This window comes from Megalobrama amblycephala, linkage group LG9 (genome assembly GCF_018812025.1).
Source record: "Megalobrama amblycephala isolate DHTTF-2021 linkage group LG9, ASM1881202v1, whole genome shotgun sequence".
In the NCBI taxonomy this organism is placed as follows: domain Eukaryota; kingdom Metazoa; phylum Chordata; class Actinopteri; order Cypriniformes; family Xenocyprididae; genus Megalobrama; species Megalobrama amblycephala.
In genome coordinates, this window is record NC_063052.1 from 41,813,152 (window position 1) to 41,885,240 (window position 72,089).

Here is a 72,089-nt window from a genome sequence, read left to right on the forward strand (position 1 = left end):
GTGCCTGTCAAATTTCTAGGTGTCAGACACTCAATGATGCATTCTGTACCTGAACAGATGGATTATATAAGTATTCACAGAGACAAGAGCCGTCGTTATTTTCATTATTAAACACTTGCAGTCTGTATAATTCATAAACACAACTTCATTCTTTATAAATCTCTCCAACAGTGTGTAATGTTAGCTTTAGCCACAGAGCACCATCAAACTCATTCAGAATCAAATATAAACATCCAAATAAATACTATACTTACATAATCGGTTATGCTGCATGACGAACAAGTCAAGTCAAGTCAAGTCACCTTTATTTATATAGCGCTTTTTACAATGCAGATTGTGTCAAAGCAGCTTTACAGTGATAACTGGTATATAATTTTTTCTTAAAGAATAGTGTCAATACAGGCAGATCAAAGCACTGTTGAATAAATGTCAAGAATACTGTTGAATATCAAATGTCAAGTCAAATGTCAAGTGTCCCCAACTAAGCAAGCCAAAGGCGACAGCGGCAAGGAACCCAAACTCCATCAGGTGACATCAGGTGGCAAACAAGTGGCAAATAGGTGTTAAAATGGAGAAAAAAAAAACCTTGGGAGAAACCAGGCTTAGTCGGGGGGCCAGTTCTCCTCTGGCAAACAGTGCTTTGTTACAATCTGGTTGCTATCATAAGTCCGACAGGATCGCAACATTCAAAGTATTTATTTCAGTTCCATCCAGTTGAGGATCGTATTCATCACGCCGGTATGGACGGTTTGTTGAGGAACTGTGCTACTGGCTGTCGTGTCGATGAGGCCTTCACAATGGATGATCTAGTTGACTCAATCTCTGCTGATACTTCAGGGCTGCGTTGTGGTCGTGTCCAGTTGAGGATCGTATTCATCACGCCGGTATGGACGGTCTTTTGAGGAACTGTGGCACTGGCTGTTGTATTGATGATGTAAAGCACATTGTAAAGATCAATTTTGAGGGTTATATTAGCTGTGTGAACTTTGTTTATGCAATGTATTATTGAGTTGCGATCTCGGAGGTGGGGAGCGTGAGCATTTAAAGGGGAAGCACGCTGAATCGGCGCATTTCTAATTATGCCCCAAAATAGGCAGTTAAAAAATTGTATAATACAAAATCTATGGGGTATTTTGAGCTGAAACTTCACAGACACATTTAGGGGACACCTTAGACTTATATTACATCTTGTGAAAAAGGGTTCTAGGGCACCTTAATACATTAACTACTGTTAACAAATGAACCTTATTGTAAAGTGTTACCACAAATTTAACACAAATAAGATGCTTGAACACACATGTAAGATCCAGACAGGTTTTATATTTTTGTAAGTTGGATTCATAAAGACTTAATTTGTTTCTGAAAGAATGATTCAGTGAAAGATACATTTTAACAGTAATTTGTTGCCACCTAGTGGCGTAACAATGCAATCGATACAGTCGTTATTGAAAAACTTTGAAAAAGTGATTTATCCTATTTTGATCGGTAAAGTAGACATCAGCGTTTATCTGAATGATAAACTTTTGTATACTTTTGTAACAGAAATTTGTAACAGAAATAATGATACTGTGTGTTTGACAAGATTGTTTTTATCTAAACATGACAACTGCTCTCTCTAGATTAGCGGCAGCGCATTTTAATGTCGCAATTTTATTTTTGTATACAAGGGCGAATCGTTGTCATTTCGGAATTAGATCATGTGGGTGATAAAAAATGGAGAACGCAATCTTTTAAAGATTAATCATGCAGCTTGACTTTGTGCACCTCTCTCTCTCTCTCTCTCTCTCTCTGCATTGATATCTGGCATATATGAGTAGCGCAAGGGCTTTTCAGTGCATTCATTATTATAATATTCATGATGTAAAACGTCTATATTAAAGGATACGCTCCTCGCACTTTGCCCAACCTTCACACCATAACAGTTTTTGGAACCAGGCTGAAAAAAAAAACTACTTTTTGCCCGGAAAACGTATTGTTTCATACAGTCATGTGACCATGATAATATTGAGACAATTTTGCTGTCGCGATACCACGATATTGATTGTATCATTACATCCCTAATATATATTCATAAATGCTATTTACTCAAAGGATTCCGTGTAATATAATATCTCCAGTCATTCTGAATCATTTCCATCTTCCTGATATCTGATTAATCAGAGTTTGATGGATATTTCTGGACGCTCTTCTTCTGTTGAAGACTTCTGGATCTGATGTCATAAACCAGAACAACCACAGTAGCCACGCCCACCACAGCAGAGAGAGCCAATCGGATCACAGCTTCAGTAAAGCCACAACAGTGGATATGGTCTTGTGAGAGAAGAAATTAGCAACGTTAAAATAGAAATATTTAGTGTGTGGAAAGAAAATAAAAATAAAAATAATATATATATAATATATATTGTTGCTGATATACCTGCACATGTGTGACAGAGTTCAGTGATGTTGAGATGTCTGGTCTGGTTTCTGATGGGATTGTTGATCACACAGTTGTAGGTGTTTTTATCCTGATATTCCACCTCCAGAGGAAGAGAGAGACTGATGCTGAGATTAGATGCACTGATGTTGGACAATGAACTGTTTCCTTTGAACCAGGAGAGAGTCACATGACTCACATTCACAGCTGAACACAACAATGAACAATTTGTTGATAATGATGAAGATGAAGATGAACAGTCTCTGCTGATGACAGGAACAGGCAGACGAGCTGGAAATATTGGAGAATAAATTTAATTCAGTATGTAAAATAGCTCTTATATTTGTCAGGTAATTGATATTTCTTGATTTAAAGAATTCAGACTTATAAAATGAAGACTTCAGATGCAAAAGCCTCTAAGTGCCATCTGAAATTTTCTCCTAAAAGTAGCATTTTTATCAGCATTTTTCCTGTGTTTAGGTTCAGTAATTTCAATTTAATTTGCCATTAAAGTGAAATGACATTAAATGTTTTTAGAATAAACATAAAACATACAATTAGCAGAAAACAAAGTATTTTACTTCATTTTTGGACAGCATTTCAACTAAAGGTTTTCCCACAATTAGTACAAAAATAAAGCATTTTAGGGTTTTTGACAGAGATTGCAATACTACTCTGGAAACAACAGCAATTTATATAGTCTGAAACCAAAAATCATGACTGTAGTACTTCTGAATAAAAAATATGACAATTTGACAAAAATAAAATTCCCATCATCCATGAATCCACATTCATGATCAGTCTGTGTGCTGTTCCAGTTCCTCAAAGTCACCATGACCATCCTAAAGAAAAGCATTGCAAATGTGTTTTTACTTGCATTACTTTGTAGTTTCAGATTGTTTTAAAATGGGAAAAATATAATGAATTTATATAACACAAAATTAGTTGAAATAACAACAGAACACTTTTATATTTAACAAATACATGTTACAGTTTGTTTCATTTCTGTTTTATTTGGGTGAAATTTATTTACTGCCATTATTAAGTTGATTATTGAGGTTTGAAGTAGGGGCATTCATTTACACAAATTCCCATGATCGATCATCATTTAAATGAATGATCAATTATCTCAAAGTGATGCATGTCATTTTAAAAACAGGGAAATTAGCGGGAATAAGTTAATGCAGCCTCTTATTTACATGATCTAAAGCTGCTTAGTTTATATTTTTGATGCATGCAGTTCTACATAATACTGTCACAGTCACTGTCTGTCTCACCTTCCCCAGACTTCCCTTCTGACCCACACCTGCACCCAGCTCATCATTATGGACCTCATCAGCACTCCCTTTAACCCTCTGGGGTCTGAGGATTTTTTGGGGCACTGGAGTTTGACATGCCCTGACATTTGTGCTTTTTTCAGTTGTTCATAAACATATAAATGACAAAAGTGTCATTACACTGTATTCAGCACAAACTAGGCTACAATAATATGTGAGGAACATGTATGTACATGTTTGCATTTTTGAAGGAATAACGTTTATGCGTGGTTATTGAAAAAACAAGAAACTTAAGTCACTGAAATAAGGCCAAAAAAAGTATATTAAATCTGTGTTCACAAGACTTCTGGGTATTGGAGGTTGTAGAATTGAGTTTTTGCTTCAGAATTATGTAAAAAATTATCATGCCTACTCATTCATATAAAACAATATATGGATTTAGATTTTGTAAGACACTTTTTGTCAAGGAACACAGTATGCGTGGAGGCATGAATCTTCATGAATAATGCTGTGATTCACACCTGAGAAGACAAAAGATCCACATAATGACTTGCATAATGAGCCACATAATGAGGTCTTTCAGTCAGGTAGGCTGTGAAAAAACCCTCTGTGATCACGCTGATAACAGGATTAATGTACACTCTTGACAAAAAAAAAAAAAAAAAAAACATGATTCTAATTATTTGGTAGAAATCTGTGGAGTATAAAACAATTGTGTGAGTGTAAGGGAAGTCAAAGTTGTCTTAATATATTTAAAGGTTCATTATTTTTTAAATAAATAATTATGAGAAGTAGGGCTGCACGATTAATCATAATCGAATCGAAGTCGCGATTTGGCTTAGTGCGATTATGACATTGCAAAGGCTGCGATTTTTAATGATATAAATATGTACACAGCGTGTTAGTGAAGAGCTGCTCTGTGATCAATGTAAATGACGCTCCATCTGAGAGCACTGCATTAGAAAACGCAACGTCAAATATACAAACTTTACCAACATGAGAAGCATTTATGAACTTTTTTTCTAACAAAAGACAACATTTAATGTGCTTTTACTCCCAACTCACTTCATAACGTCAGTTGAGTGTTTGAAATAGCATTTTGATTAGCATTGGATTATAAATATACATTGATATACATAAAAGTTGATTTTCATGATGGATACACACAAGCTTTTATATCTAAACTGACTGAGAAAAATATGTCTTTTTGCACTTCCTGCTTCGCTACTGTTCGGACGCTCTTGCTTACAGCTCTGCGCTTTGCTCTATTGCTTTTATATTTTATCTCCTAATTTTAAATACAGCAAACAGCACAGTGCTCAAACGGCAAATCTTGGCACCAACAAACTTTTTAACTGGAAGAATTGCTACAAAAAAGGGGAATTTTTATCCAACCAGCCTCCCACTGACGGGAACCATCAGCTTACATTCCGGAGAAGGGAAAACACAGCCGCCTACATCCAAAAAGATTAGAAATAATATGCCTCCTCTGGTTGAAGAATCTACCTGCTGCACAAACTGCCACAGACTTCTACAAAGGATTGCAGTTCTTGAAACAAAGTTACTTGCGGGACTACCAAACCAGACGGAACAAACAACAGAGCTTCGTCATGGACGTCCTCAGCACACAGTCGGTGAGTCCCATGAATCTAACGCTCCTAATCAGGCCATACTGAGTGCCGTAATTGATCAACATACTAATCGATGGCACAAACAGGGAGCGAGACCCAAAGGCACTCGAGACATCAGATTGTCACAAGTATCACATTTTGCAGTAGCATCCTCTACCCCAAACACTAGCTCCCTACCACCGCCAATAGATCTGGAGAACAGATTTGAAGTGTTAATGAATGTGGGTGAGGAATCCCCAAACATGATCGGACACAGATCAAATCAGCCAGCAGCTAACACCGATGCTAACTGCCGCTCAAGGTTGAGCAGACAGCGGCACTCAGCTCAGAGAGCAGCCGAGCCCAGGACTCTGATAGTGGGTGACTCTATTATCAGAAACATTAGCAGCAGGGATACAACTACATGCTGCCTTCCACAAGCAACAGTTTCTGATGTAAACAGGGAACTTAAGAGCATTCTGATGAAATATAAAACTGCAAACCGACTAATCATCCATGTGGGGAAGAATGATATTCGGAAGGAGCAGTCAGAACTCCTTAAAAGGGATTTCAATGAACTTTTTGAAATGCTCAGAAGACTAAAAGTTCAGTCGTTCATCAGTGGACCACTCCCAGCAAGAGGAACAAATAGATTTACACGGTTGCTTGGTCTTAACACATGGCTGCAAAATACCTGCAACTTAAATGGACTGAATTTTATTGACAACTTCAATCTTTTCTGGAGTCAGAGACAGTTGTTCACACATGATGGCCTGCACCCAAACAAACTGGGCTCAAGAGTGCTAAAGGACAATATCTACTTCTCCCTTCATCATCCTTCAGCAGTGTGTGCAAATCCACTCAATCTGAATGGCACAAACACACCTGGACAGAGTGCAACTAACCACAGGACTTCATTTCAGCAGCTGAATGGACATGCGGCTGACACATCCCACAAGGACAATGATAACACCACGCAGCCACAACAACCACTGCTCACGGACAGAATCCCAACTGAGCCCTGCCCACAGAGCTCACCGATAGAGAGTGACGTATTAGAACTTCTCCAAGATTCAGCACCCAAGGACGACTTTCTGGAAAACAGCCAGGGAAGCCAGGACAACATATTACAGCCTCCTGTAACACCAGAGCAACAGCCTCTCTCACCGGACACGTTATCCCTCTCTCCAGCATCCCCTCTTCTGTGCTTCTCAGAGAAAATGGAGGAACTGGTGTATGCTGGAACCAAACTCTGCCATTCTTTTGCTGCGAGCCCCCAGATATCAACGAAAAAGCGACAAGCCCCACAACCACCAAAGCCTGTGGGCCCAGCTCGACATCCCCCTCCTCCTGTGAGAGCTCTTCGGCCCCTGCCACAACGCCAGGGCCCTCAACCTCCTCCGTCTGTTCTAGGTGAACCAAAAACAACTGATAACAGCTCTCAGTGATGTGTGTCGGGTCCCCGCTATGATAACAGTGACTTTGTCAAATGTTTACAGAACAAGCGGAAACCCAGTGTGCCTGTTGCTTTCTCTATTTCTGTTTTGTTACGTAATAGAAAGCCTAAGGCCTTCTCAAAACGTTTGGTAAACCCATTTAATCTGCTGCCTATTACACGTCAAACTAAGATTACTGTAGAAACAGAACATAAGACTGTTAAGTTAGCACTTTTAAACATCCGTTCACTTAAAAATAAATCATTTCTAGTCAATGACTTAATAACCACAAACAATCTAGATTTTATGCTTCTAAATGAAACATGGCTTGAAGACAGTTGCAGTTCAACAATCCTGAATGAAACAGCCCCTCCTAACTTTACTTTTATGAGTGTCTACAGAGCTTTTAGGAGAGGTGGAGGTGTAGCCGCTATATTTAAAGATGTCTATCAGTGCAAGCAAGTGTCATTTGGTGATTACTTGTCTTTTGAATACTTGGGTATTGTGTTAAAAGGTGCTCCTCGCATTCTACTTATAGTCATTTACAGGCCTCCAAAATATTCTCCAGCCTTTGTGGAGGACTTTACAGAACTGTTATCAGCAATTTCCTCAGAGTTTGACTGTTTTGCTATTAATGGGGACTTTAACATCCACATAGAAAATGCAGAATCCAATATGACAAAAGAAATTCTAACAGTTTTGCATACTTTTGATCTGACTCAGCATGTACATGGACCCACACACAATCGTGGACATACACTAGATTTAATTATTAGTAAGGGTCTAAACATTTCATCCATTGTCATTAAGGATGTAGCACTATCTGATCATTTCTGTATTTTCTTTGATCTATTGATCTCTCCGACTGTTGAAGCTAGATCTATCTCGGTCAAAAAGCGATGCTTAAATGAGAATACTAGTGCTCTGTTTATGAAGGCTATATCTTTAACACCAAGCATATCTGCAGACTCTGTTGATTTTCTCCTTGATTCTTTTAACTCAAAAGTACAGAATGTTATTGATAACATTGCTCCTGTGAAAGTCAGGAAGAAGAGTGGCAGGCAAAAAGCACCGTGGAGAAACTCAACAACAGTGCAAAATATGAAAAGAGAATGCAGAAAAGCTGAGCGGATGTGGCGAAAGACAAAACTTGAAATCCACTATAACATCTATAAAGATAACCTTCATGCTTTCAATGTGGAACTAGGGAAAGCTAGACAGACCTTCTTCTCAAATATTATAAACAGAAACTTAAACAACACCCGCACTCTTTTTGCTACTGTAGAGAGACTAACAAACCCCCCAAGTCAGATTCCCAGTGAAATGCTCTCAGACAGCAAATGTTGTGAGTTTGCTTCCTTCTTCTCTGAGAAAATTAATAATATCAGAAAGGCGATCAGCACATCCTTGAGCTGCACTGGGGAAAAACAGATCAGATCACAACCTCAGAAAGTAGCCATTATGTCTGTTTTTGAAGCAATTGATGGTAAAATTTTGGAAGAAATAGTACAGCACCTTAAAACATCAACCTGTGCCCTTGACACCCTTCCCACATCTTTTTTCAAAAGCGTGTTTAACTGTTTAGAAGCAGAGCTCCTAGAAGTGGTAAATGCCTCACTTCTCTCTGGGACTTTTCCAAAATCCCTGAAAACTGCAGTTGTTAAGCCCCTCCTGAAAAAGAGCAATCTGGAAAACACCATATTGAGCAACTACAGGCCAATCTCAAATCTTCCTTTCATAGGCAAGATCATTGAAAAAGTTGTTTTCAATCAGCTGAACAAATTCTTAAGTTTGAATGGGTACTTTGACAACTTTCAATCTGGTTTCCGACCGCATCACAGCACAGAGACAGCACTCATAAAGATAATAAATGATATTCGCCTAAACACAGATGCAGGTAAATTATCAGTGCTGGTTCTACTCGACCTCAGTGCTGCGTTTGACACTGTCGATCACAACATTCTTCTTGACAGGCTGGAAAACTGGGTTGGGCTTTCTGGGATGGTTCTTAAATGGTTCAGGTCATACTTAGAAGGGAGAGGTTATTATGTGAGTATCGGTGACCATAAGTCTGAGTGGACATCCATGACATGCGGAGTCCCTCAAGGTTCAATACTTGCACCCCTCCTGTTCAACCTATATATGCTACCACTGAGCCAAATAATGAGAAAGAACCAAATTGCATATCACAGCTATGCAGATGACACCCAGATTTACCTTGCCCTATCACCTAACGACTACAGCCCCATTGACTCCCTGTACCAATGCATTGATGAAATTAAAAATTGGATGTGCCAAAACTTCCTTCAGTTAAACAAAGACAAAACTGAAGTCATTGCGTTTGGAAACAAAGATGAAGTTCTCAAAGTGAACGCATATCTTCATGCTAGGGGTCAAGCAACTAAAAATCATGTCAGGAATCTTGGTGTGATTTTGGAGTCAGATATGAGTTTCAGTAGCCATGTAAAGACAATAACTAAATCAGCATATTATCATCTCAAAAATATTGCAAGAATTAGATGCTTTGTCTCCAGTCAAGACTTAGAGAAACTTGTTCATGCTTTCATCACCAGCAGGGTGGATTACTGTAATGGGCTCCTCACTGGTCTTCCCAAAAAGACCATAAGACAGCTGCAGCTCGTACAAAACGCTGCTGCCAGGATTCTGAGCAGAACCAGAAAACATGAACACATCACACCAGTCCTCAGGTCCTTGCACTGGCTTCCAGTTGCATTTAGAATTGATTTTAAAGTACTGTTACTTGTTTATAAATCACTCAATGGCCTAGGACCCCAATACATTACGGATATGCTCACAGAATATAAACCTAACAGATCACTCAGATCATCAGGATCATGTCACTTAGAAATACCCAGGGTTCACTCAAAGCAGGGAGAGTCTGCTTTTAGCTGTTATGCTAGTCGCAGCTGGAACCAGCTTCCAGAAGAGATCAGGTGTGCTCCAACAGTAGCCACATTCAAATCAAGACTCAAAACACATCTTTTTACCTATGCATTTGCAGATTGAGCACTGTGCTATGTCCGAACTGATTGCACTTTATTTTATATGTATTATCTCTTTATTCTTTTAATAATTTTTCCTGTTTTTATTTCATTTTAATGTATTTTATCTTGTTATTTCTTTTATATATTTTTAATGCATTTTAAATACTGCTGTCTGTTTGAAAAAGTTGGGAGAATTAGGAAGAAAGCATTTGTGATTAGGTTAAAATTTGGTAAATTTGGACAAACCATGGGGAAATTTGAGCTGTGATGGATGGTTAAGATATCTCTGGATTACAGTCAGGACACTTTCCAAAGGGGAAATTTCCAAAGGGGAAATTTGAACTGTGTTGCATAGATAAGATATCTCCGGAAGGGGGATTAGGGCTGTGTGGCGCAGTTTGAGGTGTCTTGGCAAAAGAGGAGATTGAAACTTTGTTTATCAGTTTGAAGTGCCTTAACAGGTCGCTAGAGAGCGGTCCTGTCGTGTGAGGTTTAGATCCACTCTGACGGCAACAACAACACAAAACTCCCTAAGACTTCCTAGCTCTTCCATCCAGATAGCAAAATTATCTGTTTTACTGTTATTCCTTATGTTTTATCTTTATTATTCTTCTTTATGTAAAGCACTTTGAATTACCATTGTGTATGAAATGTGCTATACAAATAAAATTGCCTTGCCTTGCCTTGCCTTGCCTTTAAAGCAGACAAATCTACAGTGGCCGAGAGAGCTCAACGCGCTGCAAATGAAGAAAACACATGCAAATAGAAAAAACACCAGCAAATAAAGAAAACATCTTCATCAGTTTGACAACACATGCGCTGCAAAAGTCACAACACTTACAAATAGACAAGTGCGCTGCAAATAGGCCTGCTCATAATGCACATATGATCAGAATGTTTACAAACAAAAGTATAAACAAAAAAACTCACCTTTCAGGTGCACACCTAAGAGTAAACATTGAACAATCCCAGCCAGCGGTCCCAGACAGGTACGTCAATGTGTTCCCTATAACATTTTCGTTGTGGTCTGTGCCAGTCTCGGCGCCAGGACAAACAATTTGGGGGATAGTATTTTGCATTAAAAAAAAATATTAATAAATTATTAATAATAAATAATATATATTTTTAAATAATTTACTTGATTTCATGTCTCAAATCCCAGTCAATTATTCACTGCAGAAAGTGAAAGTAAAAACTCAGCGATGAGAGCTCTACTTGAATGTTCTGATAACACTATTTAACCTTAATTTATTTCTTAATATTTCTCTTGTGGCCCGAAGAGATGTAGGTGTTGCAAGTTGTTTTTTAAAAATGAGGAATTAGCTAATCTTATTACAGCGTGTCGGTTATGCGTGATGCGCTATAAATTATTGTGGGGCAAATTAAATTATTAATTTAATTCTAAAAGTAGCCTAATCATCATCATCAATCAGATCATCGCAAAAGGGCTTGAGATTGCTGGTCCTGGTATGTGCTATTTGCAGCGCGTTTGTCTATTTGTAAGTGTTGTGAACTTTTGCAGCGCATGTGTTGTCAAACTGATGAAGATGTTTTCTTTATTTGCTGGTGTTTTTTCTATTTGCATGTGTTTTCTTGATTTGCAGCACGTTGAGCTCTCTCGGCCACCGTACAAATCAGCCAAAATGCAGACAATATGCCAGGTTCAACTTTTTTTTCTTTTTTTTTTCCCTTTTTTTTTTTGGCAATGCCAATTTGTCAAAAACTAGTCAAGTGTGAAATTAACAAAAAGTGTTACCTCCAGAAATTGATCTTACAATATTAATCTTAATATCGCATCAAAGCTGTTCTCACTGGAAAGATTTACAGTAGAGAGAAAAACAACAGTATTAAACTACTCAAAATATGATTAGGCTAGCTTTTTCCATTTTTATTATACAATCCGTTCGATGGAAGCGTGCACATCTATAAAATACTTGTGTGCTAACTGGTTTCTTGATTCATGTGCAATAAACTTACATGTACAAACTATCTAAGAGATCTAAATATAAAACCAGTAGCAAAGTATTTATAAATAACATGTTTTTGATTAAGAAATTGTAGCAGTTCAAAATATAAGTTTAATAAATCCCCATGTGACCACAAATGTTTGTGTTGCACACACTTGAATATGTTAAGTACACATTGAAATGTTATGAATGTATTTATTTTTGAGTTTAATCTATTTATCTTTATAAGTAGACGGATGTTGAGACAACACATCATTGATCCAAGTTTTTTCTTTTTTTTTTTTTGTGTGTGTGTGTGTGTATAGGCTAACAAAAATAATGCATTTTGTTTATGCAAGGAGGACTGCTATAAAATAAGTAATTCTCTCCTCACCATAGACAGTGAGATTGATCGTGTTGATCGTTGTGTCTCTGGAGACTGTATAAAGTCCAGAGTCTGTGGTTCTGCTGTTGATGATGGTCAGAGATCCAGTCTGATGATCCAGTTTCAGTCTGTCTCTGAATCTCCTAGCAGCAGTACTATTATAAAACACACTCTTGTTGTTCTTTACTTTAGCTATGAGAATGTCACCAAACCTCCACTCGATCTCTTCATCTCTGTGTATTTGAGTGAAACTAGAGTTCAGAGAGACTGATTCTCCCTCAGTCACTGACTCTGACTTCACTGCATCAGCAACAAACACACCTGAACACAAACACAAACACCACATTTGGAGTTTTTCATTTTTCACAGAAGTATTTCTGAAGGTTTAGTCTGATAAAACTTGACAATATTAGAGGAAAAATGAATGATGGAGACAATAAAGGTCAGATTGTATGTGGAGAAATGATAATATAAAGATAACTTGAAGTACTCACCAGTCAGACTCCAGGAGAACAACCAGAAGAAAATAAACGTATCAAACATCTTTTTTAACAGTTTCAGAAATGTTATGATAATCAAGTCCTGCACTCTTGTAAATGTCGATTGTTCTGTCAGTGTGTAATGAAGATTTTCAGAGAAATCCAGCAGTTAAACTCGTCCAGTAGCTCCTCCCACACCGACAGACCTTTACAGTAATTCTTTTAAGTTTCACAACTTTTTCTTTCTGAAAACAGAATTAGTCTGTCATTTCATTCCTTTTGGATCTTGACGGACACATCCCAGCATCTGAAATAAACAGAGGTTTGGGGCAGAAATGCCTCTAAATGTGATGTGATGTTGTTCCTGGAGAGCCTCTGCATGTCTGAACGTCTCGAGTCTGACACACTCAGTTCAGTTCATCAATCTTTTTAAGAGTCACTCATTTTAATAAAGCATAATATTTCAGTCATATTATTAGAAATAGTTCCCATTCTCTCCTTTCTGTAGCTCATTTTGAGAAGGCATGGCAGTATCTGAAGGGAGGAGTTTAGTTTCACTGAACCACTTTACAACAGACCCGCAGATTCATTCGCTTTAAGAAACATTCAACGTCTTCACGAGTGTCAGGATACGACTATTATCACAGCTCTGTTTCAAACTATTTCAGAAAATGATTGTTTTCATCTGTTTGTGCTTGTGTCAGGCTGGTGAGTATTTTTATAGCCTCACTTCAGTTTATTTCATCATTTAAACACATTATTCCATCATTCATTAATATTTTCCAGTTGTATAACATTAATATCGTCAGATATTGTTGTTGATGCTGCTGCTCCTTTCATTGACTGTATATTGAAATGAGTGAAGAATTAATTTGAGTTATTATGTGTGTTTGTGTTCAGGTGTGTTTGTTGCTGATGCAGTGAAGTCAGAGTCAGTGACTGAGGGAGAATCAGTCTCTCTGAACTCTAGTTTCACTCAAATACACACACATGAAGAGATCGAGTGGAGGTTTGGTGACTTGCTCATAGCTAAAGTAATTAACAAAGGGAGTGTGTTTTATGATACTACTGCTGCTAGGAGATTCAGAGACAGACTGAAACTGGATCATCAGACTGGATCTCTGACCATCATCAACAGCAGAACCACAGACTCTGGACTTTATACAGTCTCCAGAGACACAACGATCAACACGATCAATCTCACTGTCTATGGTGAGGAGAGAATTACTGTCCTGTTACATCTGTGGACTAAATTCACCAGATAATGTTACTGAGAATATGATAAAATGATGGAGAATTCTGTGATGAAGCTGATCATTTGTGCATTTTATCCATTCTTATATTTTAACAGAGGTGTAAAGTACCTGAGTAAATGTAATTAGTTACTGTACTTAAGTATCTTTTTTGGCTAATTTGTAGTTGTACTGAGTATCAAAGATACTACTACAACTACTCTCTACTTGACTACACCAAACAAGTAAATGTACTTTTTACTCCAGTACATTTGTGATGAGTAATGCAATTACATATTTCATGGCAGCTAACTTTTTCTGCAGCAGTTTGTTTCTGATTTAAAGAAGCAATATCGCCATCTAAGGGCATTGAAGGTACTAGATCTTGTGCATTTTGCCTTTACTCACCCAAATGGTAACACTTTATTATAACTACATGCTATGAAGCATTAGTTAAGCATTAGTAAACAGTCTATTCATCATTTATAAAGCATTAATAGACATTAATAAATAGTTTATGAATACAGCTATAAATGCTTTGTTCTTGATTTATAAGTATATCTTTAATGTCTTTAATAATTGTATTTTCATACTTTATAAATGATCAATTTACCATTTCTAAATTAAGTATTACATTATTTACAAACCAGTTATTTAGGAGTTGTCAGTGGTTCATAAGATCATTAAGGAAGTGTAAGTAAATGATTAATAAACTATTTAAACATACATTTATACACATTATTATTTAGACATATTGTAATATTTACATAGTGTGTTAATAAATGCTTTATTAACATACTCCTACTCCAATTCATGATTAATTCAGTTACAACCAGAGATGACCAGAGTTTCAATATTTTTCCTATTTAAAACTTGACTCTTTTGCACATCGTGTACTAAGGCTACGTTCACACTGCAGGCTGAAACGACCCAATTCCGATTTTTTTGCCCCTATGCGACCTGTATCTGATCTTTTCATGACAGTCTGAACGACACAGATCCGATCTTTTCAAATGTGACCCAGGCCACTTGGGTATGTGGTCCTGAATCCGATACGTATCCGATCTTTTGAAATGCGACCTCCGTCTGAACGGCCAGGCCACATGTATCCGACCCGTACGTCATTGATACGCTACAAACGTCATAATTGTGCGTTGAAGTAGGCGGGAACGAGAAGATAAACAACAACCATGGCGGACGATGCTGCTGAGACCAGTCAATGGAAGGGAAGCGAGGTCACAGATTTAATTAATATTTGGGGTGACAGCTCTATTCAGGCCAAACTCGAGGGCTCTTATCGGAACCGGGCGGTTTACGAAAACATTTCCAGCGAAATGGCCGAGTGTGGTTACAGACGATCCTGGCTCCAATGCCAGCGAAAAATAAAAAGCCTCCGAGCCAAATACAAGGAGGTTAAAGACTGGAACTGGAACTTTAACGTTAGCTACTTCCACAAACAACGAGTGACGTCGTTGACTGTTGCGTACTCTTCTGCGCATGCAGGTCACTTCTGGGTCATTTCACGTTCACACAGGAGATCACAAATGGTCGAATTTAATTGAAAATGTGAACGGCCTTGCAAAAAAATCGAATTTTTTCAAAAAATCGGAATTGAGCATTAAGCCCTGCAGTGTGAACGTAGCCTAAGACTGACGGAAAATGAAAAGTTGCGATTTTTTAAGCCGATATGGCTAAGAACTATACTCTCATTCTGCAACTTTTCATTTTCTGTTGAAAAGTACAGTCTTAGTACACAATGTAACTACAGAAGAGTCAAGTTTTAAATAGGAAAAATATTGAAACTCTTTGGTCATTTTTGAGCGAGATGCTAATGGTCTAATCAGATTCAATGAACTATGCTAAGCTATGCTAAAAGTGGTACCGCCAGACCCGGAGATCGACTGAATGGATTCGAAAATGGTAAAACTCAACTGTTTAACTCTAGGAGAGTTGGAAAATGAGCCTATTTTCAAAAAAAGTGGAGTATTCCTTTAAGACTTTTACTCAAGTCATATTGGAATTGGTTACTAGTAACTTGTAATGGAGTCATTGTCGATGTGAGGTATTTCAGGTACTCTTTACACCTCTGAAATTTAATTGTATATTTGTTTATCTGCTTGTTTAATTCAGTTTTTAATATCAATAAACTGAAAAGATCACAGTAATTTCTACTGAATCATTCTGTCATGTTTTCAGCTCGTCTGCCTGTTCCTGTCATCAGCAGAAACTCTTCACTAAACTCTTCATCATCTTCATCATGTTCATTGGTGTGTTCAGCTGTGAATGTGAGTCATGTGACTCTCTCCTGGTTCAAAGGAAACAGTGTATTGTCCAGCATCAGAGTGTCTGATCTCAGCAGCCGGTCTGATCTTCTTCTCCATCTGGAGTGTGTGGATGATTCCTACAGCTGTGTGCTGAACAATCCCATCAGAAACCAGACTCAACACCTCAACAACACTCAGCTCTGTCACACATGTGCTGCAGGTACTTCACTGATGATATCAATTAAATTCAAATCAATTAATTGTCATTGAGCCCAAGTACGAAGACAAAGCCAATGAAATACAGTTAATATCCAGTAAGGATGCAGAATAAAATAGCAATTGTTCCACGTAAAAAAAAATAAAATAAATAAAAATACAGTTAGATGAATACACTATATAAATAAGTCATATTGTCATGATCATGAGTTGGAGTGCCCCGTTTAGCCACCAGAGGGCACTCCAACATGGACTTTTGTCACTTGTCTGAACTGCAATTCCCATAATTCACTCCTGGACTCATTAACCTCGTTCATTGCACTCAGCTGTTTTGTGTTTGTTCATTAGTGTCTGGCTATTTAGTCTCAGTTGTTTCTGTCCTCAGTTGTGGTTTGTTGTAATTGTTACGTGCACTTTCGTTACCTATGGATTTTGACCCTTGCCTGTTCCCTGGATTTTGACTTTTGGATTACCCTACAATAAATGCTGCAACTGGATCCTTAACATCTTGTTCTTGTGTGCACCGTGACACATATGAACACTGGAAGGTGTTCAACTGATGATAAAAGCAGAAAATAAGTGCTACTAAAATACAATGTGAAATGGTAATAGTGTCTCAGGGCTGAGAGTTCAGCAAAGTCACAGCCTCATGAAAGAAACTCTTCCTGAGTCTGCTGGTACGGGACCGTATATCTGGTGTTTCTGCACACACTGATCTGGACTAATGACCGTCTCTTTCAGTCTCTCGGACAGTGCTGATCTCTGCTGCTGCTGCTGCTGCTGGATCTCTGTTGATTGTTGCTGCTGTCGGGATCTTCTGCATCTGCAGGAAACACACAAACACACACAGAGAAGGCAAGTGTTTCCTGTATGTATATAATTCTCAAAAACATGATTTCACTGAGTGTTTGTGTCATTATTGTTGAAACAGAGACTCGAGCAGAAGAAATCATTTATGCTGATCCCACATTCAACAGAAGAAACAGAAATAAATCGGTAAGATCTTTGATTTCAGTGTATGGTGTGTGTCTGTGTTGTTTCAATCTGATGTGTTTTTTGTGATTTACACACACAGCAGCAGCACAACATATATTGATAAAGCAGTAGATGTGTTTGTGGATTTACACTGTAGACCTTCATTTAGAGACACACAAACATTAGTCCGCTGACACACAACTTTAAAGGTGCCCTAGAACTAGTTTTAACAAGATGTATTATAAGTCTAAGGTGTCTCCTGAATGTGTCTGTGAAGTTTCAGCACAAAATACCCCATAGATTTTTTTTTATTCATTTTTTTAACTGCCTATTTTGAGGCATCATTAAATATGCGCCAATTCAGGCTGCGGCCCCTTTAAATCTTGTACTCCCTGCCCCAAGAGCTTGTGCTTGCTTTAAACAGCATAAACAAAGTTCACACAGCTAATATAACCCTCAAAATGGATCTTTACAAAGTGTTCATCATGCAGCATGTCTAATCGCGTAAGTACAGTATTTATTTGGATGTTTATATTTGATTCTGAATGAGTTTGATAGTGCTCCGTGGCTAAAGCTAACATTACACACTGTTGGAGAGATTTATAAAGAATGAAGTTGTGTTTATGAATTATACAGACTGCAAGTGTTTAATAATGAAAATAGCGACGGCTCTTGTCTCCGTGAATACAGTAAGAAACGATGGTAACTTTAACCATTGATTCTACTACTCTCATTTGTAAGTCGCTTTGGATAAAAGCGTCTGCTAAATGACTAAATGTAAATGTAACCACATTTAACAGTACATTAGCAACATGCTAACGAAACATTTAAATAGACAATTTACAAATATCACTAAAAATATCATGATATCATGGATCATGTCAGTTATTATTGCTCCATCTGCCATTTTCCGCTGTTGTTCTTGCTTGCTTACCTAGTCTGATGATTCAGCTGTGCACAGATTCAGACGATTTGCCCTTATCTAATGCCTTGAACATGGGCTGGCATATGCAAATATTGGGGGCGTACACCCCGACTGTTACGTAACAGTCGGTGTTATGTTGAGATTTGCCTGTGGAAAATTCAATTTTTCATTCGATGGCACCTTTAAAATACAGCAGTGAATCCTCTAAATCAGGCTTTCCACACTTTTAGAAGTGGATCCTGAAATATGAGGAAATAAGGACCACCATCCTGAAATTTAAAATGCATCTGCCCATTTAATATACTGGAAAATGTAATATTATAAATTTTAAAATATCTCTGAAGTTACATTATTTTCTACTCACTATAATGAAATACTGATAAATATATAATTTATTTATTTCAAAATAAATGTTACTTATATTTGTCATGATCCTTGTCTGTGTTCCTGTATCTCCTCTGTTTGTGGACCTCATGTTCCTCTGCTGCTCCCCTTGTTTGTTACCATGGACACTCATTGGACCCCTTTGTTAACTAGTTATCTTGTTCAGCTTGTTTGTGCCTGTCAGTGATGCGCGGGTTGATCCAAAATGAGCGGGTGCCTGCGGTCACCCGCGGTTACCAGTCATCCAAAAATATTTTTAATGATATTCGGGTCGCGGTCGGTCGGGTCGTTTGAAATAAAGATGCCAATTAAACTTTTGTAATTTTCAGTTTTACTTACTAAAGGTTTCAGTTTTACTTTCATGGGTATTTGTGAACATTTATTTATGGATATTGTAGCCTCAGTCTTTGGCTTAGCCTACCTGTTTTTGTTCGTCTAAAATGCGTTAATAAATACTTTATTAACATATTCTATCCCTGCATTTTGTGCTTGTGAGAGCTTCAATTGGGCATTCACGTGGCGAAATAGCCTAAGCCTACTAATACAAGTGGGAAATCCTTATTTACCTTTTGAATGTTGAGCGTTATTAACTTAACTAAATGCTGACGCGGGACAAAATGCCCGATTTCCCAACACGTTGAACTGAGCAATGCCATTGTACCATTTTAATAGGCTACTTTTAAACGCATATAGCTCAGTAATGTCAGTTTTATGTATTTTCTGAGAGGGGGCGGGATTTTTGTTGGGAAAGTCGGGGGAGAGACGCACACTTCGATTACACTGGATAAACACATGCAGCATCTTAATTGTTAAGACAATGAAACAAAATAAATGAATAAATCTAGCCTTTATTACATAACACTAGGCTATATCATACAACATTCAGAAAAACAGTTTGCGCTCCTAAGGGCTTTCACACTTTTCCAAAAGTGTCCCCCCGCACCCCTAGTTCTTACGTCTATGGCCCAATAACACTACAATGAGCATTTACTACTTTAAAAAAAATGCGGGTCAGGAAGCGGGTCGGGTACAATATTTTCCTTTTTTTTTTTTTTTTTTTTTTTTTTTTTTTTTTTTTTTTTTTTTTTTTTTTTGCGGTCCGAGTTGCGGGCGGGTTAGTTGAAAACGTCGGTCGGGTGCGGGTTGTTTATACATTGACCCGCGCATCACTGGTGCCTGTGTATAAGTAGTCCCTGTTTTTCACTCATGCCCTGCTGAGTATTGTTTAGCCTTTGTTTTTGCCCTTGTCTCCGTGTTCCTTGTCTTTGCCTAGCCTTGCCTGTGTTTTGGAGATAGGACTAACTGCAGAACCATACGTCATGACAGTCTGAGGACGACAGCGCCAGACTAACAGCCTGAGGGCGGAAGTGGGCGGAGCCAATTTATCTCCGTAGGCATTGCTCCATTTGGAGCTTTCTAAAGTTTAAAACCATGTTAATGTCAAATATTGTATTAAAATGATCTAACTGAAATGATATAGATAGATAGATAGATAGATAGATAGATAGATATAGATAGATTCGCATTGTGTTAATAGCTTAATCATATACACACAAACACATTACGAGATATATAGCCTATGTGTGTATTAAAACCCCCTTGTAACCTTTAAAATGATAAACATTTATTCATTTGTCATAAAATGAATATTTTACTTGAGCATTTCAGAATGAATCATTGTTTTTCATAATATATAATACGCATTACACGGTTGTACACTAGATTGCATGAATTAAGCAAATTCAGATCCATCAAACCCAAAAACAAAACACAAAAGTTATTTATTTAATTGTAATAAAATGTAAGTAGCAAAAGCATTATATAGCTACTAGCTGTGCTTTGCTCTAAAAAAAAAATACAAAATCCAACCAAATTGAGTGTAGACTGAACAGCAGGTACATGATGACAAATTAAATCTTTCAAAAAAAAAAAAAAAATCAAATCTCCATATGCGATTAATTACAAGACTGTTTTTGTCCAGACACTCATTAAGAAAAATGTCCATATCATCCTTAATTTGTTAGCAAAACACTAAAGGCTCTTTGGCCAGTTGTCTGTCATCATCCATTTCAGCCTGTGAAGGTTGAAGAAGGGCTTTTTCCTGGTCTTCCTCTTTCAATATCAGAAAGCATGGCTCTTCAGAATCAGAATCAGAATGAGCTTTATTGCCAGGTATGTTGTTTACACATACCAGGAATTTGTTTTAGTGACAGAAGCTCCACAGTGCAAGAGTAACAGCGACAAGACAAGACCCATAATTAAAAGAATAAAATAATAATATACAAATTTACAAGATAGACAAAGTGCAAAAAAAGCAAAAGACAATATATTATAGACAATTGTATGTACAATTATGTGTGCAAATTGAGATATAAATAAGTGTTTTAAGTAAATAAAGTGTAATAGTGTTGTGTGTTCCGTGTTTGTCAAGTGTTCATGAGATGGATTGCTTGAGGGAAGAAACTGTTCCTGTGTCTGGTCGTTCTGGTGTTCAGGGCTCTGTAGCGTCGACCGGATGGCAACAGTTCAAAGAGGGAGTGTGCTGGATGTGAGGGGTCCAGAGTGATCTTCTTTGCCCTTTTTCTCACTCTGGATAAGTACAGTTCTTGGAGAGTGGGGAGGGTTGTGCCAATGATTCGCTCAGCAGACCGGACTACCCTCTGTAGTCTTCTGAGGTCAGATTTGGTAGCTGAGCTGAACCAGACAGTAATTGAAGTGCAGAGGATGGATTCAATGATGTTAGAGTAAAACTGTTTCAGCAGCTCCTGTGGTAGGTTGAACTTCCTCAGCTGGCGAAGGAAGTACAGTCTCTGCTGGGCCTTTTTCACAATGGACTCGATGTGGTTTTCCCACTTCAGGTCCTGGGAGATGGTGGTGCCCAGGAACCTGAATGACTCCACTGCTGCCACAGTGCTGTTCATGATGGTGAGTGGGGGAGAGCAGGGGGGTTTCTCCTGAAGTCCACAATCATCTCCAGGATGTTAAGACTTCACCAGACAGCCAGCTGTTCAACCTCCAGTCTGTAAGCAGACTCGTCACCGTCCTGGATGAGGCCGATCAGTGTGGTGTCATCCGCAAACTTCAGCAGCTTGACAGAGGGGTCTTTAGAGGTGCAGTCGTTTGTGTACAGGGAGAAGAGCAGTGGGGAGAGGACACAGCCCTGAGGGGCGCCGGTGCTGATGGTGAGGTGCTGGATGAGAATTTTCCCAGCCTCACTAGCTGCTGCCTGTCTGTCAGGAAGCTGGTGATCCACTGACAGACAGAGGTGGGCACGGAGAGCTGAGTTAGTTTAGGCTGGAGGAGTGATGGGACGATGGTGTTAAAAGCAGAGCTGAAGTCCACAAACAGGATCCTCACATAAGTCCCTGGTCTGTCCAGATGCTGGAGAACATAATGCAGTCCCATAATGACTGCATCATCCACAGACCTGTTTGCTCGGTAAGCAAACTGCAGGGGGTCCAGTAAGGGTCCAGTGATGTCCTTCAGAAAAGCCAGAACCAGTCTTTCAAATGACTTCATGGCCACAGACGTTAGAGCCACAGGTCTGTAGTCATTTAGTCCAGTAATTTTGGGTTTCTTTGGGACAGGGATGATGGTGGAGCGTTTGAAGCATGAGGGACTTCGCACAGCTCCAGTGATCTGTTGAAGATCTGTGTGAAGATGGGGGCCAGCTGGTCAGCGCAGGTTTTCAGACAGGCTGGTGAAACGCTGTCTGGGCCTTCTGAAGATCTGGCGCACGTCAGCAGCTTCAAAAACACTCCAATCAGTCCATTCGAAACAGGCTTGTAAAGCCCGCTCTGTTTCGGTGGTCCATCTCTTCACAGTCTTTGCTACAGGTTTAGCTGATTTCAGTTTCTGCCTGTAAGTCGGTATGAGATGAACTAAACAGTGATCAGAGAGCCCCAAAGCTGCCCGTGGGACAGAGTGATATGCATCCCTTATTGCTGTGTAACAGTGATCCAGTGTATTACTGTCTCTGGTGGGACAAGTAACATGCTGTCTGTATTTGGGCAGTTCACATGAGAGAATCGCTTTATTAAAGTCCCGAGAATGATTAAAACAGAGTCCGGGTGTTGTTGCTCGCTCTCTGTGATCATATCAGCAAGTATCTGTAAAGCCGAGCTCACGTGCGCTTGCGGAGGAATGTAGACACTCACCAGAATGAACGAGCAAAACTCCTGCGGCGAATAGAGCAGTTTGCAGTTAATGAAGAGTGTTTCAAGATCTGGACAGCACATCTTCTTTAACACCGTTACATCTGAACACCACCTTTCGTTGATGTAAAAGCACGTCCCGCCGCCGCGCGATTTCCCCGTTGATTCTGCGTCGCGATCTGATCTAAACAGCTGAAAGCCCGGCAGACTTAACACGCTGTCCGGAATGGTGTCGTTCAGCCAGGTTTCCGTGAAACACAGAGCAGCCGAGTTCGAGAAATCCTTATTTGTCCGGGAGAGCAGAATTCGTCCGTTTTGTTGGGTAGAGAGCGGAGATTTGCCAGATGGATGCTAGGCAACGGCGTTCTTAATCCGCGCTGTCTGAGCTTCACGAGGGCGCCGGCGCGCTTTCCCTGTCTGCGCGTCCCGAAGCTTCCACACAGTGCTGCCGCTCCGCCGACTACAACATTCAACAAAACGTCTGAGTAATCGAAATCCGGTAAAAGATTTTGTGGTGTGTACTGCCGAATGTTCAGCAGTTCATCCCTGGTAAAACTGATGGTGTTTGAAAAACAGAAAACAGGAAAAACTAACAAAAACAGAACAAACACTGAAGAGCTAAGCACTGTGGCTGCCATGCGCGGCGCCATCTTGATCTGTTCTGATCTGATCTTCCACTAAACCCATGAAGACCTTTAGTTGTTGTGCAGCCGTTCAGGTGCAGCACAGGTCTTCTGTGATCCGTGGCTCCTTCAAGAGAGAAGGGTACAAACAAATGGGATGAGATGTTAAAAGTGTATTTAACAACACTTTGTGTTGTAGTCAGGATGCAGCACAGCATGTATAATAAAGTTTTGACATTCTGTTTTTCTCATGTTTATATATTGAAGACATAAATCATACCCTGTCACCAATGAAATTAATCAGTTATGTTCAGTATCTTTTTTTTTTTTTTTTTTTTTTTTTTTTTTATAAAGGCAAGCAATTCACATGTCTTTTCACGCTGCACTTAACCCCGGGTTATCGTCGTCCTAACTCGGGGTTAAGTGCAGGGTTAACCCCGGGGTTTTAACCACTTTTAACCATGGGTAAAGTAACGCTCCACATATTGCTTATATATTTACATGGTTTTGACAGTCACAGAAACACTGTGCATTGTATATAAATAGAAAATTCAGCATTGGAAAGAAAAAAACAAATGCTGACAGAAAATGCAACAATTGCAGTGCAGAAAACACTGTTTAATTATTTTATAGTCTCAGATGTCCATTCAGGATAAACTTGATAGTGAAGTTGACTATATGTAATGAGGATGTGCAATGCCTGAGCATTTATGTAAACATATTGTGTGCTTTGTTCATCCAATCAGTGACACTGACACTGCAAATATGCAAATAAGGATGTTAACCAGGGTTTAGTAATGTACAGTGTGAAACGCTGCGTATGAATACTCAGAATTAATTGTTAACCTCAGGTAAATGATGATCAGTGTGAAACGTGAATCAAGATAACCCAGGATTCTGTTTACCTGGGGTTAACAATCACCCAGGGTTAACTATTTAAAGTATGTAAAGCCCTCATATATGTTTTTCATTCTAATGAAAAGAGAAGTTTATGCATTTTTAAAAACTTTTAACTTTTCCTTTTTTTTTTCTTACCATTACATGAAGATCCCACACAGCCGGTCAACTGTTTCTAAAATAATAGAATATTATCAAGTTATTCCTGAACAGATTTGACAGTTATAACAACACACCATCTGTATAAATAGCTTATGTGTTTATGTAAGTCTTATGAAACTAACCTTGTTTTTGATCAGCTTCCATTGTCCTGGGGTGATTCTGCTTGTCAATTTACTGCATTGCAAAATCAAAACAGAAAAACTTAACCATAAAAATTGCATAAAAGAAACAAGTTTCGTTCTTCTAAGGTCAAAATTACTACTTACTGCATTGCAAAAACAACATTTTAAATTCAGAATACAAAAGAAATGTTCATACCTCCATGAACAACAGCCTTTTTGAAGTGAATTTGAAGGTGTGCATTCAACCTGTGCATCTCCCAATACTAATATGCCTCTAAAATCCACAAAAACACTGATCAGTATTGTAAAATGTAACCAATTAAATAAAATACAGTACCAACAAGTAAAATCACAAACCATGAATATATAAACACCCAGGTGAAAAAATACTATAGTAAATACTATAGTGTTTTTGAAACAAACATCCTTTATGAGAATAATCAGATATTTATACTTAATAAAATTAATACGTTTTATCTGTACAAAATGACGCGAATGCACAAGTGAAGTTTGAACAAGTTATGTAATCAATGTTTAACTCAGTCGACGCGCTCTTACCACAACAACACGCTGAAACAACAACACAGAGAATTCACAACATTTTATTACAATAGTGTTCTCGTTATAATGTTACGTAAATGACAGTCCCAGCAGTTATTAATGTTGTGCATTGCTGTTTGGCTGCCAGTGGTGTGGTCCCTTCTGAATGAAGCCAATAATTCTGCCGATCTAACTACTTTGGGATCAAATCAATTTGTAGTTCTGATGACTGTTGAAACAGCTAACAGCACCACATATCCAAGATATATTATAAACTTGTTGTGAACCTTCTGAGAGCGTTTCGTTGGCCTTCCTCAGGTAGTTGTAGCTACTGTCACCATAGACTTTAACAGGGCGCGCAGCTGTGACCGGTCCCAAATATGGCGGCGATAGAATAGAGGGTATGCATCGACGTCACTTTCCTGCCGAAAGCGCGCTCCCTCAGCTGGACTGAGTGGCAAAAGAACCTGCTGCGTGACTGGATTTAACAGGGGAAACTGCGAAAACGCGAGTAAAACTGACGAATTACACTATAAGGTTGGAATTGAATGTGTTCCTTACAACTTGTTAAATAAACCTAATCCATGGATATTGCATGCAGCCAGGAATCGTGTTTCCTGACATTTATATGTGCCTGATTTCGACAGCGGGGAGACACATAAAGCAAATCTGCCTGTGAATATTTTTATATAACTACAATATAGGTAGGTTTAAATCCGCGTAATCACTTATATCAATTTTATATCAAATTGTCCATATTGTCCAGCCTTAAAACATATATAGTTTTATAGTATAGTTTTTGTCAGTGTTGTTTATTTAAAAACACCCAATTATGCAGAATATAAGATGGAAAATATTTAATTCATGAGTTGTCAACATAATATATAACAATACAATATATACAGTATGATTTTACCTCAAAAATCCAACAATTTGACACAAAATTTTAACTGCAAATCCATGTTTCTCTGCTGGAGTCCAGCTGTTTCTGTGAACTTCAGTGATCCATTTGCTTTTTTATTCTGTAGCTTTCGGCAGTCTTTAAAATATACCTCAGGTTATGTGTCAAAGCTATTTGTACAGTCAATCACAAAGCTCTTTCCCGTTTTGGAAGTGTTTTGAGTGTTTTTCGCGACATTCACGCTGAAAACCAATGCTGCCATTTAGTCTTTTGCCACTCAGTGGGCGTGGCCACAGTCGTAACGGTTGACGGTGACGTCACGTCACGTGCATACCCTCTATAGACCTTATGTAGCCCCGCCCCTTTTCAGCATTGCGCTCATTGTCTTTTGACTTCTGGTTTGTATTTCCACAGCGAGATTACATTTATGAACTGCTCGTTTTAAAATCTTCCCAATCTACTGACATTTGTTAAGACATCTGCTTTAAACATAACAATGCTCATGATAACTTTCATTATCTCTACAAGTAAATCCACTTTAACAAACTAATTATTCTTTGACAGCGATGCCATAGAAATGTACAGAGCTACCGCAAAACGGAAGTTAAAAGACAATTTTATAAAGATGGCGGCGCGCTTGTTTCTCTGGTAAATAAGGTCTATAGGCTAGTATTTTTTCACCTGGGCGCAAGCAACATGAGACGATTTGTAAAATATCAAAAGACGCGATAAAGTGACTTTGAAGCCCATTTACAAAATATTTGAGTCATGTTAAGTGTTAACGATCAAATAAATACACAACACATAAACGTGATCGATTAAAAGCACAACACAAATAAACTTTTTACCGTGTTCTCTTCTTCGGCCATGATTGTTTGCTTGTTTGTCGTTAACTCCGCCCACATCCAACGTGAGACTGTTACTCCGCCCACTTCCGCCCTCAGGCTGCTAGTCTGGCGTTGTCGTCCTCAGACTGTCATGACGTATGGTTCTGCGGTTCTGCAGTTGGTTATTATTGGTGTTTTGACCCTGGACTGTTTCCTTGTTTGATGATCGTTTGCTGCCTGCCTTGACCATTGCCTGTGTTTTTGGATTACTCTTTTGCCTTGCCCTCCTGTTACTGTTTGCTGGTGATCGACCTACTGCCTGTACGACTACGCTTTTCTAATTAATAAAGCCTGCACGTGGATCTCCAACTCCGTTGTTCCGTCCCATCCGTTACAATATTAATCATTAATTTATTAGACTAATAACTACTAATTTTATTGTAATAACATTTTTATTCATTTATTTTAATCTAATTTATTGACTTATTACAGTTTTCTCTAGATTTTATTCTTATTTGTTGTTTTAATACTTTTACAGTTTTTCTCCATTTTTACATTTTAATCATGTTATTTTAACATTTAATAACTTTATTTATTTATATAAATCTAATTTATATTATTCTCTGTTTTTTACATTCTCATGTTAATTTAATGTTTAGCAATGTTTTATTTTATTTTTACATTGTTTTTTTTTCTAGAGTTTTCTTATTTAATATATTATTATAATATTATTATTATATATTTATTTTACAGTTTTTCTCAGACTTTTTATGTATGTTTATGAAGTTAGTATGATTTATTCATTTATATCTAATTGATTTATTTTAACTTTATTCAGTTTTTAAAATTTCTTCATATGTTAATTTAACATTTAATCATGTTTTATTTATTTATTTATTTTTTATTTACCTACTATTTCTAATATATTTATTTTTAATGTATTTGTTTTTTGTTTTTATCATGTTAATTTAAAATTTAATCATGTTTTATTTAAGTATAATTTATTTATTTACTAAATTATTTATTTGTTTATTTATTTATTTTACATTTTTATGGTTTTTTCTAGGCTTTTCCCTGTTTATTTAATATAATTTATTTCCTTAATAATAATAAAAATAATATACATTTTTACAGTTTTTCTTATACTTTTTCATAGACCACCTGTTTATGGAGATTATGGATATAATAAAATAGGCATGTGCAAGTCCTGATATTTTGGTATGCTGCTTATTTCCAAGATGAAACATTTGTATTCAAGTTTAGGCCTACAGACCTTATTCATAGCAGCAGCTTATTTGATTTTGACGAGAATTCTTCTTTTGTGGATTTACTGGCAGCTTTCAAACCAACATTTACGGAAACTGAAAGTGAGGTGTATTACTTTAACAGTTCATTGTTCAGTTCAGTTTCATAATTGCTTAGAATTTTTTTATATGCAGTTGTCAATACCTGAATATATTGGGGGGAAAAAAACTTAATTAAACAAATAGAAAAATACTGAAATAACACATTAAATCCATCCTTAAGGTCCGTACACACCGGGACGAATATCGCACACGTTTATCGTCAGCGTTTTTACCCTTACCGTTACCCTTACGAATAAGAAGTATGCTTAATTAAATTGAACATTTCTTAAGAATACTTTTTTTTAAGTATACTTCATGTAATAAGTAGCCTGTACTATGTATAGCAGTACTATTTCAATACTGCTTGGGGGGTAAATTGGCCCACTTTTTAGTATATAAAATTATACTTTTAAGTGTAACAGTATTAAGATTTGAGGACCCAACTAGTTTAAATCTAAATTTTTAGTTTGAACTGCAACTATACTACATTTACATTTATTCATTTGGCAGATGTTTTTATCCAAAGCGACTTACAAGAGAGGAATACAACAAGCCAGACGTCATGAAGAGTCAATAGACAGAAGACATGCTCACAATACAAGATTCAGACATTGCTTAGAGTAGGATAAGCCAGAATAGGGAGGGATTCAAGGAAATGAAAGGATAGGGAGGTTAAGTAAAGGAGGTTAAGTGCTCTCAAAAGAGATGGGTTTTTAGCTGTCTTTTGAATATTGCCAGGGATTCTGCATTCTGGATGAAGGCTTCATTCCACCAGCAAGGAGCAGTGAATGAAAATGTTTTTGTGCCTCTCTGTAATGGTACTACAAGCCTTCGTGCATTTAGTGATCGCAGGCTTCTGGTAGGGATGTAGACTCGCAAGAGTGAGTGGAAGTAGGAGGGTGCTGAGCCTGTGGTAGATCTGTAAGCAAGTGTCAATGCCTTGAATTTGATGTGAGCAGCAAGTGTTAGCCAGTGCAGAGAGATGAAGAGAAGCATGACATGGCTCATTAAAGACGAGACGTGCTGCAGCGTTCTGTATCATTTGTAGAGGTTTGTTTACACATGATGGAAGTCCAGCCAAAAGAGCACATCAGTAATCAAGCCTAGAAATGACCAGGGCCTGGACCAGAAGTTGTGTTGCATGTTCTGTTAGAAAAAGGCCTGATGTTGTATAGTGCAAATCTGCGTAACCGAGCTGTCTTTGCAATGTGTTCTTTGAAGGTCAGCTGGTCATCAAAGAAAATAGAAGTGAACTGGTATTCTGATATTTTACTAGTTAAAGGTTAATAATCTGTGTGTTCAAAAACAATGACAAAATTCACATGTAGGAGATATAAGCATTCAAAACTTACAGTCTCTCACTTCCGTTAAAATGGATCACGGATTTTCATGACATCACATTGCACTTCAGTTTCTCATCAAATCTTCTGTCCAATCAATTGCTCTCTAGAATCTGAAGTCCTGCCCCCCTCCTACACTATCAACATACACGGAAGCCATATATGAAATATACCTTTAACTGCACTTGAACTCTTCCCCGCCAGCATTTTTTGAAAATAGTTGCCAGCCAGCACCAACATTTTTTTTAACATTTTCACAAAACTTTGATGGCCCCAAGAATAATTTGTTATATGAATATCTGAACATTCAATACAGTATATCAAAAAGATAGATAGAACACGGCCTCTGCTTTTAAACAATAACAACATTGACAAATCATTTTATTCTTCCTTCATGCATTCTTTTTTTAATTCTTTCTTCATGTAAGTTCCATAAATAAATAAACAAACAAACAACATTGAACAAAAAAAGACTATATCTGAATTGGATTTAATGTGGAACAGAGATTTATATTGTATTTATCAGCCCCGTCTCCCTAATAAAATCAAAGAAAGCTTTCTGATGCTTTCGATTTTCTCAGTAAAGAAATTCATAAAGTCATCACTACTAAACTGTAATGAAATGTTTTGTTCTGGTGATGTCTATTTATTTGTTAATCTAGCCACTGTACTAAACAAGAACCGTGGATTGTTTTGGTTATTTTCTATAAGTTTGCAGAGATGCTCGTCCCTGGCTGCTTTTAGAGTCTTTCTATAACGAGACAAACTTTCTTTCCACGCGATTCTGAAAACCTCTAAACGAGTTTGTCTCCATTTGCGTTCTAGATTGCGAGTTTTTTTGATAGCGTGAGTAGTACTGTTGTACCAAGGTACAGTATTTTTCTCTCTAACCTTTTTAAATCTCATCGGTGCAACAGTATCTAATGTACTAGTGAAAATGGTGCACATGCTCTAGTCATTTTCTCGAGATCATGTGCGTGTTTGGGTACGATGAGCAGCTGAGACAGATCAGGCAGGTTATTTGTGAATTTATCTATAGTTGTCGGGAGAATTGTTCTGCCTAGTCGATATTGCGGAGCAATTTGACAAATATCATCAGTATGCAGTACGCATGTTACAAGGTAGTGATCAGAGACGTCATCACTTTGCGGTAGAATGTCTATATCGGTTGGATTGATTCCATGTGATATAATTAAATCTAGTGTATGATTAAAACGGTGAGTGGGTCCAGTGACGTTTTGTTTGACCCCAAATGAGTTTAGTAAATCTGTAAACGCAGCCCCTAACGTATCATTTGTATTGTCAACATGAATGTTAAAATCTCCAACAATCAGCGCTTTATCGACGTTGACCAATAGATCTGAGAGAACGTCTGCAAACTCTTTTAGGAAATCAGCATAAGGCCCTGGAGGTCTATAAACGGTAGCTAAAGCAAGAGATAGTAGCGACTTTTTATTTATATCACGAGAGGACCCCCGATCATGTTCCGTCAGGTCTGTGCTTTCCTTCCTGCAAGAAGGCTTGGAGGAAGGAAAAAAAAAAAGCCCTGGCTTTGCTCTGTCCTGTCCACACTCTGTGCTTGTACGTGGATAAAATGCGAAGCTTTAGGACCTCAGATCAGCTCTTTGTCTGTAACGGAGGCCAGCAGAAGGGAAAGGCTGTCTCCAAGCAGAGGATGGCCCACTGGATAGTGGACACCATCAGTCCCATGGCGTACCTTGCACGCTCGGGTTAAGAGCTCACTCCACTAGAGTTGCTGCCTCTTTCTGGGCGCTGGCGCACAGCGCCTCGTTGACAGATATCTGTAGAGCTGCTGGCTGGGTGACACTCAACACATTCACTAGATTCTATAGCCTTCATGTGGAACCGCTATCTTCCCATGTACTTGCTTCCAATGGCAGGTAAACGCGAAGAACCCATTCCAGTGTCGGCTTGCAATACCATTCCTGCCCCCTGGACTGGATATGAGCATCCATTTACTCCAGTAGAGTTCCCCGCTTGGCGAACCCTGTCGAGTTCTTCCACCTCCCCTTGCAGCTCGGACATTGCAGAGTGTCTGATGCCAGGCCAAACATCCGTCACTGGCATTGATGTTTGGCTGGGTGCTATATGTCGTGACTTCTCCATGTGAGTGGTCCCATATGTGTACTGTCCACGGTCAAATTCCCCACGGTGAGCCTGTGTCTTTCCCTTAGCAGAGCCAGCTCTGCTGTCACCTGTCAGATGAGTCTCCCCCTATCTCTAGGCTGGAGCCATCCCAGGGACTCCATATGCGTACTGCCCACGGCCAGTCCATATATTTCCACGTAAATTCCTCCCCTACAGGGTAGGTTGTGGCCTCCGCAGCGTCCCCTACGGGTTCGCTCCCCCAGTTTTGTCTAAGTCTTACTATAGTGGGTCTTGAAAAACAGCAGTAGACTCTCTCAGTGTAAGCTTGCCCCCTTCTCCACCCCCAGGTGCGGCGGGTGGCTGGAGCTTACGCTGGGCGCTGGAAGGGTTCAGTAACTGTGGTGTTTTATTTGGGATCACAATTCGTCGGTCACTACTGACATATGTTGAACGTGACTGACTGAAAGGTAACATCTCGTTTACGTATGTAACACTCGTTCCCTGAAGGAGGTAACGGAGACATACGTCCCATCGCCACAGTTCCTGTGTCTTCGCTGTAGTGCAGACTCAGGTTGTCTCCTCAGCAAAAAACAGAGTGTGATTGCATCTGCTTCCCTATTTATACCAGCTGTATATCACAAGCAGAAGAAAAAGTACAAGTTAGAAGTCGTGAAGATTGTCTAAATTTTAACAAAGGTACAGTAAGACATCTTCAAGGTCAGGTATTTTATACTGCACCACATATGCTCCAAAAACCTTCAATATTAGCAAGATGGTGAAAAAATATTGGCATATTTTACAAGACAATCCTTCTTTAAAAGGTACATTTCAAAATCCTCCACTTATTGCTCACAAAAAAGCCAGAAATATTAAGGATAAATTAGTTAGGGCTTGTTCCTCAAATAAACATACAACTAAGACCCTTACAGGAAAAAATCCTTTGGGAAATTTTAAATGTGGTAATTGTATTATATAATGTGTATATATATAATTGCCAATATACCAGGAATATTAAATATTTTGAACACCCTGTCTATAAAAAGGATATACATATTACAATTTTATCACATGTAACACTAAAAATGTTATATATGTATTAAGTGTCCTTGCCAAAAATATATATGTTGGAGAAACATCACGTCGTTTAAGGGATCGTATTAAGGCAGGAACATACAAAGCCGAAGGTCGGCTGTCGGGCAGTTTTTGTTCGTTGGCCGACTAAGTTTTCTCAGTGTGTTCCACACCGTCGGCTGAAGTTGGTCCTCATTGCCTTTTTTTCAGCCGATTTGAGATGTTGAATTGGTGTCTGAGCTCGTCGGTCCATTGGGCAATCTGATCATTCTGATTGGCTGTTCAGATACCGCCACCTGCTGGTTTGGAAAGGCATTTCATCTCATGCAGGCACAGAACTGACGTGCTACTTGGCCGTCGGCTGTCTAGCGTCGGTTTGGTGTGTCAGGGCAACTTTGGACACAGAGCCAACCTCACAGTCTGCTGTCGTCGGCACTAGTTCGTCGTTGTAGGCTTGGTGTGTTCCGGCCTTTACTGAACACAGGAGCTCCATAAAAAGAGGTGATATAACAAAACCAGTAGCAAAACATTTTAAAGAATGTAATCACCCTATGTCTTCCTTTTTATACTTTGGCATTGAGCATATAACAATTCCATTAAGAGGAGGTAACATCAACTTAATTAGAAAAAGAAAGGAGGGTTTTTTTGGATTTTCTATTTAAAAAGTTTGTTCCCTACTGGGATTAATGAGGAATTGGTCTTAAGGCTTCTGGTATAAAAGTGTATATTTTATATATGTTTTTTTTTTTTTTAATAATTAAAACTTATATATTTTTTTTTATAATCATTTTAGTTTGAGGGTTTTTTTTCCCTCTTCCTCTCTTTTTGATGATCATTGGATGATGGACAATTATTTATTATTATTTATTATTTATTGGTGGATGTTATTTTATGCAGTTTTTTCATTGGTTCATTGTAAGTTTGAATTTTGTTTCTGTTTGTACTTAAAGGAACCTACACACACCTGAAACCTTTTAGCCCTGACGAAGGCCTGTGTGCCGAAACACGTTGGCAAAATAAAGTTTTGATACATAGCTCTAGTTTTTTGTGTTGCTGGTTTTGTTCCTAATCTATTTATACCACCTGGCGGGGGCGGTGCACATTCTGCAAATATCGCACACCAGTTCCACTGGCTTGTTTTAGTTCACTCAAAGCTGATAGGGCTCTCTGGCGATATCCTAAATCGTCGGTCACTACTGACATACGTCTCCGTTCCTTCCTTCAGGGAACAAGGGTTACATACCTAACTGAGACGTTTCTGATCCATTGATCCATTGTTCCATTATTCCTCTCTTTTCCAATAAATTCATCAACCTTTCCGTAATCATCCTTTCCATAATTTTACAAATATGCGATGTAAGAGCTATTGGTCTATAATTAGAAGGTTTTGAAGGGTTCTCTGCTTCCATATAGGAATTATTATAGCTTCCTTCCGCTCACACTCTATTATACAATTCTAAAATTTTCCCCACAGCCCCATCTTCAAGATGTCTCAGCATTATATATCCGATCTGATCCTTTCCTGGAGATCATAATTTGAATTACACTTTTGTTTTTATTAAAAGATTATGTCCTCTTTCAGAAGATTCATAAGCATATAACATATAACAACAAAACATGGATTGCTGGAGTAGGAGTATAGGCCAAATATACTTCAAGTGTACATTAATATGATTTTAAGAATATTTCTGAGAAGTATATAGATTAAAAGAAGTATACTAATAGTACACATGAATAAACTTATTTTTCATAAGGATATCCTGCATTCTCCAAAACACTTGAGACCCGGTGTGAGGAAATTGCTGACAAAAGTATTTCTGCTGTATTTCCTGTGCTTGTGGAAAGAGGATGGATAGATGTGCCAATAATGTGATGAAATACATTGATGAACTTTTGTGTTTTCTTTCAGAGAGCTACAGAGGAGGATAATGTGGTGTACGCAGCAGTCTCGAGACGTTGATCAGATCTTGATCATTTGAAAGATTTCCCAATAAGTTTGAAGTTATGCGTAATACCGGCCTGCATCATATTTGCTGAATGACATCTAGCACTTGTTTTTTATTGAGCCAGATGTTTTCTGTTACAGATATTAAATTACATTAAATAATTAAATTACATTAAATTACAAATATTATGGAAAAATTATATATAATTATATAATATTTTATATATTTTAATATTTATTTTTTTCTCATTTTTAAATGACCAAACTATGTAATATTAAGCCTTTTTTTATTTTTTTTTTTTTTTTTAGTCATAGTTTCTTAAGACGCAGGGTTAAGTAATAAATTAAATCACTTTGGCCAAAAGAAAAAAACACACACACACATCACACACTGTTATTCCAAATGTGCTTTTATTTGTGTTTTGTTTAATTTAAAGTTTCTGTGAAGGATTCTCTCTCTCTCTCTCTCTCGCTCTCTTTCACTCTCTTTCACTCTCTCTCTCCCTCTCTCTCTCACTTTTTCAGGTTCTGGGGGGCTTGTTTAATCGGTTTGATGAGATCTTTTCTTTGGGAGTGTTTATTTGTGGTTTTAAATATACTCGGAAACATCGATTCTGTTGCCAATTGTTAAATTTCCTTTTAGGCCAAGCAAAAATGGCAATTTATGATACCAGAAAAATTAAGATTGAACAGAATTTAAATGGTAACCTACAAACTGTGTAATTTTAACTTAGTGAAGTCAAGGATTCTGGTTGATTTTCAGTACTACAAAGCTATGGGAGACTCATTTATGCGGTTTGAAATGATTTGGTGTTACAGAAGGGCTTTGTGTGAAATTAGCGACGGGGATTTAGAGTTTACAATTTTTTAATTTTTGGGTGTTTATTTTCTTTTTTTTTTTGTTTTGTTTTTTGTTTGTTTTTAAACATGAGTTTGTGATGTACAAATTGCATGTTTTCAATAGATTTGTCAGTCTTGTTTATCTCTGTTCTAATGTGTTATTTCACTAACAGCTCTCTCTCTTTCTCTCTCTCTTTCTTTCTTTCTCTCTCTCTCTCTGTGACAGTTTATAGTGTAAAGATCTTAAAAGTTTATATGCAAGATATATCTACATTTCATATTTTCCACATTTCTACATGCCTCGTTTTGTACAATTTTAAATAAATATGCTTTAATATAATTTTAAAATTCTTCAGCCTCCTTCTTGTCCTTTTCATATGCAGTTCTACTCACTGTTTATCTGATTTTACACAATTATTCTGTTAGTCTTGAAAAATAAATACATGTAAACACAGTTAAAAACTATTTCAGGTGTCTTGATTTAGCTTCACATGAGCACCAAGACTGATATAACCTCTGAGAATAACAGATCCATACACAATATCCCACTGACAATACAGTATTTCACAATTGCTAAAACACATTTTCTCAAAACATTAAACACAAATCCAATCTTCAAACTAATTTCAAAAACCTCTGACTCTTATGGCAAAATCAAACAAAGCTTTCAGATCATACACACATTAAACAATATATAAACACTACAGATCATTCATTAGACACTACATTAAAAAATGGAAAACACAACATCCAGAACATGAGGTTACAGAGAAAAAAGTATATTGTGTAACACAGTAAACACATTTTGCCATTACATAAAATGTATAGAAATCACATGTGAATTTAAAGTATACTGTATGTACTGCAAGTACAGTATTATATTCAATATTATATAGTATTGAATGTCTGTACAGTACTTACATACTGCAAACATACAGCAGTCTAAATTCAAATGACTAAAAGGTCAAAGAAAACTCTAAATGAAAAGCATGATACAGTAAAAATAAATAAATAAAGTTCTGAGTCAGTGAGAGATTCATTCTGCTTCAGCATCACGTCTTCATGTTGGGTCCGGCCTAAATCAAGTCAAGTCACCTTTATTTCAATTGCAATTTATACTACACAGATACTAGTCTAGTATAGTATAGTATAGTCTAGTCTAGTCTAGTCTAGTCTAGTCTAGTATAGTATAGTATAGTCTAGTCTAGTCTAGTCTAGTCTAGTCTAGTATAGTATAGTCAAAGCAGCTTTACAGTGATAACAGGTACATGATGATCAGTAATGCAAAGAGGGTTCATTTTGGCTGTACAGCTCCAAAAGAAAATAGTGTCATTGTTCAGCTGAAGTCAGATCAGTGTTGATTCACTTACATTGTAAAGACCATCAATTATTATGTAAATTACTGTAATTATTTTCCTCTATAAAGCAGTTCTGCAGAAAACAGTGATGTCATCATCTAGGCTAGCTTAGTTCAGTTCTCATCCTATAATGTCAGTACTGTCAGATCAATAATATTGTTGAGGACATTTTCCACATCACAGGCAATGTTGACTCTTGCCAGGCAAAGGGAAAAACCTGTGCCGGATCCAGCCTTGACAGCCTTGTCTCCACACCCTTGCTCTTTCTCCTCATCATCCTCTTACACATGCTCTTCCTCCTCTACTTTTCAGATTGTTTCCATCTATTGTTGGTATCATCATTCAGCACCTGTGTCACCTGTGCACTCTGAACTGACCTATATTTTATACAGTTGATTTGATCACATCATTAGAAATAAGTGTGAATAATTTTGAGTCATTGTGTTTAAAGGATGACAACTGTGTTGTAGTTGTGTTTAACTTTTGCCACATGTATTTACCATTTTGCAACACAGTGCAGAATATGTTTTAGTGAGTAAGAATGTGTTTAGAGTTTTGCAAAAAGAGTGGATGAGATTTGCAAACAGTGTCTTAACTACCTGAACTTGTTTAAGGTTTTGCCTACAAAGTGACTGATTCGACAAATGGGTTTAGGCCACTGAGCATTGGGTTCAGAGAATGGGGTTTAGTGTTTTAGCAATTGCACTGCTTTTTAATATATTAAACCACTTTGTTTTGTTTCTGGATTTACTTACATTTAATCATTTAGCAGACACTTTTATTCATATAATAAACACTAGAGAAACTACCAGGCCATTCAAAAGAAAAACTATTAGATGAAAAGAATAGATTGGTGTAATAATCAGTGAATTCACATTTAAACTTTAAAAATATCTTTTAAAAGCTGACAAACATTGATCTCATCACAGCTGTGGGTGAAAACACTGTTAAAAGTTCAGAGAAGATGCTGACCACTGGAGTGGAAACAATTAAGTGTGAAAAACATGAGTGTGAAATTAGACGAAAAATAAACTGATCACATGGTCTCAAAAATAAACGTGTGAACTTGAGTCATTTCTTCAGTTTATATTCCTCTCTGCTCTTAGTTTGATCTTTATCTCTCATCATGACTATATTTGAGCACATTTGTTCACACATGTCGTTGAATCCACAGATGTTTGGCCTGATCAAGTGTCTCTACATTCATCTTTCAGCTGTTAAACTCAGATCTGTCCACACAAACCAAACTCAACCAAACCACAGACGTCAGGTGTGTCTCTCAACAACTCACAGCAAAACAACCACAGAGTTCAGTGCAGCGATCTGAGTGATTTACATCAACTAAACATGCATTTTTGAGCAAATATAGTAGCAAGAGATCAATTGAGAGTCGATGAGAGAGAAGAACTGTGAGTGTAGAGACACTTTAACCTTTAAACACACTGTGGTTTAATACGCTTCTGCTAAAACAAACGTTCATAAACAGTTTCAGACGTCACTGATGCCTTCAGGAGCCACAAGTGTCAAAAAGGAGGTGATGTTTGTGTGTATTTGCATGTGAATATGTGAGAGAGAGATGAAGTGTGAAAACCAGCAGAAATACAGTGCACAAGAAAATTATTTTTAATATTGAGCAATGAAACTCAATTAGACCCTACAACTTAAACCTCCAGAATTTATTTGTGTGTGTATATATATATGTATATATATATATATATAGGTGAAGTGAATAACACTGATCATCTCTTCATTACGGCACCTGTTAGTGGGTGAATATATTAGGCAGCAAGTGAACATTTTGTTCAGGAAAAATGGGCAAACGTAAGGATTTTAGTGAGTTTGACAAGGACCAAATTGTGATGCTAGACGACTGGATCAGAGCATCTCCAAAACTGCAGCTCTTGTAGGGTGTTCCCGGTCTGCAGTGGTCAGGATCTATCAAAAGTGCTCCAAGGAAGGAACAGTGGTGAACCGGCAACAGGGTCATGGACGGCCGAGGCTCATTGATGCATGTGGGGAGTGAAGGCTGGCCCGTGTCCTGCCACAGAGCAGAAATGGTTCAGGAATGGTTTGAGGAGCACAACAACGAGTTTGAGGTGTTGACTTGATATCCAAATTCCCCAGATCTCAATCCAATCGAGCATCTGTGGGATGTGCTGAAAAACAAGTCCGATCCATGGAGGCTCCACCTCACAACTTACAGGACTTAAAGGATCTGCTGCTGACATCTTGGTGCAGATCCCACAGCACACCTTCAGGGGTCTAGAGGAGTCCATGCCTCGACGGGTCAGGGCTGTTTTGGCAGCAAAAGGGGTACCAACACAATATTAGGAAGGTGGTCATAATGTTATGCTTATAACGTAAGGGTCTCCAGCAGGCCAGAGAATTTGCTCATTGGTAAAACGTTGGCCCCTTAGCACTGGTCCTGCACAGGCAACCCTCACTTAACCCCAGGAATCCCTCACTGGACCCTCAATATTAATCTACAACAATAAATCTGCAGCACAGGGTGCCAAACATTTACCATTAATATAAAATAACGGTTAATGATCATTAAAAAAGAAATGGTCAATGACTGCAGGGGCGTCTGTCACTCAAACACTCCCTAAATCACACTCTGTAAAATATAAATCTCTCTGATTCTGACCATTGAATCATCAATAAAGTGATCAACTTCATCTAACCAGAGTTTCTCTTGCAGTTTTTGTTTAATCAAAAGTGTTTCAGAAACACAGTTACAGCAGCCAGAGAAACATTAAAGTTAGGAGGTCAAGGGTCAAGAGCCCAACTAAAGCAAACATTGACCTCCATAACGGTGACTTCAACTGTGATTTTCAATAAAACATCAACATCTAAAAGTTTAGTATGAAAGAAATAGTCAAACTGGATTGTAGTAAGTGAAGATGTTGAGATCTAGACAGATCTGTTAGTGTTTAATGTTCTGCTGCTGGTCATGTGACAGTGTTTTCAGCTTATTTAAATAAGGAGATTTTACTTTATTCCAGTCATTTGACCGTTTTATCATCTAACTGTTTTGTTATTGTATTAATTACAGATAATTTTTGTAATTTTTAAAGTTGCTCTGGGCCTGATTGGGCTGATCCACACTGGGCCATCATGGGTTAATGTGGGCAGTTCTCTGGTGTGGGCTGATCACAGAGAGGCCGCAGTGAGCCCAAAGCTGTAGGCCTCGCCTGGGAAAGCTGCACTGGGCCTGTTTAGGTTTGATGTGGGCTGGACCTAGACCACTGAGCCCAAAAAAGCCAATATGGGCCCTGCAGGAGCATGTTTACAGGGATGTGAATAGCCCTGTTAATAAATAAAAAAAAACAGACAGCAATAATTTAACACATTGCTATCTTGATTAGCATCTGTTAACAGGTTAACAGGTTAGAATGATTTAACATGTTGGTAGCATGTTAGAGTGTTGTTATGTGGTTGCTAAGGTACTTAGAGTGGTTCCTATGGAGTTGCTAGGGTACTCAGGGGGTGGTTGCTATGGTGTTGCTATGCAATTGCTAGTGTATAGCTATGGTATTCTGAGTGATTCCTGGCATGTTGCTATGCGGGTGCTAGGGTATTCTGGGTGGTTTCTATGGTGTCGTTATGCAGTTGCTAAGGTACTCAGGGTGGTTGCTATGCTGTTGCTATGCAGTTTCCAGGGTACTCAGATTGGTTGCTAGGGTGTTCCTATGCAGTTGCCAGGGTATTCTTGATGGTTGCTAGGGGGTTGCTTTACAATTGCTGATATATTTGGGGTGGTTGCTAAGGTGTTGCTGTGCGGTTGTTAAGGTACTCACGGTGGTTGCTATGGTGTTGTTATGCAGTTTCTAAGGTACCACAGCGGCGGCGCTGGAGGGTGGAGGAACCCACAGCGCAGATGGAGTGGAGTGACCCTGAGGACCCAGACGACCGCAACAGAGCCGCAGTGACGACCCCCCGAGATTGATGCAGGGATCCGGAGGGCTGAGGTGTAGCTTGAACGTCAGAGGCAGAGGCAGAGCCTGAGGGAGGGCGGAGCTAGCCGGAGCAGTAGGGGTGGAGGGCCGGAGAGCAAGGAACGGCCTGCAAGTCCGTGGCGCAGATGACGCAATGTCAAGTCAAGTCAAGTCACCTTTAATTATATAGCGCTTTTTACAATGCAGATTGTGTCAAAGCAGCTTTACAGTGATAACTGGTATATTATTTTGGCTGCACAGCAGCTCTTAAAGAAAATGGTGAGTAAAAAGTTTCCTTTATCATAAAGACTCATTATGGACTCACTCAGCATGTGCCATCTTGCAGAGGACAGGTGGCCTTGGACTTGATAAGCATCTGTTTTTAGTGAGATTGGAAGATATAAATTTGTCTGAAATTACACCTTTTTATCGGACAATGTTTCACGTGTGGCGGAATGTTTTAAATGTGGACAGAGATAGGAGCAGTTCTATTCACTGGGCTCCTGAGGAACCATTGTTTTTAAATAACATGATCCAGACAAGACTTTTGTCCTCAGTGAGTGTGAGAGCACGTCTGCTCAGGAAGATAAGTCACCTAATGGATATAGATGGATGGAAATTTGTAGAAACTATTAAGGAAGTGACTGGTTTACGATCACAGAGACTTGCATCAAAGCTGATAGAGGAAATTTCTCCGCTAATACAAAGCACTTATGGAGAAAGCTTAGCAAGAGGACAAAAGTCAAACCAGAGTGACAGAAAAGAATTTCCGAGGATCAGCATTTTGTCGATAATGTGTGATGAAAATGAGGGTGAAGTTGCTTATTCAATCCTGACCTTCAGGACTCCTCAGTTGGAGTATCTGGACTGTGCTACAAAGAAAGCACCCTACCTCATAGTCAAGGAGATGCATAAGAAGTCACTAAAGAGACAATAAGCCTCAAGATGGACAGGTTTGTTGGGGCCAGATTTCCTTGTGAGAGACAGGTGGAGGACCCTGTATAAACTCCCTGTAGAGAAGCGAACTGCTGATCTGCAGTGAAGGATTATTCACAGGGCCATAGCTACGGACAGACACGTGGCGCACCTGAATCCAGCGGTTGGTGGGCCGTGTAGGTTTTGTGGTGAGGGAGAAGATTTAGAGCATCTGTTCTTAAAATGCATTAGATTAAATAATCTGTTTGACTTACTTATAACTTTGTTTCAGGGGTTTACTGAAGATTTTTCAGACAAAATATTTATAGGAGGACTGAAATATAGATTTTTATTAAGAAGAAGAATATGTTTATTAAATTATCTTATAGGGACAGCAGAATTGGCCATATAGAAAACAAGAAAGAATAAAGGCTTAGAGTTGGCAGCAACTGACCCTAAAGTGACGTTTATGTGTCTGGTGGCAGCAAGATTGAGAACAGAGTCTGCTTATTACAGTCTTACAAATAATGTTGCTGCTTTTTGTGAAATTTAGTGTAATGAGGTTCTATGTGTTGTACATGATGATCAGTTGGTCTAAGGTTTTTAAATATGTTTTTTATTTATTTTATATTTGATTGTTTTTCAATGCTTTTTGGGATATGAAGCTAGAAATGTAAAAAAAAATCAGAAAAATAAAGTGTTTCTAAACCTCTCTCTCTCTCTCTTTCTCTGCCTCCATTTGTACAATTTTAAAAGCTGATAAACATTGATCTCATCACAGCTCTGGGTGAAAACACACTGTCAAACAGTTCGAAGAAGACGCTGACCACTGGAGTGGAAACAATGAGTGTGAAATGAGATGAAAAATAAACTGATCATGTGGTCGCAAAAATAAATGTGTGAACTTGAGTCATTTCTTCAGTTTATATTCATCTCTGCTCTTACTGTGATCTTTATCTCTCATCATGACTATATTTGAGCACATTTGTTCACACATGTCAGTTGAATCCACAGATGTTTGGCCTGATCAAGTGTCTCTACATTCATCTTTCTGCTGTTAAACTCAGATTTAGTTGATCTGTCCACACAAACCACACTCAACCAAACCACAGACATCAGGTGTGTCTTTCAACAACTCACAGCAAAACAACCACAGATGAGTTCAGTGCAGCGATCTGAGTGATTTACATCAACTAAACATGCATTTTTGAGGAAATATAGTAGCAAGTGATCAATTGAGAATCGATGAGAGAGAAGAACTGTGAGTGTAGAGACACTTTAACCTTTAAACACACTGTGGTTTAATACGCTTCTGCTAAAATAAACGTTCATAAACAGTTTCAGACTTCACTGATGCCTTCAGGAGCCACAAGTGTCAAAAAGGAGGTGATGTTTGTGTGTATTTGCATGTGAATGTGTGTGAGAGAGATGAAGTGTGAAAACCAGCAGAAATGCAGTGCACGAGAAAATTATTTTTAATATTGAGCAATGAAACTCAATTAGACCCCTGCAGCTTAAACCTCCAGAATAAATAAATTAATATATATATACACTGATCAGGTATAACATTATGACTACAAAAAGGTGAAGTTAATAACACTGATTAACTCTTCATCACGCAGGCTGCCAGCACAGGGTCCCTAAGAATTTGCTCATTGGTAAAACGTTGGCCCCTTAGCGTTGGTCCTGCACGGGCAGCCCTCACTTAACCCCAGGAATCCCTCACTGGGTCCTCAATATTAATCTACAACAATAAATCTGGCAGCACAGGGTGCCAAACATTTACCATTAATGAAAATAATGATTAATGATCATTAAAAAAGAAATGGTCAATGACTGCAGGGGCGTCTGTCACTCAAACATTCCCTAAATCACACTCTGGAAAATATAAATCTCTCTGATTCTGACCATTGAATCATCAATAAAGTGATCAACTTCATCTAACCAGAGTTTCTCTTGCAGTTTTTGTTTAATCAAAAGTGTTTCAGAAACACACAGTTACAGCAGCCAGAGAAACACTAAAGTTAGGAGGTCAAGGGTCAAGAGCTCAACTAAAGCAAACACTGACCTCCATAACGGCGACTTCAACAGTGATTTTCAATAAAACATCAACATCTAAAAGTTTAGTATGAAAGAAATAGTCAAACTGGATTGTAGTAAGTGAAGATGTTGAGATCTAGACAGATCTGTTAGTGTTTAATGTTCTGCTGCTGATCATGTGACAGTGTTTTCAGCTTATTTAAATAAGGAGATTTTACTTTATTCCAGTCATTTGACCGTTTTATCATCTAACTGTTTTGTTATTGTATTAATTACAGATTATTTTTGTAATGTTTAAAGTTGCTCTGGGCCGGATTGGGCTGATCCACACTGGACCATCATGGGTTAATGTGGGCAGTTCTCTGGTGTGGGCTGATCACAGAGAGGCCGCAGTGAGCCCAAAGCTGTAGGCCTCGCCTGAGAAAGCCCACACTGGACCTGTTTAGGTTTGATGTGGGCTGGACCTAGACCACTGTGCCCACAACGAGCCAGTATGGGCCCCACAAGAGCATGTTTGCAGGGATGTGAATAGCCCTGTTAATAAATAAAAAAAGCTGAGATATTTGGGGTGGTTGCTAAGGTGTTGCTGTGCAGTTTTTAAGATAATCACGATGGTTGCTAGGGTGTTGCTATGTGATAGCTCTCTTTCAATAATCCACTCTTCCAAATTAAGTCTCTTTCTCAGTTCTTTTCGGTCGTATTTTACTGTGATCCGTCCTTGCTCATGGACCGGGGTCTCTGCTTCTTCGGTTGAATCGGGGGGCGTCTGGAAGTAAATGAGAGCTTGTTGGCTCGATTCTGGACTTGTGACTGCCACCATAGTCCACAAATATATGCTGTGAATAACCGGCTGGTAAAGTAGAGAGGGTTTTCTTCCCCGTGTTCGTTGAGCAGTGTGATTTATAAGGCCACTAATAGAGCTATTATTTATTCCTTCTCGCAGAACTCAATGACATTTGGCAACTACTTGATAATATTTCTAAAGTAATGTAAAGTAACTATATTTGATTGTTTGTTTCACTTGGTCTTGTTGTCACAAACTATCAAGTCACTATAAGCACTTACAGGACCGTGTGTCTCCTTTTGCTGCTTTAGAAAGCATCTGAGCCACAGCTGTGCTTTCTTTCTCTCTCTCTCTCTCTCTCTCTCTCTCTCCCTTCCTCTCTGTCATCCTCTCTCTTCCTGTCTCGGCTACTGCTGACTAATACGTTCACCAACCCTCACTTCAGGCTAAAGACAACCAGATAATCCCGTTAATTCAAGTTAGTTGCTATAATAAGTGAGGAAAAAACAATCTTAACAGATTCTGCATGTGACACTTTTGAACTCTGTTAAGATTGTGTCTGTTTGATTTCATTAACTTTTATTATTTTATAGGCCTAGATAAAGAAATCAAAGTGTATAAAAGGGAACAACAATATTTTTCCTTCAGCCACCAGGCCTGTTACAGCAGGATCGAGCGAACTAGCCAAACCAGAGGTTGTTTATTTGTGAGTTAAAGTCACCATGAAATCAAAACTGACAACTCTTTATTTTTAATTGGAATATTGCAGTATTTATTATAAGTGATTTATTTATATTTATATATATGTATAAGGTCTTATGGGTGTGGAACGACATGAGGGTGAGTAATAAATGACAGAATGTTCATTTTTGGGTGAACTAACCCTTTAACCCCTGGAGCCGTGTGGAGTGTGTTTATGATGGATGATGTGGATGGAGACACTTTCTTCAGCTCAAACTCACTGATCCTGTTCACTGACATTATAAAGCTCAGATGCGTCAGGATATTTATTAATATTTCTCTGATTGTGTTCAGCAGAAAGAAGAAAGTTATGCCTACATAAAACAATCATATTTTTAGCAAACACAAATATTTCACAGGACGTGTTGTATTTCTTCATGAGAGGAGAGTGAAATAATTGTATCATTGTCTTGTGATTGTGTGAGAAAAACCGCTAAAACCAGCCTGAGCCGGTCAGCAGGTCTTGGTTTGTTTTTGCTCTGGTCTAGCTGGTGTTCAGCTGGTGTTCAGCTGGTCAGTGGTCACAGCCTGACAGTTTAACAAAAAGAGTGATCAAACCCCTCAAAACCAGCCTGATAGACCAGCTATGAGCAGCCTGAAGACAGCAGCTTCATCTGATCCTCCACAATCCTGTTCAGCTCCAGCAGAGGTACATTGGGGTCAGTGCGTGTGTTCAGAGAGGTTTAGCAGCCACTAGATGGCGCTCTGGCAGTGTCAGACCTCTGAAATTATGTGTATCATTTCTAAAGCACTGAGAACTACAGTGAACAGAAGTTAGTGTGTGTGTTTGGAGATGGTCTGTGTTCCAGTCAGTGAATCTCAAGATTTGAAATGAATATTGAAAGTACGTATATAAAGGAGACGTATATAAAGTCTGCAGATGATTAACTGTTCTGATAGACCAATATTATTATTATGGTCTTTATTTTTGATATATCTTACCTTCATATTTAACACATCATGCATTAACATTCATGGCCTCAAAAATGAAGATCTGAGTAAAATGACACCCCCTGATACACACGTTCATCTCAGAGACGTCCATCTGTGTTTGTTCATCTGCGTCTCTCTAAGCTGAAGACTGCTCTGAGACTAACTGCTTTTCTAACACGTTTATCAGCTGTTTTTCCAGATTTCTACATCTTTAGTAAACATCTTAGAGAAGTATTTGTGGATCAAAACACAAATGATGAAATGATTGTGTGTCATCAGCCAGTTTTTCCCTCCAGAAGACCCAGATTCAGCGCTTTATCTCCCCCTTGTGTCTGAACATGAAAGGACATTATTTCCTATTCTAACCAGCTAAACCCTAATCTCATGATGAAAACCCTGATAGGTCAGTCTGTTTTTCCTGTAAACCTGTGACCCTTGACCCCTCACTGCAACATCATATTACACTGACTGGTGCTTTTAATGTATACGAGTTGAGTCTAAATGTTTTGTAGCCATGAGTCGCATTGAAGTGATGTCATCTCCCTCTCTTCAGTTGATTGGCTAGAGGAGGAGCTGTCAATCTAGAACTAGTGGACCAATAGAGGTGCTTAAGCCCGGCCTAATTTACATGAAACTCGAACTGCAACATTTGGAAATGCAAGAGCAGAACGTAGAAAGAAGAGCAAAGAGAAAAACAGCACAAGCGAAATCAAAACTGACAACTCTTTATTTTTAATTGGAATATTGCAGTATTTATTATAAGTGATTTATTTATATTATATATATATATGTATAAGGTCTTATGGGTGTGGAACGACATGAGGGTGAGTAATAAATGAAACTCGAACTGCAACATTTGGAAATGCAAGAGCAGAACGTAGAAAGAAGAGCAAAGAGAAAAACAGCACAAGCGCACAAAAAGAGTAAAATATGAGCAGAAAATGTAAGAGAGCAGAAAGAAAAGAGTAATAAAAGCAAGGAAAACAACTTTTAAGAACGCATAAACACAAGTTTAAGATTTGTGCAATATCATTTTTAATGTGTTTAAAGCTTTGATTCATGCTTGTTATTTTTTTAAACGTGCTTTTAATTTTTTGATTTACACTTATTATATTTTGATCTGTGACCACGTTATTTGCCAGTCCGATCATTTTGCATTATTTTTTTAAGTTTGTGCTATATATTTTTACATGTGTTTTTAAAATTTTTTATTCACGCTTATTATTTTTTCAAATCAGTCGCAAAACTATTGCTGGGAATCTGATCCCATAGGTAAGTTTATTTTTTAATATTTAAGCTGTGGCTTTTAAAATACACATGTTTTAGTAAGGATGGAGGTATTTCATTGAAAAGAGGAAAAAGTTTCTATCATTAAATGTTTCTAGCGCCAGCTGACGCTAGCCTATATGAAAGATTGTTTTTTCTATGATCTACATTTGCGTTATTTTTCTCATCATCATTATTTTGATAGCTACGTTGTTTTCATAATTGGTGAAAGCTTTATTCATCTTTTTGTTGTCTGTATGACTTTTCTGTTTTTATGCATTGATATTACTTCAGGCTGTTATGTTTGGCTGTTATTGGCTCACCAAGACAACGTCATAACGCTGATGTAATTTGTATGAGACAAAATGTAGTTTTCACTTTACAGTCTTGTAGTTTCTCATAAGCGATATGCACTGGTTGATTTTACACTCATTTTCACATGTGGAAAAAGTTTTTTAATGCATCGTTTAAATGGCTTTCACATACTGCTGATTTTATTATTAAAAAGTTATGTATGTATGTATGTATGAATGCTTTTGCTTAGATGTTATGATGAAGCATCTCTACACGTTGTCCGCGTCATGGAGACAAAGAGCAGCTTTTGATGCAATGTTTTATTAGAAATAAATTCTGGTTTAATCAATGTTTTAATTTAGATCGATTCTGGCTTAATTTGTTTTAAATGTTATATAGTTCACATGCTATTTTTCATTTTTGTAAATGTTAAACATAATACTCACCATTTAATTAAATTCTTTGCGTCTGTTAAAGTATGCATCGGTTATGTAGTGCTGTTTCTACATTGAACCACAAGATGTCTCCAAAGTGTTGCTTTTGATACAGTGTTTTATTGGAAATAAATTCTGGTTTAATTAATGTTTTAATTGAGAAAAATTCTGGTTTAATCTGTTTTAAATGTTATATATTTCACATGCTATTTTTCTACTTTTTCATTTTTGTAAATGTTAAACATAATACTCACCATTTAATTAAATTCTTTGCTTCTGTTAAAGTATGCATCAGTTATGTAGTGCTGTTTCTACATTGAACCACAAGATGTCGCCAAAGTGTCGCTTTTGATACAATGTTTTATTGGAAATAAATTCTGGTTTAATTAATGTTTTAATTGAGGAATGTGCTGCTTTTTTAACACTCAATTTAGTGGTTTATTCACTAAATTCATATTTATTGTTATCTGTAATATCTGAATATGAATCTTATTATTTGTGTAAATTCATAACAGGTTCTTATATATATATATATATATATATATATATATATATATATATATTTATTTAATAGGATCAAATGTTGAACAGGCTGCATTCACTGTCATAAATCTCTGTAAGTGTATCTTATTTATTTTATTTATTTATTGTTATTTATTTATACAAATGAAATTGACCAATTTGTTATTTGCTTAAAGTGACGGGAACCCCAGATGATACGTACGTACACGTCTCAGACACAGGTAATTATTTTTGTTCTTGAAATAATATTATATAATGTTAATGTAAAATATTAATCATATTTAACTTTTATAGAAATTGCACTTCTTGTGACACAACCAGGGGTTTATTGATCTGACGCAGGATTTTGAAGAACATGGTCCTAGCACCAGCGATGCTGATAGGATAACAGACGACGCCCTGCTACTTACGCAGCAGCGAGATCTCCGGCTGAACAAATCAGTACTGCTGAACTGGTACACCTCACAACAGATTCAGACGATGAGTCTGAGGTGTGTGTCAATGTAGCTCCCAGGAAACGAAAAAACATAGATGACTCTACACCACACCAAACTCCTCAGGTTAAGCTAATTAATGGTAAGATTATTATATATATATATATATATTTAATAGGATCAAATGTTGAACAGGCTGCATTCACTGTCATAAATCTCTGTAAGTGTATATCTTATTTATTTTATTTATTTATTGTTATTTATTTATACAAATGAAATTGACCAATTTGTTATTTGCTTAAAGTGACGGGAACCCCAGATGACGTACACGTCTCAGACACAGGTAATTATTTGTGTTCTTGAAATAATATTATATAATGTTAATGTAAAATATTAATCATATTTAACTTTTATAGAAATTGCACTTCTTGTGACACAACCAGGGTTTATTGATCTGACGCAGGATTTTGAAGAACATGGTCCTAGCACCAGCGATGCTGATAGGATAACAGACGCCCTGCCTACTTACGCAGCAGCGAGATCTCCGGCTGAACAAATCAGTACTGCTGAACTGGTACACCTCACAACAGATTCAGACGATGAGTCTGAGGTGTGTGTCAATGTAGCTCCCAGGAAATGAAAAAACATAGATGACTCTACACCACACCAAACTCCTCAGGTTAAGCTAATTAATGGTAAGACTATTTTATTATAATTTTATAGAAATTTTTATAATTTTATAGAATTTTTTTACGATATTCAACGCATTACCTTTGATATAGAAAGTAGTTTTTATTTATTTATTTATTTATTTTTTATTTTATACAGATAGAGGCATCGACTGTGCTGAACAAATAATCGACCTCACATCAGATTCTGACATAAAATCTGACGTCGCTGAGCCTCAGAGGAAGCGGAAAAAACATAAGAGGATCTAATTCACACCAAACTCCACAAGGTAAGACTATCTTATTTTCAGATTTACAGTTATCAATGTATTCCACAGCATAACGACCATTAATGTGGAAAATCTGTTTTTAAAAATAATCTACACAGATAAGACACGTCAGGAGCGCTGATGATATTTTAACATGGACGGAATCACAGGTCGTCGAATGGGATCGTTCGTCATGGACCAGTGATCGATATGACGAGGCTACAGTGAGAGCCAGGCAGACGCCATATCCTTTTTACATTGAAAGAACACAAAGAGGAAGAAGAAGAAGTGCGGGAGACGGAGAGCAGAAATGATGAGCAGTATGATGTTCGGACTCTGGGTCGTGAAATCATTAAAAGATCAGATGATGAGGCCATAGCGAGACGTAACAGCACAACTACCATTAATAGGCGTTTTGATGAACTTAATAGCAGATTGGATGACATTAATATCAGATTGGATGGTCACTTCAAAGAGAATCAAAACAGAATCGCCTCTGAATTTTTAGCGATTCATAACAAATTGGATTACCACTTCCAAATAAATTGTGACAGAATAGCAGAGTTTTTTGAAGTTCATAACAGATTGAAGCATCTTAATGCATTGATTCCTGAAATATTAGACCGTTTATATCAGATGAATCAGTCATTAGAGGAATCTCTCCATAGATTGCAGACATGTATCGAAGAGTATCATAAGCATATCCTTAGAGAATTAAATGATCAGTTGAGAGAAAGACAATTAACCGTTAGTCTTCTCAGTGCCATGGTTACCTGTGTGCATCCAAGTTAGAAATGTATAATGGATTATGTATTAGTTACATCTGATTGTAGTTGTTTTTCAGAACAGAAATGTCATATTTTTCTGATTGTTGTATCTTTTATTTGTTTTTTCTTTAATTTTGTTTTATTGCATATTATGTTTTCGCTTTTGAGCTAAAAAATAAAGATTAAAATGGATGCAGAGAAATCTTTTTCCATAGCTGAAGCACCCAAATGTCAACCAGACCAAACTCTCTCAGACAGAGTATGCTTGAAATACAAAATGCAAATCCGCATCTCTTGTGTGAAAGATTACAACAATTGATAAATTTGTATCCAGATTTTGTAGAAACAACTTTTAATGATGTACCATTACAGCAAACTTCTAATTTGGAACATTTGCAATCTTCTATTGACCAGATTCCCGATATTAATTTGTCCAAACGATTACAGAAATTATTAAACACATGTAACATACTATTAGCACAAGACGGCGGAGCTTTAAATAATAGTCACGGATCAATAAGTAATGCATCTACTGTCACGGCTCAGCCTGCAGCTCTGGTGCGAACTTCAACCAGCAATGCAGCACCCCCTGAACCCCCTACCGGTACGTCACGACTAACACAGCCAGACATTGATACTTTGATTTGTGAGGGCGGGGAAGTAAATGGTTGCCGTATATTACCAAGACCCCATTTCAATAGCATACAATACCTATTCAGCTCCTGAGAGACTGAAACCGAGAGACGCCTTGTTTGGGGGACGCACTAATGCTTATAAACTCTATCACAAAACAGCTGATGATGAGAAAATAAGTTACGTAGATTTTACAAGCTTATATCCTTTCTGTCAGGCTAGGAAAACCTATCCGATCGGTCACCCCCAAATCATTTTCAAAGCTACCGTTTATCCGCCCTGCAAATTACGGCACCCCGTTCTCCCTTACCGATGTGGCGGGAAACTTATGTTCCCTTTACGTCGTACGTGCGCTAACGTTCAAAACCAGACAACAAACTGTAGCCATACGGATGAAGAGAGGGCCCTCACGGGCTCGACGAAGTTTAGCATTTTCCTCAAAGGTCAGATACATTGTTTCGCGTTTACATAAAGAAAAGGGATGGAGACTGGGACTGGGACTGGAGAGTCTTATTGGTCTGGTTGACAGCTATGTGACTGCATGTGACAGCACGCAATGCATCCTGGCCCACACCGAAAACATTGTGAGGAATTAAAAGACTCTCACTTTGCACAACAAATCAGTCGTTAAAAGGTTTAAGGTGGTGTATAATAAACGTAGACTTTTGTCCGATTTCACCACTCTTCAGAGTTATTTTGTAAAAAGTCTGCTGGAAAATGGAATGAAAATGATTTCTAAAAATTTTTTTTACAAATTTACAGTTGTTGGCAGCCTTTGTATGATGAATTACTGAAATTGTATGCCATTAAATTTGTGGAAGGAATACCGGAGAGTCTCAATGATGATGATTTATTACCTGTGACCAAAACAAATCTTTGATTTTGGACGATCTAATGAACGAAGCGGGTGAAAACAAACAGGTCGAAAAGGTTTTCACTCAATTTGTACATCATCGTAATCTCAGCGCTATTTATATCGTACAAAATTTATTCGCTCAAGGCAAAACCAGTAGAACCATTAGCTTAAACACAAATTATATGATTTTGTTTAAAAACCCTCGGGATGCCAATCAAATAGCGGTGCTAGGACGTCAAATGTATCCTGGAAATGCAAAATACTTTATGGAGTGCTATCAAGATGCTACCAGCAGGCCTTTTGGATATTTAATGATAGACTATAAAGCGAAAACTCCTGAGCAATACCGCCTCAGAACAGGCTTGCTTTCAGACTGCCAAGTGGTTTATCTCCCAAAAAAAAGAAGAATGTGATCGAGCATCATGTTGGCCAGACTTTGTAAACATCTACCGCTGTTAAAACTGATACATAAATCTACGCCTAAACAACGCTGGCTTATTTTACAATCGGCGTCCAACGAACTCATTTTAACATTGTGCGAAGTGGCTCTTAACATTCTCTATGGTATGATTCCTATAAACAAACTTAAAAGGAGAAAAAAGGAAATTACATTTGTTGCCAATAAAAAAATCGGCCTATCTGCCAAGAAGCGAGTCTTCAATCAGACTGGAGGATTTCTTTTACCGCTCCTTAGCGTAGCAGTACCCTTTATTTCTAGCTTGATATCATCTAGACACAGTTGAGGATGGAGCTGAAAAAAGCTGAAAAATGAGAATGTTTGCGAAAATATTCAACAGGTTGTAGACAACGATCTAGACAGCTCCATAAGGACAATCTTACTCAGGTCTGGTTTGAATCAGTACGAAAAAGCCAAACTCTATGCGAACATCCTGACCCGGTTTTTGACGATCGTTAAACAAGGTGTGGATGACGTTGTGAGTGAAGTTCTGAAGAATGTACCGTCAAGAAGTGTGAAAAACAGCCGGTACATATTAGACAAAATGTCTAAAGCTAAAAGACTCATGGAATGAGTCGGGGAAGTTTGTGTTCAGGGGAATAGCCATACCCGGGTCGCACATGGTCGATTTGATAAAAAATGTCACAGAGCTGCAAAAGGTCCGGGATGACAGAAGACCCCAGGATGGTCAGAGTTTATACACTCTTTTGCCGAGATAAACATCCCCTTTTCTACTGTGCTGAATCAAAATGTTAGACAAGCAATTAATGCTTTAAAGAGATCCGATACTACCAGCCAGGAATATGAAAGTCTTTCTAAAAAAGTAAAAAGTTCTGATATTGTTACACCGGAACGTAAATCGTTTTCTAAAAAAACAAAGAGAAAAAGCACGCATGTCGGGTGCTTCAGAAGACTCTGCGTTCAAATCGCCGTCTTTCGATCGAAGTCAATGGTTAGAATTTTAAAATGTCCTGCTTGTTAATATTTGATTCATGAAATGTTTGTGTATATGTTCTGTCTGTTTAAATAAAAACACAATAAAAAGACTTCAGTTTTAAATCTTTATTTATAATCGATGCACATTGAAAACTCAAGTATGATTCATACGAGCATTACACTTTTGCGCACACTGAATACATGAGAATTTTTCATTACACTAATTCGGTTTTAATCTTTTCACAAAGTAAGGATCAACTGTAGGGTTGAAAGAGACGCCGTAGCTGCAGCCGTGAGCACCGTCTTGAGACATGGCTTATAAAGATGTTGTGTGGGGTGGGACTGGCTTACTGCTCTCTTTTAGGGGCGTAGTAAATGGGTGGAGACGGCAAAGAGTATGTACTGCTGTGCGCGCATCTCTCAGGGTGGAACAGCTGCACTTTAACTTTATTGTATCCATCGCGCATGTCACACCATTTGAACATTTTGTTTATGATTGAAAAAAGACAACTCAGCAGATCCTGATCACACCACTTGAACAAAAATTGCATTTCGTACATAACTTGGTGCTCATTTTGTCGGATGAATCCTGAACGATCGCTGAGCTTTGCCTTGTCTTCGCAGCAGAATACGTAAACGCACTCATCAGGCTTCTTTTTAGTGTGATCCCCGACCACTTGGTAGCGATGATTAGGAGTTACCCCATCCCACTCTGAGATGTACAAAGGTTCTTCTCCACTGTCATTCAGGTCTTTCCAGACACAAGAGTAGAATAAAGTCCAGTCCTTATCAGGAAATACCAGACAGGGGTCTCTTCCCGATATAAATTCACTGGCACTGTCAGCGGTGTAGAGCGTCATGACTCGTGACGGTTTATGGAATATGTAACCGAATACACGGTTACTATTCAACATAATTTCATGTTTCACACACTCCTTATTCTAATGGAGAAAGTTTGTCAAATAGACATGCCAGAGCTATTTTCTCGGGGCCAGAGTCAGACTTTTCATCATCTCTTCACCCCTTTCTCTCTCAGGTGTTTTAGGTGAGTATAAACCGGTTATGTTTCACCCCCTCTTTTTTTCTTTTTTTCAAAGCACACGTGACCCTCAACCCTTTAAAATCACCCGTCTGCCATTTGATCACCCAGAAGACCTCCTGACAGTTCACAGGTCAACATCGCTATTCAAAATATGTGGACAAAGGTCATTTCGATCCCCGGAGAATCACCAACAATGTCAAAGGTCATTGGGGTGTACTACGGTCAACCATGGGTGGGGGATGGGAAAACTTTGTGGGTGGCCCGTGGGGGAGGGGAACATCACGGGTGGTCCCCAGAGGTCACAGGGGTCACAGAGGTCAAAGGTCATCATCAATCATTTTGACACAAGCTGCAGGGATCACTACTCGCATAACCTTATGTTCACCTTTTAGTTTACATTTTTGTTGCACAGACTGTATGTTAAAGGGTTAGTTCACCCAAAAATGTAAATTCTGTCATTAATTACTCACCCTCATGTCATTCCACACCCGTAAGACCTTCGTTCATCTTCAAAACACAAATTTTTGATGAAATCTGATGGCTCAATGAGGCCTCCATTGACAGCAATAACTCTCCCTTTTTCATTGCCCAGCAAGCTACTAACATGTGTTTCAATCTTAATATTATAAAGTGACAGGAATACATTTTGTGTGCCAAAAATAACAAAATAGTGACTTTATTTCCACAATATCCAGTGATGGGTGATTTCAAAACACTGCTTCGTGAAGCTTCAAAGCTTTACAAATCTTTTGTTTCGAATCAGTGATTCAGAGTGCCATAATCACATGATTTCAGTAAACAAGGTTTTGTTACATCATAAGTGTTTTGAAATTTCAATAGTTCACGTGACTTTGGCAGTTTGATACACACTCTGAACCACTGATTCAAAACTAATGATTCTTTCATTTTCGAAGCTTCATGAAGCAGTGTTTTGAAATCACCAGATATTGTTGAATAAAGTCACTATTTTGTTATTTTTGGTGCACAAAACGTATTCCTGTCACTTTATAATATTAATATTGAACCACTGTACTCATGAACTGATTTAAATATGATTTTAGTAGCTTTATGGATCTTGATAGAGGAAATGTGATTGCTCCCTATGGAGGCCTCACTGAGCCATCGGATTTCATCAAAAATATCTTAATTTGTGTTCTGAAGATGAATTAAGGTCTTACGGGTGTGGAACGACATGAGGGTGAGTAATAAATGACATAATTTTCATTTTTGGGTGAACTAACCATTTGCTTGAAATGAATGTGTGTGTGTGTGTGTGTGTATGTGTATGTGTATATATATATATATATATATATATATATATATATATATATATATATATATATATATTAGTTAAATCTATTTATCTTTATAAGTAATGGATGTTGAGCCAACAAATCATTCTTTTTTTTTTTTTTTTTGAGTGTATAATAAAAATAACACGCATTTTGTTTCTGCAAGGTGTATGTAAACTTGACCTGGACTCTCTCCTCACCATAGACAGTGAGATTGATCGTGTTGATCGTTGTGTCTCTGGAGACTGTATAAAGTCCAGAGTCTGTGGTTCTGCTGTTGATGATGGTCAGAGATCCAGTCTGATGATCCAGTTTCAGTCTGTCTCTGAATCTCCCTTCAGCAGTTTTATTATAAAACACTCTCTCTTTGTTCTTCACTTTAGCTATGAGAAATTGACCAAACCTCCACTCGATCTCTTCATCTCTGTGTATTTGAGTGAAACTAGAGTTCAGAGAGACTGATTCTCCCTCAGTCACTGACTCTGACTTCACTGCATCAGCAACAAACACACCTGAACACAAACACCACATTTGGAGTTTTTCATTTTCCACAGAAGTATTTCTTAATCTGATAAAACTTGACAATATTAGAGGAAATATGAATAAAGATCAGATTGTATTTGGACGAATGATAATATAAAGAGAAGTGCAGCCATAAAAATACTCACCAGTCAGACTCCATGAGAACAACCCAGCCTGATCTCACAATCAAAACGTACATATTTAGATGTAAATTAAAACAGTCCAATACGTATGTGCCTTTACATATTTACAGTGTATTTTACGTATTATCTGGACGTAATTACAGGTTCGATACGTATCTAAATTTACGTTAAAACAACCTCAAATACGTACAAATATAACGTGTTCTCTGACCAGTCAGTTATCCATAGAAATTTGCTCATGAAGCTGCTTCTCAATGCTTATCTGCTTAATTTATGTTAAATACTTATTTTGTTATGAAGCCTTATGAAATATTAACGATAAACATTGTGATTCCGTTGCTATGTTTTAAAATAAACAATAATCTGACGAAACCAGAAAAGAACTCGTTCCCGACCGGATTGATTTCAGAGCTGCAACAGAATCAGAATCGCTTCGTGGTTGACGTCTTGTTCTTCCTGGTGAGTTTTTAATTTTAATTTAATTTGTTAATGTATATTTGTGATCTGTTTTATGAAATATATTCTTAAGTATTAAGTAAGTTTTTTTTATCTGATAACAAGTGGTTTTTAGCTGGTAATCGAAAAAGTGCATTGACTCTGAAGTGATGCTAGGTTTTAGCATTGGATTACGTTAGTCATTAACACTAATGAGTATTATTATCAATCTAATTTAAATGAATGTTTTTGATGCATTTGTTGTGGGGTTTTTTTTATTTTCTCAGATCACACTTTTTATGACACAATAGCGCATAATGTTAAAGAATTAAACAAACTTCTCAGAAAAGGACGCGCTGTTGCTGTATCCCTCGGAAACGTTTATGATCGCACCCAAATGGATGCTGTCGTTAAAGAAGGCCACACTGACCCTGCCAAAATGGACCTGGATCAATGCATCAAACAAGGGCAAACAGTTATTAAAAGTCTTGACAATGCGAGTTCAATAAATAATCTGCATCATCTTTTACAAGAGTCCGCTGTTTGGACAACCAAACCAAAATGGCCCAAAGGTAGGTCTCTTTGAACATCCAAACATTACGGCAATCATTATATTGAAAATTATTAGACTGAAAATTATGAAATATGGGTGGTGGAACAACGGATATCATTTATTTATAAATATTGTATTATGTTATTAATTTTAAGATTAATACATTCCTAATCCTATTAATCTTGAAGTGCAAAACAAAGTGTCAAGTTTTTGTAACAGAACATGAAACATTAGAGTCTTAATGATGCACAGATATAGTTTAATGTTTGAAATTTGCAGGCAAAGAAGAAAAAAAGGACCCAGTCTAGTGGTAAAATCAGATATAAAATCAGAGAGAAGTCACGTCCAAAACAAGCAGCACCTTCTACTTCACATGGTAAGGTTTTGTTGAGCTAACGATCATTTATTGTATTGTGAAGCATTAGTTTTGAAATGCGATGTTTTGACTCACTTTTACATGCATTAATCAGATTCAAGAGTTAAATCAAGGCCATGTCTAAAGACAACAGAATTTCATCATGACCAGGGTCCAGATCATGGTTAGTCATAATTAAGATTATTACCTTTTAACATTTATTATTTTGTTGTTGTTGTTGTTAATTCCTGTTTTTTGTTTTGTTTTGTTTTTTTTGCATATAAATAACTATATATTTTTATGATGTACTACAATAAGATGCAGTTGCCCCATATGATTAAGATTTATGACACTGCTATAAAAATTAGGGGTGTGCTCAAAATATCGATTCTTAGATACATACCGATATAATAAAAAAAGATACAGTATCGACATTCTAGCCCTTAGTATCGATACTCCGCCCATTTACGGCCCGCCCTCCAACTCTACCCGGCCCACAACTGATATCAAAAATAAAACATAATCCGGCCCGCTAAATTATTATTATTATTATTATTCTCTAGTTGCTACCTGTCTGATATGCAACGAAAAAGTCGCGGTTTTATGAGGGCATTCACAAATCGCGTCACATAAACGGCCGCGCCGCATTGCTTTCGCTTCAGTGGCGTCTGTTGTTGCTACGCAACCATGAGCCGCGCTCTCAACCGCGTCGCTTCTATTATGAGCGCGCTCGCCTAAATTACAGTAAAAGCACTCGACTTTAAGTCACGAGCGCCGATGTAACAATTAAACGTTACCGATGCTCAAACAGCATCTTGGACAAATGAGTCTCAGCTGTGTGAGCACAAGCTCTGGTGTCTGTCAAGAAACAGAAGAGTGTACAAATGTATTCAGGGATTGTATTTGTTCAGTACAGTGTTGTTCAGTGCAAGATTTTAATGTCACAGCTAACATAAACTAAGGGAAAATATTTCCACTAAATGTTAAAAACTATGTATGTAACAATGAGAGATTTTTATTTTTTGGCAAAATAAAGTTGATATATAGCTCCAGTTTTTTGTTTATTTCTGACCCCTCCATGCCACGTGTTGCTGGTTTTGTTCCTAAATTACTCATTTTTTTATTCCATGCACCTTGTTGGATGTGAGAAGTTGCACCAGACTATTGCAATTAATAGTATTATATTAGTAGTATTATATTAGTAATAGTGTTATATAATTATATTACACTGTGTAACAATGAGAGAGACACTGCTGTTTACATTTAGTATGGTAAATAAAATATTTATAGTATAGGTATAAAAATATTTTAGTAATGAATTTCAAGTAAATGAGAAATAATGCAAAGGAAAGTAAATTTTCTGAAATGTTGCACTTTCTTGCGCTTGAATGTTAAAATGGCCCTCCTATGAGGTGTCAATCACAGAAACGGCCCCTCGCCAATTTGAGTTTGAGACCCCTGCCCTAAAGGCAGATGTTTGGACACATTTTGGTTTTAAAGCAAAGGAAGGAAACCAAGGGATCGATAAAACAAATGCAATCTGCAAGCATTGCCAGGCTTCTATACGCTACACCGGTAATTCATTTTTTTCAATTCAAGATTTTAAAAATCCATCCTGTTATGAGGTAGATTAGATTTGTTGTTGTGCCAAATGTTAAAGCAAGATGTAGCATTTAAGTGATTTCATAGTGAAATATGTTATGGCAGTACATGGTGTCACAAAAAAGAATTATAAGAAGATTTAATAAGAAGAATAATAAGAAGAAGATTTTGTGCTTGTGTGAGCTCAGACTGTACCCTTGGAAAGTTAAATGTTGACTTGTGGTAATTTCCAGATTAATACAATTTGTGTACAATTAATCAGAGCACTTAAAGTTGCAAATATTTAAGCAAAATGCACTTTGTTATAATGCACTTTTGTCTTCAATAAAAATTCTGTTTGTTGAGTAAATGTGTTCAGCATTAACTAATTGGCTCTGGCCCATGTATTTTTATTGAATCGTATTACATTGTATCAAATCGTATCGAGACAGCTCTGTATCGAGGTACGTATCGAATCGTGACCTGTGTATCGAGGTATGTATCGTATCGCCAGGTTCTCCAAGGTATACAGCCCTAATAAAAATAGTGTCCACACATGCTTTGCTTAAGCGTTAAAATGACCTTTTTTTTCACATTAGATCAACCGTGCCTGACATTGCAACAAAAAGCAATGCTCTGTTGTAAAGTTACTTAAAGAGCAGCACTGCATCATTAGACGGGACTATTTTGCATAATTTTGACTTTTTCCTTGAACTTTTTCTTTTCTCCGGGTTGTGACAGATTCTCTTCTAAATGAGCTGCACGACCTTCTGTCAGCTGCTAGTTTTAAAGGATTAGTTCACTTTTAAATAAACTTTTCCTGATAATTTACTCACCCCCATGTCATCCAAGATGTCCATGTCCTTCTTTCTTCAGTCGAAAAAAAATTAAAGTTTTTGATGAAAACATTCCAGGATTTTTCTCCTTATAGTGGACTTGAATGGGCACCAAACGATTGAAGGTCAAAATTAGTTTCACTGCAGCTTCAAATTGTTCAACAATCAATCCCAGATGAGAAATAAGGGTCTTATCTAGTAAAACCATTGCTCATTTTCTAAAAAAAAAATAAAATAAAATAAAATTATATATGTTTTAACCAGAAATTCTCATCTTGAACTAGCTCTCTTCTTCTCCTCTATTAGAATTCCAGCAGTGTAGAAACTGCTAAGTGTATTACTGCCCTCCACAGGTCAAAGTTTTGAACTAATTGTTATATGCAATATGCTAGTTCAATAGTATATAACAATTAGTTCAAACTTTGACCTGTGGAGGGCAGTAATGCACTTAGCAGCGTCTACACTGCTGGAATTCTAATAGAGGAGAAGAAGAAGAGAACTCAACAACTTTAATTTCTTTTCGACTGAAGAAAGAAAGACATGGACATCTTGGAGGACATGGGGGTGAGTAAATTATCAGGAAAAGTTTATATAAAAGTGAACTAATCCTTTAACATTCATTCTAAGAGTACCCCACACTTAGCATCACTGCACTGGGGCACAAGGACAGCAGCTTCATCAGAGAGATGGAGGGAGGCGAGACCCTCCTTAATCACCAATAAGTTTATAACAGAGCATAGCAAGGTACAGCAGTGTTCGGAGTGCAAGGCAAAAGTGGCAGTGGTCAAATGCAAAGACTGTTTGCCTCATCAGTATATGTGCATCGACTGTGACCTCGCTATACACAGTAAACAAGTATTCCACAATAGAAGCGCCATGATTTCAGGGTTCCACAAGGCTGTTCCTCCCACCACAGTGGTGAAGCAGGACTACTTTCACCATCATGAAGGTACTGTAATATTTATTTTATTATTATTATTTATTGATTATATTGATCATAAATAATATTGATGATTATGTATTTATCACTCTGTTCCACATCCAAATCAAAGCACAGAGGCCATCTCTTCTCTAATATCAGTGTTATCTTCTGATGTTCCAAGTAACTGACACGTGTTGTAATAGGTCTGAAGAGCTAGTTTTAGGCTATGTTTGATTTTCCACTGCTATAGAAAGCTAAACTAATATCATATCTGTGTGTGAAATGCGCTATACAAATAAACTTATCTAATAACAAGCACACACTGTTAAAAATAATTTGACATGCATTCAAAAAGGTTTCTGTCCTACAGCATTTTTTCTGCTTTACCACAGTAAAGATTGTGAATATAATAGGCCTAATTAAAAACAAATCAACTTTTATAATCCCCTGCGAAAATTAGTGTGACATGAGTGAAGATTTAGGAAAAGAAATGAGACACCATGTCCATGGAATAGCTAAAATCGTTAAATATGCTGCTGATAATCAGGTGAACGTAACACAAAGCCGACAAAGCTTAAATTACTCTAAGCTTAAAATTACTCATTGTCAGACTTCCATTTTAATTAATTTTTTAATGGTTTTTAATGAACTTGTGAATTTATGCATTGACACTTTGTTTTTATGTTTTTTGTTTTTTATTTTAGATCGACTCTTACCAGTGGCACTTCCTAATTCCATATGTAGATGTGGAGAAGAAAAGTACACTGTTGGAATTGGGAAGTCCGTTACTGTAATCAACATGAAGGGTAAGTGTTTAGCATATACTAAAATATGCCCTGTTTAATAAACATGTGCATGTTTATTATCAGAAAATTGTTATATGTATGTATTCTACTTTTTTTTTTTAAAAATGGCTTTGGTGCTATTTACCATGTCATACAACACAAACACATCTGTACAGGACAGATGAAAGGTTTTACTGAATCTTGTAATTAAAGGGTTACTTGACCTCAAAATTAAGTTTCTGTCATTTATTACTCACCCTCATGTCATTCCAAAACCATAAGACTATCATTCATCTTCAGAACACAAATGAAGATCTTTTTGATGAAATAGATGCTCAGGATGCTCGCTCTTCTGGAAGCTCAAAAGTGCTGCATAACCAATGAGGTTCATTCTTGTGTGTTTGCAGCACGATTGAGCTTCCAGAAGAGGTTTGTTCTTATGTGTTATTCATGTTCAGTTGAGCTTCTGATTATTTTCGCTGATCAATGTTTATATGAAAGTAAATGCCCAAATTAAATCTGTTCATCATAACAAGTGATCGATTCTCTTCAGAAAATTTTGACTAAACCACTCTATTCATATGGATTAGATTTCTGATCTCTTTATGAACTTTTTGAAGTGTTACAAAGGCAGTCAATGGAAAGAAATCTGACAGCATTCTTTCATCAGAAAGACCTTCATTTGTGTTCTAAAGATGAACGAAAGTCTTACGGGTTTGGAACGACATGAGTAGGGTTGGTACCGTTCACATTTTAACCGGTACCTCTACCGTTTCTCGCGCTGTTCTGAATCTCTGCTGTTTAGTGCTGCATTCGGACACGTGCCGTGAGTTTACACGTTTTCTCAGCACAGTATCACAAAAGTGTTTTCATTTTCCCCATGATGTTGTCAGAGCTAAAGTTTGACTAACAACACATGGAAAATATGACTGACAATGTAAGAACATGTGGAGCATGCATGAGAGCGCTTTCTGTGAAATGTAACCACAGAACATTTAGCCGTTGCCATGTGTGTTGTGTTTGAACAAGTTGCAGGAGTGTTGTGACTCACATTGTCTCTCTGCCTTTCTCTAACGTCCCTCTCATGTCCAGATGCGTTTTTAGGTACCAGAATTTAGCACCGATTGATTTAATGTGAATCGGTACTCGGTAGTACTGACGTAATTCGGTCAGTACCCTTAAAAGTACAGAGTCCAGTACCCAACCCTAGACATGAGGGTGAGTAAATGAGTAAATTCATTGTGGGGTGAACTTAGCCTTTTGTTTCCTCCCTTTACAATATTTTTTTTTCTTTCTTTTTTTGCAGTTTTTAAGTGTGTGTAATTTTTAGGGAATTATTTGTATTCCGTTATCATACTTTGGTATTAAAGGGTTAGTTCACCCAAAAATGAAAATAATGTCATTAATTACTCACCCTCATGTCATTCCACACCCGTAAGACCTTCATTCATCTTCAGAACACAAATTAAGATATTTTTGATGAAATCCGATTGCTCAGTGAGGCCTGCATAGCCAAGACATTTCCTCTCTCAAGATCCATTAATGTACTAAAAACATATTTAAATCAGTTCATGTGAGTACAGTAGCTCAATATTAATATTATAAAGCCACGAGAATATTTTTGGTGCACTAAAAAAAACACAAAATAACGACTTATTTAGTGATGGCCGATTTCAATACACTACCTCATGAAGAATTTTGAGACGGGTAGATGAGGGGCATTGGCTGCTGAAGCAGAGGCTTGGACAGAGTCCTCAGGCCTTGAGCAGGCATCTTGTAAAGTAAAAATAAAAGTCAATTTATGAAACATGCTAAAACAAAACCTTTACTTTAAAGAATGAAAAATGACAGCAAAGTAATGAAGTTCTTCTCTTTTTTTTTTTTTTTTTTTTTAATATGCTTTTAGACAGGTGGTTCTTAACTCCAATCCTTAGGACCAAAGACACTGTAGGGCAAGCCTGCAACCTTTAGCCAAAAAAGCGTAATGGCTAATGTTAACACTGTGGCTTTGTTGGTATGCAGGAAAGGAGACCCAGAGTTTTTTTCACGAGTTCGTGTGCCCATATAATCTTAGCGTAAGTGATTAACAGATTTGGCTTGCTGTCTGCTATAGAGGGACTCAGAAAGAATATCCTGCTCGAGCTCCGATTGCCCCCCTATAACAGGCAAAAATAGTACAAAGGAGGAGAAGAGGAGGAGGAGGGATGCCGAAAGAACTAACAACAGGAAGAGGTAAGATGCTGGTTTTCGTTTAGTAACTTCACTTAAAATGGATGTTAATGGGGGAAAGGCTTCACTACATTGAATAAACCGATTTTGAGAGGAAGCTTATCATTTAATGAATCAACTGACTGTCTGCTAATCTTCAACATATTTTATGCTAAACAATACTTTATTGGGTACGATATGTAGATTTGACTATGATAAAAAGGTTATTTTATAAGACAGAGAAGGGAATGTCAAGACAGGTAGGACTCATGTATGGCATTACCACAGTTCTTAATAGTAATATTAATAGATATATTGCAATATATATTGTCTAAAGAAAGCTTTTTTTGGCTTTCAGGTTTTACCGGTTATGGTACTGAATTGTAATGACTATTATGCATGTATGCATATATAACACTTACATTATGCATAATGAATAAAGAGAAAATGTTGTAAATATTGTGTTACATTGTATGTTGTTTAATGAAAAAAGTGTTCTTTCTATAGCTGCAAGGTTAGACTTGTATTATAATAGTTTATGAAGTTAAATATACACATATAATTTTAATGAATTAAATATGTATTAAATCACAATTAAGTTGTAATCTTAAATGTTTTATTCTCCCTGCAGTGCCTGATTTGCAGCTAATAGAGATATTCAAGCTCTTTTTTACCGTATTAAAGCACACTCCACAAACAATGCAGTCCTACTGTACATTTACTGTGACATAACACCAAATATAGAACATTTATTCACAAGACCAGCGCACTAATCCACGAGAAACTGATTCATGTAAACTGTGACTGACTGTCAGAAAACTTTGAATGGGGGGCACTGATGTCACTTCCATTACCCGATAGGCTGAAGTCATCTGTTATGCTTTCTCCAATGGTAAGAGATACAGACCCTCTCATCTCCCCAGTAATAAGTCAATGGGTGCGTCTCAATCAGCTCCCAAACTCGTGAATCAGTAAATCGTGTACAAATTCACGGAACTGGTAAGGACAGTAGGGGTCCTGGTTCACCAGACATCTCCAGCGACATGACAACGTCCTCATTGTACAACATCTAGTATACACTACTGCTATTTATGAACAACAGCAGAGCTGATATCTTTATGACATTACATGGAATTACTTGCAAGTACATTATGATTAAAATTATTATAAATCTTTGCTTGTTACATGCGTGCAACATTTTAGCCGTAAGGAGTAATAAATTAATAAATTATAAATGTTAGCTAGATTGTGTTCAAATTACCTGTCTAACGATGAAATATAATAAAATAATGGTTTCTGTTTTAAAACATATATTGCGTGTCATTGTCAATCATTATGTGTTGGCTCACATGATTTAAGTTTAGCGCTTCAGAAATTCAGGGAAACATAGTGAGCATCAGCTGGGGAGCTGATTGAGAAGCACCCAATCTCTAATGGGAACCACTGCTCTGCACATTTTGCATGTCTTCCTTATTTAACACACCTGATTCAGATCATCAGCTCATGAGGAAAACACTTCTTGAACTCAACTGAGTGTGTCAGATAAGATAGACATACAAAATGTGCAGAGCAGTGCAAGGACTGGAGTTGAAAAGCACTGATTTAGACCATCATGTTAGTCTGAAATTTCTGTAAATGATGCTTTATATAGTAAAACAACATGCATAATGCAAATAATCTGTGTTTTAAGTCATATTAACAGTACTATACACTAATCTGAACATGGAATAATGTTTAGCTGCACTAAAGCATGACGGGTAGCACTTTTACATCTGAATGACATTATAATCATAATATAACATTATCATTTCTTTTGTGTGTGTGTGTGTGTGTGTGTGTATAACTTGGAATATAGGAAATGCATGTTAACATTAGTTGAAAACAGTTTCCATACAGAAGAATATACCATTGTGGGTGAGGCAATTACATTTTCCAAGTATGGAAAAGGGACATCGGTTGGTGGGATAGGTGTGATAGCTTTTGGAGGTGAAGCAGGTAAAGCAGCCTTGTGAGTTATTGTGTGAAGCAACATATTCCTTAAAGATGTGCCAATGCAGGTGATATGAACAGATTTTACTTTTTCATTGATGAGTCAGTTAATATATATGTGTGTGTATTGGCACCATTGTTCAATTAATTAGCCAATTTCGTTCATCATTATAGGCAGCCTAATTCTAATACACGCAATGACTATTCATCATTACATTTTTATATTTATGTAGCCTACACAATAATATTCTTTTACACTGTAATCCTTTTGTTTTTAATATTTGGCATGTTTGTGTGATGCGCATCCCTGTGTGTAATAAGCAAAGTCAACGCGCACTGTGGACGCGCCCAGAGGCGCAGTTTCTACCAACGCGCTCTAACAAAAAATATTGCGCCATTGACTTTAGACTTTAGACCAGGTTTGAGTTGGTCTATGGCGCAGTCTATTTTCAGCTCCTTAAAACAGCAATGTGCCTGAACACACCTCTTTTTTAGACCAGCACGCCCATGGGCGCACTAACTGGCGCAAATGCATTTACTAATTTAAGGACGTGGCGCTGAACGGGAAAACGCGAACGGCGCCGGACGCAAACTAGCAAACACACTTGCGCTGCGCCTTGCGTCGCATTGCGCCGGGTGTATTATAGGGCCCCAAAGAATTTATTTAATCTAAACTAATCCAAGCCTGGACCAGCTGGTCAATGGAAGATGACTGCCTTCAAAAATCTTATACTTGCAGCAACCATGTTCCAAAATACAGCTGTTTTCCCTACTGTGTTTTTAAAAGTTATAAATGGGAAATATCACCAATTATTAAAGTAAAAGGTTATCCACTGTGACATAATCTGAGCTCATAAAATATTATTAAAGAAGAAAAAAGACTGTATTAGATACTATTTGGTAATGCATCATCATGCTAACGTCCAAAATGATCTCAGCACATCTAAGCTATGCAGCTAAACATTTTAATTCATCATTCACGTTACTTTTATTTAAATTTTTTTGAAAGATTCGTTAAATAAAAAAAAAACAGCATATCAAGTGAGAACCATTAATAAAATAATAATATAGAAATACGAAATACTAAATATATAGTTTAAAATGTATATAAATGCATATTTGAATATATATCTGATAAAACAGCATATTTACAACATGAAATACATAAAAAATACATGCTAGCTTTTTGTACTACTAACTGTGCAATAACACAATATCAAATAAATACAGGCAATTACAATGCTAATTATATATAACATAGTTCATAATTTATTTCAAATATTTTTTACCACATTTTATTTCAGTTGTATTACGCACTACCTGAAATCCTTGATTTTGATTGGTCAGTCGCGACTTGACAGTTGTCTTCAATCGCCAGCCTTATGGAAATCAACCATGGTTGTACTACAAATAAAAACAAAAAATCTGTGTGTGTGCACGGCGGTTAGACAAAAGGTAATGTATGTAACCTACATTTATTATCCTTTACGTAAAATATTATTCCTATTCTGTTCAATAGACTAAAACAAATGTAAAACGTGTAAAAATGAATTACAAATGAATAATACCTATATGGTAAATTAAAGGTATTATGATGACACACACTTGTTTAGCACGTTACAAGGCGCAATACCTGATCGAATAAGCAGCAGGATCATTCATGGAATTTGGTAGAAAACACACATTATCCGGCTACGCTAATACATATATACTTTTACATTTCTGAAGCCCAAATACGTGTATATCATACGTAAATGCGTCTATTTAAATGTCACATGCATACGTTTGCAATGGTCAAATTTTACGTACAAATAGACACGTATTTTCATGAGATCACGTTGAACAACCAGAAGAAAATAAACGTATCAAACATATTTTTAACAGTTTCAGAAATGTTATAATAATCAAGTCCTGCACTCTTGCGAATGTCGATTGTTCTGTCAGCGTGTAATGAAGATTTTCAGAGAAATCCAGCACTTAAACTCGTCCAGTAGCTCCTCCCACACAGACAGACCTTTACAGTAATTCTTTTAAGTTTCACATCTTTTTCTTTCTCAAAACAGAATTAGTCTTTAATTTCATTCCTTCTGAATCTTGACGGACACATCCCAGCATCTGAAATAAATAGAGGTTTGGGCAGAAATGTCTGTAAATGTGATGTGATGTTGTTCCTGGAGAGCCTCTGCATGTCTGAACGTCTCGAGTCTGACACACTCAGTTCAGTTCATCAATCTTTTTAAGAGTCTCTGACCACTCGTTTTAATAAAGCATAATATTTCAGTCATATTATTAGAAATAGTTCCCATTCTCTCCTTTCTGTAGCTCATTTTGAGAAGGCATGGCAGTATCTGAAGGAGGAGTTTAGTTTCACTGAACCACTTTACAACAGACCCGCAGATTCATTCGCTTTAAGAAACATTTTCACTAGTGTCAGGATACGACTATTATCACAGTTCTGTTTCAAACTATTTCAGAAAAACTGCTGAAGAAAATGTTTGTTTTCATCTGTTTGTGCTTGTGTCAGGCTGGTGAGTATTTTTATAGCCTCACTTCAGTTTATTTTATCATTTAAACACATTATTCCATCATTCATTAATATTTTCCAGTTGTATAAGATGAATATAGTCAGATATTTGTTGATGCTGCTGCTCCTTTCATTGACTGTATATTGAAATGAGTGCAGAATTAATTTGAGTGATTATGTGTGTTTGTGTTCAGGAGTGTTTGTTGCTGATGCAGTGAAGTCAGAGTCAGTGACTGAGGGAGAATCAGTCTCTCTGAACTCTAGTTTCACTCAAATACACAGAGATGAAGAGATCAACTGGAAGTTTGGGGACATTCTCATAGCTAAAGTGAAGAAAAACAAAGAGAGCAAGTTTTTTGGTGATAATGCTGAAGGGAGATTCAGAGACAGACTGAAACTGGATCATCAGACTGGATCTCTGACCATCATCAACAGCAGAACCACAGACTCTGGACTTTATACAGTCTCCAGCAGTGAAAGAGACACGATCAACACCATCAATCTCACTGTCTATGGTGAGGAGAGAATTACTATCCTGTTACATCTGTTGACTAAATTCACCAGATAATGTTACTGAGAATATGATAAAATGATGGAGAATTCTGTGATGATGCTGATCATTTTATCCAGAAGATCACAGTGATTTCTACTGAATCTGATTCATTCTGTCATGTTTTCAGCTCGTCTGCCTGTTCCTGTCATCAGCAGTAACTCTTCACAAAACTCTTCATCATCATCTTTATCATCATCATCATGTTCATTGGTGTGTTCAGCTGTGAATGTGAGTCATGTGACTCTCTCCTGGTTCAAAGGAAACAGTGTATTCTCCAGCATCAGAGTGTCTGATCTCAGCAGCCGGTCTGATCTTCTTCTCCATCTGGAGTGTGTGGATGATTCCTACAGCTGTGTGCTGAACAATCCCATCAGAAACCAGACTCAACACCTCAACAACACTCAGCTCTGTCACACATGTGCTGCAGGTACTTCACTGATGATATCTGGTGTTTCTGCACACATTGATCTGGGCTGATGACCGTCTCTTTCAGTCTCTCGGACAGTGCTGATCTCTGCTGCTGCTGCTGCTGCTGGATCTCTGTTGATTGTTGCTGCTGTCGGGATCTTCTGGATCTGCAGGAAACACACAAACACACACAGAGAAGGCAAGTGTTTTCCTGTATGTATATAATTCTCAAACATCATTTCACTGAGTGTTTGTTTCTGTCATTGTTGTTGAAACAGAGACTCGAGCAGAAGAAATCACTGATCCCACATTCAACAGAAGAAACAGAAATAAATCGGTAAGATCTTTGATTTCAGTGTATGGTGTGTGTCTGTGTTGTTTCAGTCTGATTTTAGTATATATGTGTGTGTGTGTGTGTGTGTGTGTGTGTGTGTGATGTGTGTACTTGTTTATATTACATTGTGGGGACCAAATGTCCCCACGATGTAATATAAACCTGAGTTCACCAGCCACCGGTCCCCACAATGTAAATGGATTAATAAATATACTAAAAGGTGTTTTTTGAGAAAGTAAAAGTGTGCACAGTTTCCTGTGATGGTTAGGTTTAGGGGTAGGGGTTGGGTAGGGGGATAGAAAGTACGGTTTGTACAGTATAAAATGCATTGCGGCCTATGGAAAGTCCCCACAATTCACAAAAACCTAACGTGTGTGTGTGTATGTGTGTGTGTATCTGTGTGTGTGTGTTTAATGATTACAGCAGCAGCACAAACTATTTTGATAAAGCAGTAGATGTGTTTGTGGATTTACACTGTAGACCTTCATTTAGTGTAGAACTTTCCAGTAGGTGTCACTATTATTTTACATATGCATATCATTAGTGATAGATGTTATTATTATGTTCTTGGTATTTGAAGAAATAAGTATTTATATTTACCATCTCATTCTAAATGTGAGCACATTTATGTTATATTTCATCTGTGTTAATCTTACTAGGTTACAGATATGTTTTATTATCGTTCCTAGTCACCAGATTATGTATATGTATATGCATATGCGTAGTTAGTCAGTGCGCAGGCGCCGCCTATGTTCATTTTCATTCTGTTGTTGGATCAGGACTGGTACGCTTGCCGGTGAGTGTCTGTAAACTGGCATTGCTAGTAATTCAGATTAAGAATTAATATCTTATGATTGTATAATTTCGCTAGTTAATTCTGATGTTTTTTTTGGGTTTTTTTTGTGTGTGTGTGTTTCGTTGTAGGTTTACAACCTAGCAATCGAACTAACTGATTAGTTAAGTGACAAGCTAAAACGTCACACATAACTAGCTTGTGGATGATTATTGTGCATTTGTACACAATAAAGGCTCGAGTTGTATCCGCCGTGCTTGTCCTGAAGCCTTCCAGTGGGGAGTTTAGTGAGCTATACCAGATAGCTTATTAAAAAACTGGACAGTTGTAAACCGCCGTCGGAGCCGTGCTAGAGAATTCACGGACACCGAGTGGAGGAGAAGCCATCGTTGATGACCGACGTCGGGATCGGAGACCCTATTCTGAGAAAGAAGCGGCCGTTAACAACACCATTTCAACGGAGGAGCCAAAGCTAATAGCTAACGGGGCCATTAAAGTGCTGAATAACTTCTACAACCGTGAGTACGACTGTGTGAATAATAATAACTGCGGGGCTAATAACGCAGCTACCAGACATAACGACTGAGTCAAATCTTTTGAACCGAATCTTTCTGAACGAATCTTTCGAGTCGATTCTTTTTGCCAAAAAAGTGATTTTAGTGATTCTGATTACTGAAAAGAGGAAAAAAGAGACAGAAATGGCAGATGACAAACCAGATTTAGAGAGTTTAAAGCGGAAACGCTCAAATGCTCAACGAGTCTTTACAACAAGAATAAACAGTCTTGAAGTTAGTGCTAGCCGTTTACGTGAAGTTGAGTTGTCAGAAGAGTTAGCGAAATTAAAGGATGATTATGACAAACTCCTTGATGTCAGTAATGAGTATGTTGACGCATTGAGCCAGTTAGACCCTACAGGTGACGACAGTGAGTCACGCGATGCTCTGGCGAGGAGGGATGCCAGTGAGCAAAAATTCCTTGAAACAGAGAGCACGATCATGGAAATGCTGTGGTCTAAGTATGCCGAGCCAGACATAGACACTCTTGTAACACAGTTCAAGTCTGCTTTTGGTCGAGCTGAGGCACTCGGCACAAGTAAAGTGCCATGGACGCAGCAAAGGGTCGAAAGTGGTAAACTGGATAGG

General features: G+C 37.5%; 2 protein-coding genes and 1 long non-coding RNA gene across 3 annotated transcripts; 2 read left to right on the top strand and 1 right to left on the bottom strand.

Annotated features, from left to right (window-relative positions):
* Positions 1–2,081: 2,081 nt before the first annotated feature.
* LOC125275970 lies at positions 2,082–12,391 on the bottom strand (the record flags this gene model as incomplete). Its single annotated transcript, XM_048203348.1, has 3 exons — positions 2,082–2,310; positions 2,417–2,707; positions 12,085–12,391. Coding segments are annotated over 3 exons (756 nt in total), but the record flags the coding sequence as incomplete, so codon positions are not given.
* Positions 12,392–13,459: 1,068 nt separating this feature from the next.
* On the top strand, positions 13,460–34,790 carry LOC125275969 (SLAM family member 9-like; the record flags this gene model as incomplete). The annotated part of the gene is made up of 4 exons (XM_048203345.1): positions 13,460–13,766; positions 15,983–16,270; positions 17,008–17,262; positions 34,552–34,790. Coding segments are annotated over 3 exons (780 nt in total), but the record flags the coding sequence as incomplete, so codon positions are not given.
* A 14,280-nt stretch (positions 34,791–49,070) lies between these two features.
* Positions 49,071–52,129, top strand: LOC125275971. Its single transcript, XR_007186558.1, has 5 exons — positions 49,071–49,228; positions 49,391–49,429; positions 49,530–49,781; positions 49,915–50,044; positions 50,143–52,129. It is a non-coding gene; the product is annotated as an uncharacterized LOC125275971 (long non-coding RNA).
* Positions 52,130–72,089: the final 19,960 nt, after the last annotated feature.